A 60,948-nucleotide genomic window follows, 5' to 3' on the forward strand; every position below is an offset into this window, starting at 1 on the left:
AACATCCATTTATGATAAAAACCCTCCAGAAAGCAGGCATAGAAGGAACATACCTCAACATAATAAAAGCCATATATGATAAACCCACAGCAAACATTATCCTCAATGGTGAAAAATTGAAAGCATTTCCCCTAAAGTCAGGAACAAGACAAGGGTGCCCACTCTCACCACTACTATTCAACATAGTTTTGGAAGTTTTAGCCACAGCAATCAGAGAAGAAAAAGAAATAAAAGGAATCCAGATTGGAAAAGAAGAAGTAAAACTCTCACTGTTTGCAGATGACATGATCCTCTACATAGAAAACCCTAAAGACACCACCAGAAAATTACTAGAGCTAATCAATGAATATAGTAAAGTTGCAGGATATAAAATTAATACACAAAAATCCCTTGCATTCCTATACACTAACAGAGAAAAGAGAAAGAAAAATTAAGGAAACAATTTCACTCACCATTGCATCGAAAAGAATAAAATACTTAGGAATAAATCAATCTAAAAAAATAAAAGACCTATATATAGAAAACTAAAATACTGATGAAAGAAATCAAAGAGGACACAAATAGATGGAGAAATATACCATGTTCATGGATTGGAAGAATCAATAGAGTGAAAATGAGTATACTACCTGAAGCAATCTATAGATTCAAGGCAATCCCTATCAAGCTACCAATGGTATTTTTCACAGAACTAGAACAAAAAATTTCATAATTTGTATGGAAATACAAAAAACCTCGAATAGCCAAAGCAATCTTGAGAAAGAAGAACAGAACTGGAGGAATCAACCTCCTGACTTCAGACTATACTACAAAGCTACAGTCATCAAGACAGTATGGTACTGGCACAAAGACAGAAATATAGATCAATGGAACAAAATAGAAAGTCCAGAAATAAATCCACATCCCTTGGACACCTTATCTTTGACAAAGGAGGCAAGAATATGCAACGGAGTAAAGACAATCTCTTTAACAAGCGGTGCTGGGAAAACTGGTCAATCACTTGTAAAAGAATGAAATTAGAACACCATACACAAAAATAAACTCAAAATGGATTAAAGATCTAAATGTAAGACCAGAAACTATGAAACTCCTAGAGGAAAACATAGGCAAAACACCCTCTGACGTAAATCACAGCAGGATCCTCTATGGCCCACCTCCCAGAGTAATGGAAATAAAAGCAAAAATAAACAAATGAGACCTAATTAAACTCAAAAGCTTTTGCACAATGAAGGATACTATAAGCAAAGTGAAACGACAGCCTTCAGAATGGGAGAAAATAATAGCAAACGAAGCAACAGACAAAGGATTAATCTCAAAAATATACAAGCAGCTCCTGTAGCTCAATTCCAGAAAAATAAACGACCCAATCAAAAAATGGGCCAAAGAACTAAACAGACATTTCTCCAAAGAAAACATACAGATAGCTAACAAACACATGAAAAGATGCTCAACATCACTCATTATCAGAGAAATACAAATCAAAACCACAATGAGGTACCATCTCAAATCGGTCAGAATGGTTGCTATCCAAAAGTCTACAAACAATAAATGCGGGAGAGGGTGTGGAGAAAAGGGAACCCTCTTATACTGTTGGTGGGAATGCGAACTAGTACAGCCACTATGGAGAGCCATGTGGAGATTCCTTAAAAAACTGGAAATAGAACTGCCATATGACCCAGCAATCCCACTGCTGGGTATACACATCGAGGAAACCAGAATTGAAACAGACACGTGTACCCCAATGTTCATCTCAGCACTGTTTACAATAGCTAGGACATGGAAGCAACCTAAATGTCCATCAGCAGATGAATGGATAAGAAAGCCGTGGTACAAATACACAATGGAATATTACTCAACTATTAAAAAGAATATATTTGAATCAGTTCTAATGAAGTGGATGAAACTGGAGCCTATTATACAGAGTAAAATAAGTCAGAAAGAAAAACAAAAATACAGTGTATTAATGCATACATACGGAATTTAGAAAGATGGTAACGATGACCCTATATGTGAGACAGCAAAAGAGACACAGATATAAAGAACAGACTTTTGGACTCTGTGGGAGAAGGCGAGGGTGGGATGATTTGAGAGAATAGCATTGAAACATGTATATTACCATATGTGAAACAGATCACCAGTCCAGGTTCAATGCATGAGACAGGGCACTCAGGGCTGGTGCACTGGGATGACCCTGAGGGACTGGAAGGGGAGGAAGGTTGGGCGGGGATTCAGGATAGGGAACACATGTACACCCATGGCTGATTCATGTTGATGTTTGGCAAAAACCACTACAATATTGTAAAGTAATTAGCCTCCAATTAAAATAAACAAATTAATTTTTTAAAAAAATTTTCCACAGTTTGTTGTGATCCACACAAAAGCTTTGGTGTAGTCAATAAAGCAGAAGTAGATGTTTTTCTGGAACTCACTTGCTTTTTCGGTGATCCAATGGATGTTGGCAATTTGAACTCTGGTTCCTTTGACTTTTCTAAATCCAGTTTGAACATCTGCAAGTTCATGGTTCAAATATTGTTGAAGCCTGCCTTGGAGACTTTGGAGCATGATTTTGCTAGCATGTGAGAAGAGTGCAATTGTGCAGTAGTTTGAACATCCTTTGGCATTGCCTTTCTTTGGGATTGGAATGAAAACTGACCTTTTCCAGTCCTGTGGCCACTGCTGAGTTTTCCAAATTTGTTGGGCATATTGAGTGCAGCACTTTCACAGCATCATCTTTGAGGATTTGAAATAGCTCAACTGGAATTCCATCACCTCCACTAGCTTTGTTCATAGTGATGCTTTCTAAGGCCCACTTGACTTCACATTCCAGGATGTCTGGCTCTAGGTGAGTGATCACACCATTGTGGTTATCTGGGTCATGAAGATCTTTTTTGTATAGTTCTGTGTATTCTTGCCACCTCTTCTTAGTATCTTCTGCTTCTGTTAGGTCCATACCATTTCTGTCCTTTATTGTGCCCATCTTTGCATGAAATGTTCCCTTGGTATCTCTGATTTTCTTGAAGAGATCTCTAGTCTTTCCCATTCTATTGTTTTCCTCTATTTCTTTGCATTGATCACTGAGGAAGGCTTTCTTTCTTTCTTTCTTTCTTTTTTTTTTTTTTTTTTGAGGAAGGCTTTCTTATCTCTCCTTGCTATTCTTTGGAACTCTGCATTCAAATGGGTATATCTTTCATTTTCTCCTTTGCCTTTAGCTTCTCTTCTTTTCTCAGCTATTCTCAGCTAGAACATATTTATAATATAAAGTAATTCAACATGTTTATAATATAAAGTAATCCATGAAAAAGTATAAGTTGCTCTGCCAGTGTCTGGTATTCTCCAGGCCAAGAATACTGGAGTGCATAGCTGTTCCTTTCTCCAAGGGATCTTCCCAACCCAGGGATTGAACCCAGGTCTCCCACATTGCAGACAGATTCTTTACCAGTTGAGCCACCAGTTCAAGGGTTCATAATCATTAATATATACAATAATAACTTTACTAGTATAGTTTTCCATAAATAGGAACATTAATGGAAAATACATTCATGAAGTCGAAACCACCCTAAAACCTAGAACTTTCAACAAGTTACTGTGTCTAGAGAAAATGCATTAATTGACTAAGCCTCAAGAAGAATATTTTTAAAGTATATTGTGAGCTTTTAAACTCCGATGAATCTGCCACTAGACATTAGGTGGCTTGCCCACTGGGCAATCAGCTCTCAGGAAGATGGTCCTTGGCTAACTGGTTTTTAGCACTGGTGCTTAAGAGGGCACCTCTCTGTCCCCTTCACCCACCCTCAAGATTGGTTTTGGTGTCCTAGTTGCATGCCCCTTGGGGTCCTGTCTCCTCTCTCAGGGTAAATCTTGTGCTGTCTCTGTGTGTGCTAAGTTGCTTCAGTTGTGTCAGACTCTTTTGCGACCCATGGACTGTAGCCCATCAGGCTCCTCTGTTCATGGGATTTCCCAGGCAAGAATACTGGAGTGGGTTGCCATTTCCTTCTCCAGGGGATCTTCCCAACTCAGGGATTGAACCCACATCTCTTATGTCTCCTGCATTGGCAGGCAAGTTCTTTACCACTAGCACCATCTGGGTCACCAAGGCTATCTTGAACCTTGCTTAAATGTCTGCCTTTCCATGACAAGCTCCCTCAGGTCAGAGCCCAAGTCAGTTGTGTTTTATTTCTGTGTCCTAGCACTGAGCACAGAATCAATCCCATTTCCATGGGTAACATTATTGACCTCTTCCTCCAAGCCAGGCACCTCACTGCTGCTTAATAGGCATCATTGCACTTATCCTTCATGCATTCCCTTGAGGTGGGTGAAATTATTGTTATCACTTTGCAAAGAAAGTAACTGAGGCTGAAGCCACATAGCAAATCCCTGATAATAGAGATTTCAGAACCTGCTTAGCAACTTCTCTGCATTAGGAATTCCTTAAACATGTGTTTAAGAATATTCCAAAGAATAGCCAGGAGAGATAAGAAAGCCTTCCTCAGTGATCAATGCAAAGAAATAGAGGAAAACAACAGAATGGGAAAGACTAGAGATCTCTTCAAGAAAATTAGAGATACCAAGGGAACATTTCATGCAAAGATGGGCTCAATAAAGGACAGAAATGGTATGGACCTAACAGAAGCAGAAGATATTAAGAAGAGATGGCAAGAATACACAGAAGAACTGTACAAAAAAGATCTTCACGACCCAGATAATCCAGATGGTGTGGTCACTCACTTAGAGCCAGACATCCTGGAATGTGAAGTCAAGTGGGCCTTAGAAAGCATCACTACGAACAAAGCTAGTGGAGGTGATGGAATTCAAGTTAAGCTATTTCAAATCCTGAAAGATGATGCTGTGAAAGTGCTGCACTCAATATGCCAACAAATTTGGAAAACTCAGCAGTGGCCACAGGACTGGAAAAGGTCAGTTTTCATTCCAATCCCTAAGAAAGGCAATCCCAAAGAATGCTCAAACTACTGCACAACTGCACTCATCTCACACGCTAGTAAAGTAATGCTCAAAATTCTCCAAGCCAGACTTCAGCAATACATGAACCGTGAACTTCCAGACGTTCAAGCTGGTTTTAGAAAAGGCAGAGGAACCAGAGATCAAATTGCCAACATCCGCTGGATCATCAAAAAAGCAAGAGAGTTCCAGAAAAACATCTATTTCTGCTTTATTGATTATGCCAAAGCCTTCGACTGTGTGGATCACAATAAACTGTGGAAAATTCTGAAAGAGATGGGAATACCAGACCACCTGACCTGCCTCTTTAAAAACCTGTATGCAGGTCAGGAAGCAACAGTTAGAACTGGACTTGGAACAACAGACTGGTTCCAAATAGGAAAAGGAGTACATCAAGGCTATATATTGTCACCCTGCTTATTTAACTTATATGCAGAGTACATCATGAGAAACGCTGGGCTGGAGGAAGCACAAGCTGGAATCAAGATTGCTGGGAGAAATATCAATAACCTCAGATATGCAGATGACACCACCCTTATGGCAGAAAGTGAAGATGAACTAAAAAGCCTCTTGATGAAAGTGAAAGAGGAGAGTGAAAAAGTTGGCTTAAAGCTTAACATTCAGAAACTAAGATCATGGCATCTGGTCCCATCACTTCATGGGAAATAGATGGGGAGACAGTGGAAATAATGTCAGACTTTAAATTTTGGGCTCCAAAATCACTGCAGATACTGATTGCAGCCATGAAACTAAAAGATGCTTACTCCTTGGAAGGAAAGTTATGACCAACCTAGATAGCATATTAAAAAGCAGAGACATTACTTTGCCAGCAAAGGTCTGTCTGGTCAAGGCTATGGTTTTTCCAGTGGTCATGTATGGATGTGAGAGTTGGACTGTGAAGAAAGCTGAGCACCGAAAAATTGATGTTTTTGAGCTGTGGTGTTGGAGAAGACTCTTGAGAGTCCCTTGGACTGCAAGGAGATCCAACCAGTCCATCCTAAAGGAGATCAGTCCTGGGTGTTCATTGGAAGGACTGAAGCTGAAACTCCAGTACTTTGGCCACCTCATGCGAAGAGTTGACTCATTGGAAAAGACCCTGATGCTGGGAGGGATTGGGGGCAGGAGGAGAAGGGGACGACAGAGGATGAGATGGCTGGATGGCATCACCGACTCAATGGACATGGGTTTGAGTGGACTCCGGGAGTTGGTGATGGACAGGGAGGCCTGGCGTGCTGCGATTCATGGGGTCACAAAGAGTCAGACACGACTGAGCGACTGAACTGAACTGAACTGAACTGAAACATGTGTTGACTTAATGAAGTACTTACTAAGGTTCATTCACACAGCTGAGGCTTGAAAAACTATTATGTGCCAGGAACTTCTGTCTACATTGTCTCCATGGAGCACAAGCAGGCACCTTGCACTGCAAGAAGGGCTTTGGGCAAGGACCCTAGGAGTCATCTCTGGAACCCACTGGAAATCTAGTGTTGCATGAGTGTTGCTAGTTCTTTCTTAATGAGGAAAGTGGAGATGAGGAAGCAACTTCTGGAACCACTGGCTCTGTTCTCATCCCTATTTTACAGTTGTGGAAGCCAAGACACGGGTAAGTAATACATCCAAAGTCACACAGGCAATTTCCCTCTGAGTCTGATCTTCAGGGGCTTCCCAGGTGGCTCAGTGGTCAAGAATCCACCTGCCAATGCAGGAGACACGGGTTTGATCCCTGGGTCAGGAAGATCCCCTGGAGGAGGAAATGGCAACTCACTCTAATATTCTTTTTTTCCCACTTATTTAGATCTTCTTTAATTTCTTTTAACAATGATTTGTGCTTTTCAGGGTACAGGTTTTACATTTTTTTGTTAAATTTATTTCTACATATTTTATTATTTTTTATACTATTGTAAGTGGAATTGTTTTCTTAATTTTTTTTCTTGGATTATAAATTGTACGTGTATGGAATCACAATAAATTTTTTGTGTGTTGAGAGTCTTTTCTGCCTCTTTTCAACCTTTTGGACTTACTAGTTGTAATAATTATTAAACAGTTCCCTACGCTTTTCGTTACACAAGGTCATGTTGTCAACCAGTGGCATTTTATTTCTTCCTTTCCAATCTGGATGTCATTCACTTCATTGCCTAATTGATTTCCCTAGAGCCTTCAGTATAATGTGGAATAGAATTAATTAAAGTGGACATCCTTGTCTTGTTCCTGATCTTAGAGAGAAAGCATTCAGTATTACTATTAAGTATGAGTATTAGCTGGAATATATTCAATTTGGTTGTGGTATATAATCTTCTTTATGTATTGCTGGATTTGGTTTGCTTGTTATTTTGTGAGTAGTTTTGTCCTCTCATATTCTTGCCTGGGAAATCCCATGGACAGAGGAGCCTGGGGAGCTATAGTCCATGGAGTTGCAGAGTCGGACACAACTGAGCACACAGATACATACTGATCTTTGGACTTAATCACTTCCCTTTATTTCATCACTCAGTCTTTTTTCAACAAACATATATGGAGCATCTTCTAAGGCAAGGCCCCATGCTAGGAGCTGAGGGGACAAAGCTAAGACCCAGATGCTGGTTTTCCAATGCATGCTCTTCAGTTGGGGTCTCCAACACATCAATAAGCCATCTGGCTCTGGGTCTCCACTCTTGACTATCATGACACCTGCCACTAGCGATAACTTACTTGTTTTCATTTATTTGGGTACTTCAAAGTTTTATTTTTCCATAGCAATGAGTAATAGTTCAAGTTTATTTCTGAAACCTGTTAGTTTCTCTTCCCCTGCTGGGAAATGGTTTCCCGGGAAGATTCCAAGAGTTTCAAAGGCATAATTTATACAGAACATTTAAGTGTTCACATCAGCTGGTGGCTCCTGGTTCCCTTTGCTTTTTGCTATTCAAACAGTGGAAGGGGGCCAAATAGGCATTTCAAAATAGCTCAAGTTCAGGGAAATGGAAATTGATTCAAATTAAGGCAAATATTTACTAGGGTGATTTTTAACTTCCGAATGCTGAATATCAGAGAAGGAAAATGAATTGTGGTGACAATATATATCTCCTAATAGATCTTGGTTGCATGTGGCAAAAACCAAGGTGGTTTAGGTAGAAGAAAGATTTGTTTAAGGATATGGGTGTCTTATAGAACCAAAGGAAGGAATAAAGTTGGGCCTCAGGGAGGGAATATAAACCAGAAACAGAAAGGAGGCCAAAAAAAAAAAAGGGCTGAGGGGTGTGTGTGTGTGTGTGTGTGTGTGTACCATATACATTCATGCATATCTGTGTTGTTTGGCTTTTTCTGCTTTTTCATCCTGTGGAGAATTCTCCATTCTGTGTGGCAGAATATGGCTAACCTGACAACTGACAAGACCAAACATGACCATTCCAAGAATGAGCTTCCCTGGTGCCTCAAACAGTAAAGAATCTGCCTGAAATGTGGGAGACCTGGGTTCAATCCTGGGTTGGGAAGATCCCCTGGAGAAGGGAATGGCAACCCACTCCAGTATTCTTGCCTGGAGAATCCCATGGACAGAGGAGCCTGGTGGGCTACAGTCCATGGGGTCGCAAAGAGTCAGACATGACTGAGTGACTTTTCTTTCTTTTTCTTATTCCAAGAACACTCAATTCAACTGTCTTTTAGTGCCAATTTAAGTTCCCAGGGGAAAATCTCATTGGCCCATTGGGTCAGGTGTACAATCCTGATCCAAACAACTTCAGTCAGAGTGGGCCAGATCACTCATCATAACCAAGGTTCCTAGAGAGTCATCCCTACATTCAATGTTCCAACAAAGATGTATTGAGTGCCTATTAGACCAGATACTGGAAGAAAGCAGTGCTCACAAGGATGATGGCACTCGAGGGTGGTTCTCAAGGGAGACAACAGTTTGTGACCCGAAACTCCCCAAAACATTTCTACCACACAGTGTCTAAGTTTTTAAGTTTGTTTTAAGTCGTGAAAACTCACTACCACATAGAGTTTCCCTGAGATCCTAATTCCGAATCTTAATTTTTAGCCTTCATGCATTCACTCCTTTCTTTCAATAACACTTCTTGTGCATTAGATGCTGGGGAGACTAGTCTTGAAGGGCTTAAGTCCCTTAGAAGAGATTCAGACATGTGAACAAAATTCAGAAAGATATTTATTAATATACAAGGACAGATATATGAGAAATATTGGGGAACCAACAGTCAATAAGGGTCATTCAATCCTGTGGCCAGAAAGGGCTGAAAAGGTGATTTTTGTGTTGTTCTGCTTTTATTTTAAACATATCTGAAAGGATACCATGAAAGCCTAAACCTCTGGTGGACATTAGAGGTGTTGGAATCTCTGGAGTCTTGAATTTCATTTTACTAACATACCATGTTCTAACCTTACTCAAAAATGCCCTCTAACTTCTATCAGCCCTCTTACCTTCTGGTGGGTCAAGGCTGAGAGCATGCCTGGTGCTCTTTATCCCTCTCTGCTGTGATGAAGACATCAACCATTCAGTGCTTCAGACTTTGGTCTTGGGTTGGGCCCACTGAAGAGTTAAACCATTCACAACTCTCCAAAAGTGTAGCATGCACCCACCTGCACTCAAGCAATAGTCTCTGACACCAACCTCCCTCAAGGGCTTCCCTGGTGGCTCAGACAGTAAAGAATCTGCCTGCAATGCAGAAGACCCAGGTTCAGTCCCTGGATTGGGAAGATTCCCTGGAGAAGAGAATGGCAACCCACTCCAGTACTCTTGTCTAGGAAATCCCAATGGACAGAGGAACCGGGCACACTACAGTCCATGGGTCCCAAAGAGTCAGATATGACTGAGCAAGTGACACAACTCCACCCCTCAAAACACCTTAGCAGTTCCTAAAATGCCTTTTTAAATTAACCAACCATATTTAATTATCCATAACCACCACTTTCTTCTTTGATAGAAACATGTAAGTTTTTGTCCACACCACCATCACATTGTGAACCACAGATTCTTCTGAGTCACTCTGGGTTCAGAGTTGTGAGGTTTTATTATGTCATTTTATCATGTTCTGTTTTGATGCATCATTTCAAAAACTGATGCTATTTTGTTACTTGGGGTACTTTCTTTCTACCAAGCTCACATTCTGCAAGTTGGGTACAGATATTGCAATAAAGCACAAGAAGGAAAAAAAACTCTGATTATTACAGGTTTCATACTCTTTCCTTAGAGAATGGCTTCTCAAACTTCACTATGCATCAAAAACCCTTGGAAAGTTTGTTAAAACACAGATTGCTGGGCTCCAACTCCAGAAAGTCTGGGATGAACCTCTATTAATAACAAGTTTCCAGGCAATACCAATGCTGTGGCCAGCGGGCACACTTTGAGAACCACCTGCCTTAGACCTTCTCTAAATGGTTTATTGAAACATCAAGGGCTTGAAGTTGACTAGCTGTACTTTCAGGAGTAACAACTATGGCAAAGCACATTCTTCCACTTGTATTTTCAGCTGATTAGATGAATTAACTGTCCATGGAACCTATTAAAAATGTATGACTAGCTGTGTTAACTAGAGATGTCTTGTATGAATATTCAAGAAAGTTTTACCAGCCTTGTATCAGCACAAAAATCCCACTTTCACCTTTCATACAAATATAATTATATCTTTGAGAAAGAGATTATATACATCATTTTGTAACTTGTTGTATTTTATAATGATACAAAGTTCAAGAAGTTATTTTGTGGATACTAGCAAATTAATTCTAAAGTTTATATGAGGAGGTCAAAAACCCAGAATAGCCAACATGAAATTGAAGGAGAAGAACATTAGAGGACTGATAGAATCTGACTTCAAGGCTTAGTATAAAATGACAGTCATCAGACAGTGTGGTATTGGTAAGAGAACAGACACATAGATCAATGGACCAGAATAGACAGGCCAGAAATGGAAGGACATAAATATAGTCAACTAATCTCTGACCAAAGAGCAGAGGCCAGACAATGGAGCAAAGTTAGCCTTTTCAACAAATGGTACTAGAATAAGTAAATATCCACATGTGAAAGAAAATGAATCTAGACACAAAACTTACACCATTTATAAAAGTTAACTCAAAATGAATCCTACACCTAAATGAAAAACACAAAGCTATAAAACTCCTAGATGATAACACAGGAGAAAACTTAGATGACCCTGGGTATGACTTTTTAGGTTCAACACCAAAGGCACATTTCATGAAAGAAATAATTGATACAGTTGACTTCATTAACATTAAAATTTTCTCCTCTTCACAAGGCAATGTCAAGAGAATGCTATGACAAGACAAATATTTGGAGAAAATATTTGCAAAAGATTCATCTGGTAAGAAAAAAACTACTGTCCAAAATATACAGAAAACTCTTAAAATTGCACAATAATAAACCACTTGAGTAAACTGATTTTAACATGGGCGAAAGACATCTCACCAAAAAGTACATAAAGATGGCACATGAATATATAAAAAGAAGCTCTACATCAGGTGTCATCAAGGAAGTGGACATTAGAATGGCCCAAGTCCAGAACACTGACAACACCAAATGCTGATGATGAGGAGAAGCAACAGGAACTTTCAGTCACTGCTAGGAAAATGCAAAATGGTACAGCCACTTTGGAATGCAGTTTGGTTTCTTACAAAACTAAACATACTCTTGACATACAATTCAGCAATACCATCCAGCATTTATCCAAATAAGTAAAAAACTTATATCCCCACACAAACCTACACAAGAATGTTTATAGCAGCTTTATTCATAATTGCCAAAACTTGGAAGCAACCAAGATGTCCTTCAGTAGGTGAATGGATAAATAAACTGTGTACATCCGCACAGTGGAATATTTTTTTTAGCACTAAAAAGAAATGATCCATCAATTCAGGAGAAGACACACAAGAACCTTAAATGGATATTACTAAGTGAAAGAAGCCAATCTGAAAAGGCTACATATACTGTATGATTCCAACTATATGACATTCTGGAAAAGGCAAAACTATGAAGACAGTAAAAAGATCAGTGGTTGCCATGGGCTGGAGGGAGGGAAAGGATGAATAGGTGGAGCACAGATGTTTTTAGGGCATCCAAAATACTCTGGGTGATATTATAATAATGAATACATACCATTGTACATTTGTCTAACCCCTGGTGGCTCGCTGGTAAAGAAATCCCCTGCCAATGCAGGAGCTTCGGGTGTTCGATCCCTAGATTGGGAAGATCCCCTGGAGAAGGGAATGGCAACCCACTCGTATTCTTGCCTGTTCTCCAGTATTCTTGCCTGGAGAATCCCATGGACAAGAGGAGCCTGGTGGGCTACAGTCCACGGGGAGTTAGACACGACTTAGTGACTAAAACAACAACAACATAGAATGTGCAACCCCAAGAGTGAACCTTAATGCAAATTCTGGACTTGGACAATACTGATGTTTCAACAGGTCAATCAGTTGTAACAAATGTAACAGTCTGGTGGGACAGTTCATAATGGGGGAGGTTATACATGTTGAGGGGGAGGAGGCAGATGGGAAATCTCTATACCTTCCTCTCAGTTTTGCTGTGAACCTAAAACTGCTCTACAAAACAAAATCTTGAAAAAATACATTTTATTTATATATAATATATATGTATGATACAAGGTGACAGGAGCAGTAATAAATAGCATCAAAACAATGGACTTCATTTCAAAACTGGTGCTTTGAACTCACTATATTTAACAGCTTTTGGATGGGCAGCATAGTTTTTTAAATTATTTTAAATTGTGATAGAACACACATAACAAAATTTATCATCTTCATCATTTGAAGCCCACAGTTCAGCGACATTAAGGACGTTCACATTGTTCTGCAACCATCACCATTATCCATTTCCTGAATTCTTCATCTTGCAAGACTGAGACTCTGGGACCATTAAACAATCCATTTTCCCTCTCCTCACCCTAGAAACCACCATTCTACTTTCTGTCTCTATGAACTTGCTAAAATTTCCTCCAGTGCAGAAGGAGACAAATAACAATCAAGTGAGACTTTAAAATAGCATGAAGCTATGTACTGATAAACCACTTGCAGGGGAAGAGAAAAGATAAAGACAGTATGGATATCGTACTAGTATCAATGCTAGTAATGCATGCTGGTACCAATTTCCCAATAAGAAATGTTTTCTCTAAGTAACGTGCCCTAATACCCTCTCGCCTTCATCCCACACTGCCTGTCTCACTTCTCACCAGATCCTAAATGGACTTCGTGCCCTTTATCTCCTTAGACTTAAGAATTCTTATTGGATAAAAACAGTGGAATATCAAAACACTGTGAAACCCAATTTGCTTTTCTTTTTTTTTCTCCTCATCTTTGAAACCCTGATGTTACCAAAGAGTCTGAACAGAATCATGTCCTGAGCATTATGTGCAGAAAAAACCCTGCCACAATCCAAGCTGAGTGATGACGTGGACCAGGTTTGCAAGGTCGTGAAACAGGAGTGAGTCAGTACTCCCCTAAATGCCTGGAAGGAGAGTTCAAAGGAAACAGCTAGCAAATTCAAACTGGAGTCAATCCCCAGGCCAAAGGTAGGCTTTTCAGTAAATTAATAATTTCTGAGTGACAACCGATGAGTTCTTTTTAAGACATTTCCCTTCACCCTGCCTCGACCCCTGACTCACATTTCATTCCTTATAAAATGAATGGAACTTCTCATAGTGACTTGTCTATGATGACTTGGCCTTACCCTCTTGTTCTGCAGAAACCTTGAGAACACTAGATCATCAATTTACACTCAAGCCTTTCTCCAGCAGCTAGATGTTTTGGTGACTTTCAGTCTTATATTATTGATTTTAGAGAAGTTTGCTTTAATAAAAAATAAGCAAAGGTTCTGGCAAGAAGCAAAATACTGTTTCATGAACACATTGTGTGTTTACCCAAATAAGCAGCTCCCAAATCATATTTTAATGCTATATTTTTCTTTCTCTAATAATACATGAATAATTTTGTAAAACTCAAAAGTGAAAAATTTCAGGTAATTAAAAGTAAATGCAGACCTGACAGCTTGGTTCAGGGGTGAAGCTGTTTGTTACATCGTAATCGAAGGGGAAATACTAAGACGGCATTATGGGAAAGAGAACTGACACGTGCCAGGGGCTCTGCTAGATCCTGTGCCTGACCTTCTTTATGACCACTCTGACAGCTGTGGCTCCTGCGGTTCAGTCGCCCAGTCATGTCTGACTCTGCAACCCCATGGACTGTAGCCCGGGGCTCCTCTGTCCATGGGATTCCCGGCAAGAATACTGGAGTTGATTGCCATTTTCTCCTCCAGAGGATCTTCCCAATCCAGGGATCAAACCCACGACTTCAGCGTTGGCAACCAGATCTACCACCCAGCCACCTGGGAAGTCCGCTGTGACAGCTACTAGCTCCAATTTTGCAGTTGAATACAAGGTCACTTAATCGATAGGTGGCCAAATCAGAATTCAAATCATGTTCTTTTTATTCATTTATTCAAAATGAGTTATTGGACATCCAGGAAGGGCCAGGTGTGAAGGGTCCCATGATTACTCTTTATGAAAGCCCTAATGTATGCAAAGCCAGTGCCAGGTACAAGAGGAAGCCTGAGTATAGCTGATCTCCCCAAAGGGAGAGGGGAAAGAACCAGACCTGAAAGAAGCTGTGGAGGGAGTTACAACAAGTACTGGTATTTACATGTGGCAAGAGGTGAGCAGGGCTCAGTCCAGAGCACATGTGAAAATGAGCCAATGTTTACCCAAGACATGGAAGCAACCAAAGTGTCCACTGATACCGAGGACTAGATAAAGATGTGGTACATATATACAATGGAATATTACTCAGCCATAAAAAAGAATGAAATAATGCCATCTGCAGCAACATGGATGGACCTAGAGATTATCACACTAAGTGAAGTAAGTCAAAAGACAAATACCATATGATATCACTTATATGTGGAATCTGAAATATGACACAAATGAACTTATTCACAAAACAGAAATAACCTCATAGACATAGAATACAAGCTTATTGTTACAAAATTAGAAAGGTAAGGGGGATAAATAAGGAGTTTCAAATTAGCAGATATATAGTACTATAAATAAGATAGATAACAAACAAGGTCCTACTGTATAGCAAAAGGAACTATATTCAATATCTTGTAATAAACCATAATGGAAAAGAATACCAAAAAAGAGAGAGTCCTTTGTTGCCATAACCTGGCATTCAAATCCTAACTCTTCGACTTTCCCACCATTTTGGGAAAAAAAGTGTTTTCTTTCCACATCTGTAGTTCACCCCCAGAGTCCTGAGAACATGGCCAGTTTCTGAGACATCACTACACACATTTCCCCATGAATGACTGTTGTGAGGAGCAGGGGGACCTAGAGTCACATGCAGAAATAGCCTGCCGACAGTCTGGTCATCAGTCTAATCTAACAAAGTGGTCACAGATTTTTTTTTCATGTTGTGCATCATTTTTGCACTGGCAGAGAACAAATAAGACAACACAAGGATTTCCCTGGTGGTCCAGTGTCTAAGACTCTACGCTCCCAAAGCAGGGGGCCTGGGTTCGATTCCCTAGTCAGGGAACTAGATCCTACATGCCCCAGCCAAGAGTTCACATGCCCCAGCTAAAGATCCTGCATGCCACAACTAAGACCCCGGCACAGCCAAAGAAAATTAATTCAATAAATATGAAAGTGTACCATTCAGTGGTTTTTAAAATAGGTACTCAGTTAAAAAAAAAAAAACAGCAACATATATTATGCAGTTTGCATGGCCAGCTTCACATGTTGTGATTGTTCCAGCCCACTTTTAAGGGCAAAATGCTTTCACCTTTGTGGGGCTGGGGGCAAGTAAGAACCCTTGAATCGTGTTGAGGAAACTATCAAGTCACCTTCCTCCCTTCTTCCTTCTTGCCACTTTAGCCCAGTCTTTCTTATTGAGCAAATGATTCTCCAGCAGCCTCAACCATAAGCAAGCAAGAGCTGAAAATTGGCCATATCTTGAACTGTCTTTGTAAGAAATTATTTGCTTTTTCTGAAACGTGCAGATCTCAAAAAGAGAAACTAGTTTAAAATATTGCTTGTCTTAACATATTCAAATTGAACAGATGTAAAGGAATACATTAAATCTGTTTTTAAAGGATATGCCCATCATGGACACATTCAGACGTGATTGAGCACTTACATTCTTTATCATCAATGCAAGCCTTCCTTAAATACTGCTGATTATCACCTCCAGTGGCCTGTCAGCTTCATCAGAGCCAAACACAGCTCCGGATTCCTCCTTCCTTTTTGCTGGAGCATCCTGAACCGGGAAACATGCAGCCATCTGGTTCCTCTTTGGAATTGCCGTGTATTATAATATACAATCACATGTGATAAAAGAAAATGCAAGAAACATATGGCATGAGGGCCCAAAGGCATTTGCATGATTGCACCAAGGGCCACTTTTAGCGCACTTTATACATGGCCAGAAGAAAACAAAAAAAAAAATTTTTTTTTGCCAAGTCATTTGCAACAGTGTATTTGTTTGCCCAGCGTGATCTCCTGCTTAATCCGTTCTTTTGATGTTAAATCACCAAGTGACAGTGGAATAAACCGAACATAAATCAACAGGCTACCACTGGGTCGCTCTGGCATTCTTCCCCACTCGGGATGTCATGTCCACCAGCATACATTGAGGCAGCTCTATAAATTAGGTTATCTCGAGAAGGAGAGAAGTGAGCAAGAAGAAAAAGGCTGGGGGAAAAAGAGCAGAGCGAGCTCAGAGAAGCTCTAAATTCCTGATAAGATCAAGATGGCTGGGCTCGGTGATTTACGACAGTCACAGTTCCAGCTACTCCGCAGACAGTGTGGCTCCAGATTTTTCAGGCTACATGTTTTTAGTTCAGTGGCACCCAATAACAGCCTGGAAGGACTGACTGACCTTGATTGCAGGAGACAAGAAGATACCTTACTTGTTTTTCAAAGCAGAATCTTCCCTGGTTCTCTCAACCCAAGACCCCTAAACATTCCCTTTTTTAAAAAATTTATTTAACAATGACTTTGTTGTTGTTTAGTCACTAAGTTGTGTCCAACTCTTTTGTGACCCCATGGACTGTAGCCCGCCAGGCTCCTCTGTCCATGGGATTCTCCAGGCAAGAATACTGGAGTGGGTTGCCATTCCCTCCTCCAGGAGATGTTACTGATTGAACTCAAGTCTCCCGCTTGTCAGGTAGATTCTTTATCACTAAGCCACCTGGGAAGCCCCAACAATGACTTACACAGTGCTTATTACAGGCCAGGCACTATTCTAAGGGCTCAGTAATCTATTATGCCTTCCATGGTAAACAGTCTAGCACTCCAGAACAACCCTGGGACATTTGCAGATGAGAAAACTGAAGCATAGAAGTAACTTTCCCAAGGACACAGAAACAGTAGGTGGCAGGGCTGGGATTCAGATCCACCACTTGAATTGTGTTGTTAGGAATCAAGAAGAAAGACACACTTGGTTGTTGTTTAGTTGCATGGCTGAGAGAATCTTAGTTTCCTGACCACAGATTGAACGTGGGCCCTTGGCACTGAAAGTGCAGAGTCCTAACCACTGAACCAGCAGGGTATTCCCCTAAGTATTTTCATTAACTATTTTTAACACCTGCACACATACAGATTTGTGTTTTCGTCAATCAATGGTTGACACATGGAAAAAAATGATTAACTTTTTTGATGCTAGTCAGGCTGAAAAACACAGTTAGGTTTAGATTCATGTGATTATGTACATAAAATCCCTCCAAAGAATTATAAGGGGGACTTCCCTGGTGGTTCAGGGGCTAAGACTCCAAGCTCCCAATACAGAGATTCTGGATTTGATCCATGGTCAGGGAACTAGATCTCACATGCCACAGCTAAAGAGTCTGCATGCCACAGCTAAGATCCAGCACAGCCAAGTAACTAAACATTTTCTTTAATTTTTGAAAAGAAAAGCATGATAACCTCTCAAAGTGAGTTGCATCAACATCTTGAGAAAGCAGAAGAGTCAGTGAGCAGTGCACACGAGAATGCAGCCAGCCTCCTGATGGGTCCTGGGTTGGTCCCCAGAGAATGTGGAGGTCAGGGTAGGACACCGCTGCCAGGGGGCTGGCCATCAGAATGTAAGAGTTCACACCAGGCCAGGCTGCCTTGGACATACCCCGTCGTCCCCAGCCCCTCTCACCCTGTGAGGTGGGGGCAACCTGCTCCCAGGCACACTGCTGGTTCTCACCTCAGCACCAGGCTGGGTCAGTCCACAGGGTTTTGTGAGGTTTTCTCAGCAGAGCCAGGAGCCACTCAATCCCCCATGCAGGGACCATTTTGAAATGCAGGGTGTTAACATGGTCTGAATAACCTTCCACTAAGGAGAGATGGGGGTCTTCCCAAGTGACACGAGTAGTAAAGAACCCACCTGCAATGCAGGAGATATGTAATACGAGACTTGGGTTCAATCCCCGGGATGGGGAGATCCCCTGGAGGAGGGCATGGCAACCCACTCCAGTATTCTTGTCTGGAGATTCCCATGGACAGAGGAGCCTGGCAGGCTACAGTCCATGAGGTAACAGAGTCGGACAGAACTGAAGCAATTTAGCATGCATGCATGCATGCAAGGAGAGATGGATTTAGTGGGTAAATGCTTCCCCATCCCACCTGCAGAGTGGCAATTCTAAGGCACATTCTTCAGGGTTCCATAGGATCCCCCAGTAGGACTGGGCCTTGGGCATCCACAGCTGCGACCCAGTCATCAACGCACTGTTTGTTGGGTTTTCCCACCCTCCTTTCCTCCCTGCTTCTTACTCCCTCACTCCTGCTTCCTGCCATCACCTCTCCAATAGAAAAACCTGTGTCTAAATCCTTATCACAGATGCTCATCTCTAGGGCTAAGACCAAGAGACGGCTGGAAATGAGGGAAAGACAAGACGAGGTGTGCAAGGAAGATTCCACACTTCGGGTGAAAGGCAAGAGGCTGATTGAAGCCAGAAGTGTCTTTACAAAGACAGACCTCCTAGATCCCAGGCTGCCCCATGGCTGACCTTGAAGAGGGGCCCCAGGCCAGGACAGGCTGAGAAACTGAGCAACAGTTGGCTGAAATCTGAACCCTCTGATTAGGGCACTGTTCAAGGAGCTCTCATTTTAATAAAGGATGCAAAAAATGACAACCTCTTGACATAGCCAACCTGGATGGAGCTTTAGGGTAGGCTGAGTGAGAAAGCCGGTCTCAAAGAGTTACATGCGGCATGACTCCATTTATATAACCAGGCTAAAGGGATAAAATCACAGTGAGAGAGAAGAGATTCAAAGTCACCAGGAGTTAGGATTGGGGGACAGGAGTAATGTAACATGAGGGTGTTTCTTCATGGTGATGGAACAATTCTGCATCCTGATCGTGATGGTTCTTTGAATCTATGCATGTGACCAGATTTCACAGAAACACACAGATGCACAGAAACACAGGTACACACAAACAAATGCTTTAATAGTATTGTACCAATGCTAACTCCCTGGTCTTGACAATGTACTATTTTATGTAAGACATTATTATTGGAGAAAACAATAGTCTAGGAACTCTCTGTACTATTTTTCCAACTTCTAAGTTTTAAACTATTTCAAAATAAAGAGATAAATATTTTTTTAATTGGATGCCAAAAGAAAGAGAGAGAGAGAGAAATACAGCCAACTTTTCCTTTCTGCTCCTTCAAATGGCTGCTGTAAGGCTGCATCCAAGGATGAACTGTTGAAATAATCCATATCAAGGGCCCACCCCAGGATGTTCAGAATAGACATTATCAGTCTTTATGATGACTGTTGTTGTTGTTGCTGTTTAGTCATTCAGTTGTGTCCAACTCTTTTGCAACCCCATGGACTATAGCCCACCAGGTTCCCCTGTCCATGGAATTCTCCAGGCAAGAATACTGGAGCAGTTTGCTATGTCCTCCTCCAGGAGATCTTGCCAACCCAGGGACTAAACCAGCATCTCTTGAAGCTCCTGCATTGGCAGGCAGATTCTTTACCTCTTCACCACCTGGGAAGCCCTATGACCATGATAAGCAACAAATACAATACAGATTTTACTTTGGCTACCTAATCAACCAACAGTCTAAGATCTGAGCAAAGGCATTTACTCTACTGCTTAAGATAAGGAATCAGAATTGTCTGAATGTTTTCTTTATACTGAATCCCTCCTTGGCCCCGATGGCTAAAGAGAATTTTAACCTGACTGAACGTGATTTAAACTGAAGTTGCAAAATGAAAGGGCTAATACCAGAGACCAGGAAAGCAGGTTTGGATCGGGGCACCATCCCACAAACTTGGTGCAACAAATGCATTGAACCTGATCCTGATGAAAAGAAGCTCTGCCTGCCATGCTCATGGCTTCCAGACAGAAGGCTCTGGTCTGCAAGTAGGTGCACACATGCGTGTCTGAGAGTGCCAGGGCACAAGCAACTGTTTGATTCAAGGCCATATGTTGGGACAGAGCGCTGGGACGAGGTGGTGAGGAAGAGTCTAGCAGCTATATGACGGGAGAATCAGCCACTGAGAACAGATGTTAGAGACCAAAAGTAGGTTATTGGAAGGAAGGAAGAACTGGCAGAGAGCCTACAGACCTTAAATTTTTTCACAGGAGCAATTAAGCAGATCATCAATGGCAAATGTTCAGCAGTATTTTACAAATTATTTTTGTGTCCTAAATGTTAAAGAAACATAAAAGCTTTAAGGATTTAAATGTAATATCTACATTCCATGCACCACCCCCACTTGGGCCATTTCTCTTTCAATAGATTAAGGCCTGAAATTTCAGTGGAAGTCATAGAATGGGGCAGAGAGAGAATCCACACTGGAAGCATCAACAGAGGGTAGACACTGTTTTATCCAGCTTCAAAATGGAAACCTTGAACCCAAGTGAAAGAGCAACTCACTGGAAGCAAACAGAGAGCCTAGAGAGACAGAAAATCAAGGCCATGCCAAGAGATGTCTAGCCACACCTCCCCCCAAAAAAACAGAACTGAGAAGTGTTTTCCCAACCCCAATAAAGTTCTAAATCTGCCTTGGTACTTTCAACTCTCTATGCTGAGTCCACCACAATTGCTAAGGAAAAGATAAATAAAAGAAAATGGGTAGGTATGAAGTGACCAAAAAAAAAAAAAAAAAGAAGTGCCTAGCTGGTCCAGAAGCCAAGGGTTAGAACAAACTAATTGTGAGGATAAATAGTGACTTGTGAAGAGATGTGAGAAGGGGATTCCATTTTCAGAGCTTGGGCTGCAGGAGAGCCGAGAATCATGTTACAAGTAGAAGGACCTTAGAGAGGACAAGCCCAACTTTTGAAACATCATGGGCAGTCAATGAATATTTCTAGAAAAGATGGATGGATGGATGGAAGAGCATAGGTATGGAAGATAGGAACTCTACTTCTAACTGATAGTACTAGCAATGACAGGAGAGATACTTAGGTTTTTTTTTTATATACATATGGAATTTAGAAAGATGGTAACGATAACCCTATATGCAAAACAGAAAAAGAGACTCAGATGTATAGAACAGGTTTTTTTTTTAACAGAAAATATTCTTTGTTTTATTAGAATAAGAAAAGTGAAATCACTGCTCCCAGAAATACACAAGCAAGGGCAAGGAAGCCCATGTTCTCACAATGGAGCTGCAAGTCACCTACCATCAAACTGTCTTCTTCAATGATCATTCCTGAGCCACATTCAACAGTTGAGCCTTATTGCTGGTTAATAATGCTAAAAGTTTAAGCAACTTATGAATTTGGAGCCATTCTGCATTACAGGGTGCAGAGACACAGATTCCAACATGTCACCTAACCCGGCTTTAGGGCCAAGCCCACAGAAGTCATTTTCCAAATAATAAAATGTCATTTCAGCCTCTAAATAGGATTCCACAAGTGCCTTCAGTATTTGATCACTGTCAAGACTTCTCTCTGCCATTTCTGAACCACCAGCAAATTTCCTGGAGAGGAAAACTCATCTTCACCATCCTCCTTCACCAACCATTAATATAAATCAAGATCACAAGTATGTTTTCTCTTGTCCAGGATCCACAAATCCTAGTCTTTGGCCCAGGCACACAAATCTTAGAATTCCTTTCCAAGTTGTTATTGGCCATCTTTTCACCCTTTATAAGTTTTCTTTATTTGTCATAAGACAGTCCAAGGGATTTTAATAAAAGTTAATCAATGCATTCATCCCTGTAATAGAGTTGACGCAGCTTACATAAATTTAATTTCAGTTCCAGTGTCGAGAAAAAATAAAAACAGACATTTGTCAAGCTTAGAATCACCGAATCTTACATGACACAAACTCAACTGAAACTTGTGTACAGGGAAGAAATGTGAGGTTTATTGATTCACATAATCTAACTTAAAGCACGCTGATCTGGAATTCAAATACCATTGCCACCTCACTTGACTTTTCATCCACCTCCAGGTCTGTGTCTGCCCGTTTATGGTGTCCTACTCTCTCCCACAGGGAAGGGGGGCTCCTCCAAGCTACTACTGGATTCCAACATCATTGCCAGTGACCCAAGGAAAAGGACAGATTCCCTCTCTGGTTGCCCATGGATCCATTAAGGGAAAGGCTCAGGACTTCCCTGGTGGTCCAGTGGTTAAGAATCCACCTGCCACGACTTCTCTGCTGGCTCAGTGGTGAAGAATTCACATGTCAATGCAGGAGACACAGGTTCAATCCCTGATTCAGGAAGATCTAACATGCCGTGGTACAGCTCAGCCCATGCACCACCACTACTGAGCCCACACTCTAGAGCCCATGGCTCTGCAACAGGAGAAGCCACCACAATGAGAAACCGATGCACTGCAATGAAGACCCAGTGCAGCCAAAACTGCAGACAAAAAAGAGAGAGAGAGACTCCACATTTGCTGATTTGCCCTCCACTCAGAGCAACCAGTGTGACCAGATGATTAGGGGACTCAAACTGAACAGCCTGACTTGCATTGCTTATACTTCCGGACAGAGAGGCAGGATGGACAGCCCGCCCACATGAAGTGAGTTAGAGGGATGTGCCCCGAAAGGAAAGGCCAGGTGCTGTTACCTAGGATGGCCAAACATTCCACTCTTGCCAGGACCCAGAAGAGAGAGTACTGATAATTGTAAAATGCAGCAATGAGTTGGCCAGAAAATCCAACATATGGGAAATAATACGAGTCATTCATTCTTCTTCCATTTAACATTTTTAGGCATCTCTTGGGCATCAGGCATCATCTGAACACTAATTGTCAGAGAAAAGTCAACATGCACACCACTGTCTAAAGGGAAAAAACACACAGTTCCCTGGTTGCAGCCTAGAATGGCGAGTGCTAGAGGAGTGATGGTCCTAAAGTGATGTGGAGATCACAAGTAAGGTGCCTACAACACACTAGCCTGGAGAAATCAGGGAAGGCTTCCAGGAGGAGGCGACTCTTGAACTCAAACTTAAAAGATGAAAAAGAGCAGGAAGCAGCATCAAGGTAGAAAAAGAGAGAACAAGATGGCAGAGGAGTAGGTTGCCTGGAGTAAACAGTGTGTTCCACACAAGAGAGAAGAGTAATTTTTAATACCCACTCAATAGAACAACTTTCTAGTTATGTTCATAAATTAAAGGAAATAGTAATGTCCAGAAAATAAACATAGTATAAAATCTATTGATCATTTTATGTCTAGTTATGACTGTAAAAATGTAAGGGAATTTTTAAGAAAAAAAGTCTGCAAAAGATACAGCTTAAGCAGTCTCAGTTAACATAATTTTATTTTCTTTTTCCATAGTCTCAAAATAACTGACAATTAAGAATGAATTTCACTTTAAAACATATTTTTCAATTTCAGCAGGATATTTTATGTTCAAATATAAGATGATTTTGTCCTTTTCAAGCTAAAAATGTTTGTGCCTTGCAGTGAATACTTTGTTTCACTGATTTAGACATAAATAAAAGCACATTGCATGTTTTTACCTTGACAATTTTTGTGGTATCACTGTGTATTTAGGATCAACTGTTTGAATGTGGGGTGTGTATTAGTACATTCCCTCAGGGACTGCAGGCTGTGCAGGAAGTGATCTCAAGGCCTTGCAAACCATTAAGGATGCTCTACGGAATGGAGCAGTGGTAACCATGGCAGCCTGTGTTGGTGACAATTGTTTAACAAGGTCTTCTCTTAATGAATTCCCTCATAGAAGACAATGAATTTTTAAAGATAAGTACTAAAACCGTGGCTGTATGAAATTTTATATGTTTGTGTGTGTGTGTGCATTTGTATATATGTATACTAAAACTTTGTACCTTGTGAATAACATATAAAATATTAAAATATTAAAACCTGACATAAATGACAGCAAACTTTTAAAATTTAAACCAACAAAATTTGGTTATATAGAGGAAAAATATTTAATTACTGACATTAATTTAGAATACTGGAGTATGGAGATGTTAATAAAAACAGAACCAGATTTTACTTGGCTTTATTCTTGTAATAAAACTTCGTAGGCAACGCCCCCCAGTATTGCCTGCACTGGATGTGGGCCAATCCCCCTGCCACACCTGTGGGAGCTTACTGCTTTATTCTAAATTCTTTGCTCCAAAGAAGACATACAGATGGCTAACAAACACATGAAAAGATGCTCAACATCACTCATTACCAGAGAAAGGCAAATCAAAACAACAATGAGGTACCATCTCACACTGGTCAGATGGCTGCTATCCAAAAATCTACAAACAACAAATGCCGGAGAGGGTGTGGAGAAAAGAGAAGCCTCTTACACTGTTGGTGGGAATGCAAACTAGTACAGCCACTATGGAGAACAGTGTGGAGATTCCGTAGAAAACTGGAAATAGAACTGCCATATGACCCAGCAATTTCACTGCTGGGCATACACACCGAGGAAACCAGATCTGAAAGAGACACGTGCACCCCAGTGTTCATCACAGCACTGTTTATAATAGCCAGGACATGGAAGCAACCTAGATGCCCATCAGCAGATGAATGGGTAAGAAAGCTGTGGTACATATACACAATGGACTATTACTCAGCCATTAAAAAGAACACATTTTAATCAGTTCTAATGAGGTGGATGAAACTGGAGCCTATCATACAGAGTGAAGTAAGTCAGAAAGAAAAACACCAATACAGTATACTAATGCATATATGGAATTTAGAAAGATGGTAACGATGACCCTATATGTGAGACAGCAAAAGAGACACAGATGTAAAGAACAGTCTTTTGGACTCTGTGGGAGAAGGCGAGGGTGGGATGATCTGAGAGAACAGCATTGAAATGTGTATATTATCATATGTGAAAGAGATAGCCAGTCCAGGTTCGATGCATGAGACAGGGTGCTCAGGGCTGGTGCACTGGGATGACCCAGAGGGATGGGATGGGGAGGGAGGTGGGAGCGGGGTTCAGGATGGGGAACACATGTCCACCCATGGCTGATTCATGTCAATGTATGGCAAAAAACACCACAATATTATAAAGTAATTAGCCTCCAATTAAAATAAATAAATTTAAAAAATAAAATAAATTCCTTTGCTAAAAAGAGCCTAATCAATATTGGCTTTATGACCTCCAAAAACGCCATTCTTTCCTTCCTTTCTTCCCTCCTTCCTCCCCCCTCTTTCTTTCCTTTTCTTTCTTATTATACCATTGGTAAAGTTTGCTTTCCGTTTATAGTTATTACAAAGTCCTGGCTCTATTCCCCATGTTGTACAATGCATCCTTGAGCTCATCTTCCACCTAACTGACACGGCGTTCCTCCCACTCCCCCACCTCTGTATTGCCCCTCCCTCTTCCCCTCCCCGCTGGTAACCGGTAGATGGTTCTCTATATCTGTGAGCCTCCATTTGTATCATATTCTCTACTTTGCGGTATTTTAGATTCTATAAGTGATATCACACAGTATTTGTCTATCTCTGTGTTATTTTGCTCAATATTCTACCTCCCATGTTGCTGCAAATGTCAACATTCCATTCCTTTGATGGGGCAGCTCCTTTGTATGCCTTTTTAGCAAATGGCACGGCCACCCCACACACGACACAGCTCCCCAGGTAAGTTTCCATCTCTGCACTCACTCAGAGAAACACCAAGTCCTCTTCCTCTTCTCCCATGGGAAGTGTGTCTTTGAAGCTCGGTCTGGAACCAGTTCTTCCCCCTACTTTCTGGCAACCTGGACCTTCTGGTCCCATCTCCAACTCCACAGAACCAGTCCCCTTCCCTCTTCACACACTTATCCCTTCCCTGCCCTTTCTGCCCCCCACTATCAGAGAACTCAGAGACAAGCATAATTTCACATCATGTTGATTTTGTTTCATTATTAATGTATGCAGTTGCTATAATATTCAGCATCTGTACTGTTGGCCAGTACTCAGCGGAGAGACCCCTGAGGATTTCTGAGATCTCTAGCCATGCCCCGAAGTCACTGGCTGTCCACTGGTCCAGCTGGAATGGCAGGGGTCTCCACGGTCTCTGGGACCTCCTCTGGTTCCTTCTGATTCAGCTGTTCATTCACCTTGGAACTCTTGCTACAGAGCTTTGAGCCTCGGATTTTCTTAAGCTTTTTTGTGGTGGGAGTTTTCTGAGAAGTTTTCTTGGGCAGCTTTGCTGGAATGGGATTACCCACCCTCACGGTTCCCCTGGCCACCTGGAGAAAACAAGAGAGGGAGCAAAGAATGGCACTGGTTTAGGGAAGAGGGTGAAGATGGATGGGAATGATGGCTTCAGGAGAAGGAGTATGGCCAGAGAAGGGTTATGTGCCAGGCAAGGACAGGGGAGGGGGTCTCATGGGGCAGTGTCAACTGGCAAGAGGAGCTTGGGTGGGTTCAGCTCACCTTGACATTTTTTCTGGACCTCAATTGATAGGAGGTCTTCATCTTCTCCTGGGTAACAGGAGGTTGGTGTTCCATAACTACTCTGGAGCCTTCTGCCTTCCCAGTCACCTCAGTCCTTTGGAGGACTCCCAGTGGTCTGCTCAGAGCCCCTGAGCACCCCTATATATACCCGTCCCCAGGGGGCCTCACCCTCATGCTTTATGAGGTCAGCAAGTCTCTTCCCCAGCCAATGGTGGCCCTGCGTGAGCCTTGACATCACAAAGCCCCATCCTGACATGACTTTCGGGGGATGGGGAGCAATTCAGATGATTTGGTGGGAGAAATGAGGCATTTGTAATGCCCCTAAAGAGGCCTCCAAACTCACCTGCCACCCTCAACTCTATGTAAACTCTGATGGGTCACACGGCAGGCAGAGTCCGTCTCCTCCAAACCTTGCCCCACAGCCACACTCCTCAGGCATTCATTCTGTTCTCTCTCAGCTTTCACCACTATCTAGTTTTGAATATCTTGCCTGAAATCCCTGCATGACAGCTAGGCTGTGTTTAAGTGTCTGTGGAAGCAAGAATCATTCCACGTTCCCTCTGCAATGTGGTCTCAATGCACCTCGTGACCATTGACTTCTGGGCCGGCCGACAGAAACCTTCCCCATCCCGCCTCCTTGTCTCAGTGTTCCGGAGCTCGCCTCCGTTTTCTGGTCTCCAGTCGGAAACCCTTGTCTTCAGGCTGTGAGAACGCAGTGAATACACTTGCCCTTGCTCCACACGGAGCTGTCTCGTGTCAAGTCTAGGACTCAGGGTCACCTCACTAGGAGTACTACCCAGGCTTGGGTTTGAACAGGGTGATGGGGATGGGGCAGAGAAATGCATGTTTCAGGTTGTGCTGGGTGATGCCATGCAGGAAAGGACCACCTGCGGCTGATTAGTATTCCCAGCAAGGGGTGGGGCTTGCCCAGAGCTGTGTGAGCCTTGTGTGCAAAGGTCTTCTCAACACGTGCCCTCCAAATCTCTCTCTTCTCATCTTGTTTCCTTGCTGGAAGCTCCCTTGGAGCTTAGCTCACAGCCAAAACCATGGTGGAATTCATTTCCATGAGCAGCTGCCACGAGCTTCCAGCTTCTTGGACGAAACACTGAGTCATCCTGTCCTGTGCATCTAGTTCCCACGGTCTCTCATTGAGCTGGTTGGCTCTGGAGGAAAGGGGAGTGGATTGTGTGCTCCACCTCAGTCCTCGTTTTTCTAATTGACTCGGAGGGTCAACCGGCCTGAGGTGCACCCCTGGGGACAGTTTGTTGGCTTAGTGGGTCTTCCTGGGTTTCCTGTGAAGTGTTCACATCCTGGTGTCCACTTGTTGCTTACTCACCCAGGGTCCATCACACTGCTGAACATTTTAAGAGGTCGAAAAAGCACGCCATAAACAAACCCAAAAGATGACTCTTCCAATTTGGAGAAGAAAGATCTGAAAACCTGATAGAGAAATGGGCAAAAGACACGAGCCAACAGTGTACAAGAAAGATGTATCACTGGCCTTTACCTTTATTAAGGCGTGTTTAAAAGACACGAGCAGCCAATTCACAAGAAGAGTATGGAGCTAGCCCCGAACCACGTTAAGAACATTTTAAATCTCACTAAGGTAAGAAAAGTCATACTAAAATTCCCTTGAGAACTGAAACCGAGGCAGAAGTGGCATAGATTTTAGAAATTGCAGACAGAGACATTAAGATACTTGGAATAACTGTGTTTTGTGTGTTCTAAAAGTAAGTAGAGACATGGAAATCCTAAGATAGACCCCATCTGATCTTACAGATATGAAAACTATAGTGTCAGATGCAGCCCATTTTAAGGGCTTCCCTGTGGCTCAGACAGTAAAAAAAAGTCCACCTGCAACATGGGAGACCGGGATTCAATCCCTGGGTTGGGAAGATCCCCTGGAGGAGGGCATGGCAGCCCGCTCCAGTATTCTTGCCTGGAGAATCCCCATGGACAGAGGAGCCTGGTGGGCTACAGTCCACGGGGTCACAAAGACTTGGACACGGCTGAGCAACGAAGCACAGCACAGCACAGCACATTGAATGTCTGTGAAAGAAAGGCAGGTAGGGAGGAAAGAGGGAGAAAGGGAAACAAGGGAAATGAAAGGAAGGAAAGAAACTCCTCTGTTGCTGGTGAGAACAGAGCAACCAGAGATGTCCCCCAGCAGGACAGCGCCCCACATGTCCATCTGAGCACTCTCAGACAGCTTGAAACAACCGTCTCCAAATTTGGTCCCACTCCTTCAACCAGACTCGTGTGCAGGGTTCACCACTAACAGGCGAATAGTCATCAGGCTTTCTTCTCATTCAAATCGTGATTCACCCAGAAGTGAGAAAGACACGTGTGCCCCAATGTGCATCACAGCACTGTTTGCAATAGCCAGGCCATGGAAGCAACCTAGATGTCCATCAGCAGACGAATGGGTAAGAAAGCTGTGGTACATATACACAGTGGAATATTGCTCAGCCATTAAAAAGAACACATTTGAATCCGTTCTAATGAGGTAGATGAAACTGGAGCCTATTATACAGAGTGAAGTAAGTCAGAAAGAAAAACAGATATGAAAACTATAGTGTCAGATGACAAGCTCAGTGGATGGAAGAAATGACAGATTAGCCAGGGCAGCAGAATAAAATTGTGCACTTGAAGAGGTACCAATAGAAAGTGTCCAGAATGAAGAACAGACTACACCAATATATACAAAGTATGACCCATCATAATGTATTGAGTTTTGTCCCCCTAAGAGTCAGGATCAGTTAAACATCTGAAAATCAATCAGTGTAATTCAATTTACTAAGGAACTAAGAATGAAGCTCATTAGGGTCACCTCAGTAAGTGCTGAAAAATAATTTTTTAAAAATCTAACATCGGTTCCTGGGTTGGAAACATCCCCTCTAGAACGTATAGGCTACCCACTCCAGTATTTTGGGGCTTCCCTGGTGGCTCAGCTGGTAAATAATCTGCTTGCATTTGGGATACCTGGGTTCCATCTCTGGGTTGGGAAAATCCCCTGGAGGAGGGCATGAGAACCCACTCCAGTATTCTTGCCTGGAGAATCCCGGTGGACAGAGGAGCCAGGTGGGCTTACAGTCCACGGGGTTGCAAAGAGATGGACAAATGAACAACCGAGAACATTCTGTATAAAAAACTCTTAGCAAACTAGAAATAGAAAACTTCCTCCACCTGATGAAGGTAATAAACTATAATTAACATCACACTTTATGGTAGAAGACTGAATGTGTTACTTCTAAGATCAGAATCTACAAAAAGATGTCCACTCTCATTATACTGAATTTCTCTTCATGAAGTCATATTAGAAAATGATTGAGAAGCTATCCAGTTTGAAAAAGAAGAATTAAACTGTTTTTATTTGTAGGCGATATCTATGTAGAATAGCTAATAAAATCTACAGCAAAAACAAAATAACTAAAACTAAGAAGTAATTTAAGCAATGTTGCAAGATATACAGCTGATATACAAAATTCAATTAAATGCTTTTCTATATGGTAACATAGACAATTGAAAATCAAAATAAAAAATAATAACATTCAAGTTTGGAAAACTTAAAAATCTGACAAAATATATGAAAGGCTACAATGCAAAAAAAAATTGGACAAAATATTTGAACACAAAATTCACTAAATAAGGATATACAGATGGCAACTAAGCACCACAGCAGAAGAAAATGATGGCTGTAATGAGAGAACAGACAAGAATATGTATGATGAACATGTGAAAAAATTTGAACTTTCATGCTTATGGGAATACTAAATGGTACACCCTGGTGGAAAACACTATGGAAGTTGCTTTAAAAATTAAATATTGGGTTACCATGTGACCCAGAGATCCCACTTATAGGTTTATACAAACAAGAATGAACAAAATAAATAACGTTTACCCAAAGACATGCACATGAATGTTCATAAAAGTCTTATTTCTAATACTCAAAAAGTTGAGCTCAACAACACGGCGGAGGAGTAGGTGGACATGGAGTACATCTCTCTCCATGGATACATCAGGAATACACCTTCAGACACAGAAGTGCTTGCAGAACACCAGCTGAGAGCAGACAGGAGTACATGACCAGAGGAAAAGAATATATAGAACCATGCAAAACTCGGTAGGATGAAGGAACTAGGGGGGGAAACAGGAGTGTTAGTAGGACTGGACCTGCCCTCAGTGGGTGGGAGAACTGAAGCAGGTGTCCGATCCCCACATCAGGGCAACTGTCTGGATCAGAGGAGAAACATTTAAGGCTGAGAGTGAAACAGCTGATCTGTGGCAGCCTAAATGGAATGAGAATCAGACAGTCCTTGCCACAGCCATACATACCCCAGACAGGGATGCAGGTCCCCTAGAAGGTGCAGCAGCTGGGAGCTGGAGCACAGGGATTGTGGAGCAATCCCAGGGCGAGGGCTGCTGTTGACTGTGGAGAGATGGACCAAGGGGACATGAGGGAAGAGACTGTGGTGGGAAATGCCTGTGGAGGAAAGCCAGGCAGCCATGGAAGCAAGGCGATACTGCTGAGTCATGTGTAGGGGGTGGAGCCATCACTATAGCCTCTCTCTCCCCACACGCCAGCATCAGCAGCTGAACAATAGAGAGGCTGGCTCATCAAGTGCCTGACGCACTGAACTACAGAGTAGGACCCCACCCAGGGTGCTCCTTTAAGTGACTGATGTGCCAATCTACAGAGTAGGACCCCAGCCAGGGGGGCCCCTCTATGTGCCTGATGTGCCAAACAACAGAGAAGGACCCCAGGCAAGGGAGCCCTCTAAGTGCCTGAATGGGCAGAGCTATGGAGAAAGACTGGCCAAAGAGGCCTTCTGATCACCAGCTACAAGAGGCTGGAAAAAAGACTCTGATAGGGCCATAACTCCTGTGGCAGAGGCAGTCTGTGTCCCTGCACACTTGGCGCCACCAGGGTCACCCACAAGCCAAGCAGCTGTGCCACCTTCATGCTCAACTCTCACTGGGGCAGAGCTGCCACAGGCAAAAAAAAGTCTTGTGTCTATGTGTGCAGGGTCACTTGGTAGTGTCTGACTCTTTGCGACCCTGTAGACTGTGGCCTGCCAGGCTTCTCTGTCAGGGAGGGGGTTCTCCAGGCAAGAATACTGGAGCGTATTGGCCAATACTGGTTGCCATACCCTTCTAGAGCACTATATTTCCTGCTGCCCTAGCCACCAACTCCCCTGAGTACCTGGTGCTGCCAGAACCCCTGTGACCCAAGCAGCTGCACCACCTCCACACCTGGCCCTCACAGGGGCAAACCCAAGTCCTCCAGGGCAGCCTCAGGAGCAAACCCAAGAGAGAAATCTAATGCAGAGATGGAAATAAATCCACAATTGAAACCCAGGGGCAGTATGGCTAAGGAAGAAGACCTAAAACCTTCCCACCAGCTATACAAGCTGTAGATTAAATCCACACGATCAGCTAGGCAGACTCTGTCTATGGAATGTATAAAAGGACATTGAGAGCTCCCACAAAAGAAAACGCACTAGTTCTGATAGCTATGGACATTAGAGGCAAGAACACACAGGAGTAGGACCAGATTAGAGTCTGAGCTGCCCCCACAGCAGGTCCAGAGACCAACACAGTGTTGGAGGGCATCCTGGAGAGTCGAGGTGGACTATGACTCCCAGCAAGGGAAAGGACGCTGACAGCAGTGACTGAAGAAAAATATATACTATTCTTATATTTTGACTTGTTCAGCAGTTTCTTTTGGATTTTTTTTTCTCTTCTTCTTTTTCTTTTTCCGGTCCTCTGCTGTAATTGTCGATTTTACTAGCACTATGAAATCTAATTTCACCCACGAAATGAGAAAATTAGAGTCTTTCTCCTAAACTTGGGAATCAAAAAAGAGCAGTCAGGACCATGCAAGTCTTGCTTCCCAATATTCTTGGGCTTCCCTGGTGGCTCAGCTGGTAAATTATTCGTCTGCAATGCAGAAGACCTGGGTTCGATCCCTGGGTTGGGAAGGTCCCCTGGGGAAGTGAAAGGCTCCCAAACCAGTATTCAGGCTGGGAGAATTCCATGGAATATATAGTCCATGGTAACGCAAAAGGTTGGACATGGCTGACAGAATTTCACTTCACTTTTATGAAATCTACTTAAGCTTTTGAGGTGTTTTTTTTTTTTAATCACACGTCTAATTGTTTTTTATAAACCTCTGCCTCTATGTTGGACTTTTGCAGCTCTGTGGGGGTTTTTTTCTTTTTTTAATTTAAAATTTTCAAACTTATTATTTTACTACATTATTCCTTTGTTTGCTTTTCCTACTGTTCTTTTCCCCTTGCAGTTAATCTTTAATATATATAAATCTTCTTTATCTACCTCTATTTAACTTTGCATATCTATTCTTTTTTTCTTTTTCTTTCTTTCCTTTCCTCTCAACATATTTGTTAGTTTTCATTGCTTTATTCCCCACTTGGCATCTTGCTTTAGTTTTGTTTTCCAGTTTGTGCTTTAGTTAGTTTTGTTCTTAACTGGTAGATATAATTTTTGGTTTCCTTTATTCGCCAGGTCAATCTATTGTACTTTATTTTTGTTGGACTGTTTTGATTTTGCCTATGGGGTGTATATGTGTATATTCCATTATTTTAATTATTATTTGCCTGACCCTGTAACTGCCACTTGTCTGTAGTTTATCTTTGGTTGCTTTTGGATCCTTGTTTTAGTCTAACTTACTGCCATAACAAACCCCCTGTGGAAGCCCTGTTCCTGGCCAGAGATCAAGCCCTGAGCCTTTGGAGTGGGAGCCCTGACTCCAAGACCCTAGACAACCAGAGAACTAACCCTAGGGAGTATCAAACAGTGAGAACTCACACAAAGGAAACCACTTGAATACAAGACCTGGCATCACCCAACCACCAGTAGCACCCTGTGCAGGACACCTCATCCTCAGGAAAATTATCCTTCACAAATAAAGGAGAAGAAGATATTCTCATATGAACAAAACATTGGGGAATTCATTCTCAGCAGATATCTGGTCTGTAAGAAATGTTAAAAGTAGTTATTTACACAGAATAAGATGATATTAAAGAGAAACTATGAGTTAAGAAAGAGTGTCATAAAAAAATAAATGAATGAAGGCAAAATAAAATGAAGGTTTTTTCTTATTATTAATTGGTAAAGATAAATGCTTGTTTGGGCTTCTCCATCTTTACTTTTCACTGATTATGAATCTTCATAATTAAAGTGGGTTTCTTGTACACAACATATATTTTGGCTGGTAGTAAAGAATCTGCCTGTAATGCAGGAGACATAGGAGACATGAGTTCTATCTCTGGGTCAGGAAGATCCCCTGGAGGAGAGCATGGCAACCCACTCCAGTATTTTTGCCTGGAGAATCCCCATGGACAGAGGAGCCTGGGGGCCTACAGTCCATGGGGGTGGCAAAGAGTTGGACACGACTGAGCAACTAAACAACAGCAGACACATATTCCTAACAGAAACTCTGAAGATACTAGAAATAGATGAGAAAATTCTCAGCCTAAACAAAGTGAAACAAGAAAAACCTAGATTGTAGAGCTAAATTATAAAAAGTTTTAGGCAATAAAATGTCTCCCAACAGTAGTGTAAACAGTGTGTTCCACTCAAGAGAGAGGAGTAATTTTTAATACTCACTCAATAGAAGCTTTCTAGTTACATTCATAAATTAAAGAAAATAATAATGTCCAGAAAATAAACACAGTATAAAAACTCTTGACCATTTCATATCTAATTATGATTGTAAATGTGTAAGTGAATTTTTAAAAAAAATCTTAAATTTCTGTTCTGTTAAAGTTCTGGAAGTCCTAGCTATATCAATCAGAGAAGAAAAAGAAATAAAAAGAATCCAGATCAGAAAAGAAGTAAACTTCTCAGAGTTTTTAAAGCTGACATGATACTATACATAGAAAACCCTAAAGATACTATCAGAAAATTACTAGAGCTAATCAGTGAATTTAGCAAAGTCACAGGATACAAAATCAATACACAGAAATCACTTGCATTCCTATATACTAACAATGAAAAATCAGAAAGAGAAATTAAGGAATCAATCCCATTCACCATTGCAACAAAAAGAATTAAATATCTAGGAATAAACTTACCTAAGGAGACAAAAGAACTGTACACAGAAAATTATAAGACACTGATGAAAGAAATCAAAGATGACATAAACAGATGGAGAGATATTCCATGTTCCTGGGTAGGAAGAATCAATATCATGAAAATGACTATACTACCAAATGCAATCTACAGATTCAATGTGATCCCTATCAAATTACCAATGGCATTTTTCACAGAACTAGAACAAAAAATTTCACAATTCATATGGAAACACAGAAGACCCTGAATAGCCAAAGCAGTCTTGAGAAAGAAGAATGGAGCTGGAGGAATCAACCTTCCTGACTTCAGATTATACTACAAAGCTATAGTCATCAAGACAGTAATGGTACTGGCACAAAAACAGAAATATAGACCAATGGAACAAGATAGAAAACCCAGAAATAAACCCATGCACCTATGGGTACCTTATTTTTGACAAAAGAGGCAAGAATACACAATGGGGCAAAGACAGCCTCTTCAATAAATGGTGCTGGGAAAACTGGACAGATACATGTAAAAGAATGAAATTAGAACACTTCCTAACACCACACACAAAGATAAACTCAAAATTGATTAAAGACCTAAATGTAAGACCAGAAACTATAAAACTGTTAGAGGAAAACATAGGCAGAACACTCGATGACATGAATCAAAGCAAGATCCTCTATGACCCACCTCCTAGAGTAACGGAAATAAAAACAAAAGTAAACAAGTGGGACCTGATTAAACTTAAAAGCTTTTGCACAGCAAAGGAAACTATAAGCAAGGTGAAAAGACAACCCTCAGAATGAGAGAAAATAATAGCAAGTGAAACAACTCACAAAGGATTAATTTCCAAACTATACAAGCAGCTCATACAACTCAATGCCAGAAAAACAAACAACCCAATCAAAAAGTGGGAAAAAGACTTAAACAGACATTTCTCCAAAGAAGACATACAGATGGCTAATAACACATGAAAAGATGCTCAACATCACTCATTATTAGAGAAATGCAAATCAAAACTACAATGAGATATCACCTCACAAAAGTCAGAATGGCCATCATCAAAAAGTCTACAAACAATAAATGCTGGAGAGGGTGTGGAGAAAAGGGAATGCTCTTGCACTGTTGGTGGGAATGTAAATTGATACAGCCACTATGGAAGACGGTATGGAGATTCCTTAAAAAACTAGGAATAAAACCACCATATGACCCAGCAATCCCACTCCTAGGCATATACCCTGAGGAAACCAAAATTGAAAAAGACACATGTATCCCATTGTTCACTGCAGCACTATTTACAATAGCTAGAACATGGAAGCAACCTAGATGTCCATCGACAGATGAATGGATAAAGAAGTTGTGGTACATATACACAATGGAATATTACTCAGCCATAAAAAGGAACACATTTGAGTCAGTTCTGATGAGGTGGATGAACCTAGAACCTATTATACAGAGTGAAGTGAGTCAGAAAAGAAAGATAAATATCATATTCTAACACACATATACAGAATCTAGAAAAATCATACTGAAGAATTTATTTACAGGGCAGCAATGGAGAAACAGATATAGAGAAGAGACTTATGGATATGGGGAGAAGGGAGGAGAGGGTGAGATGTATGGAAAGAGTAACATGGAAACTTACAATACCATATGTAAAATAGATAGCCAATGGAATTTGCTGTATGGCTCAGGAAACTCAAACAGGGGCTCTGTATCAACCTAGAGGGGTGGGATGGGGAGGGAGATGGGAGGGAGGTTCAAAAGGGAGGGGATATATGTATACCTATGACTGATTCATGTTGAGGTTTGACAGAAAACAACAAAATTCTGTAAAGCAATTATCCTTCAATTAAAAAAATAAATACTTTTAAAAAACATAGACAAAGACACTCAGGTCAGAGGCAAGTATCATGGGCCAAAGAATGCACTGGCTTGAGCAAGCAGCAAAAAGTTTGAGGTAAAAGGATGCCGGGAAATGGGGCTGAACAGCTAATTAAAAACCATGCTATGAAGACATCCACATTCCTTGAACTTTTCCTTAAATGTTGTGTGGGTGATGAGGGCCCACAGGCAAGTTTTCAATATGTGAGTATCATCAAATGCACATTTGAGGCTGGTGACTCTGGTGTCAGTGTGGGTATCGATTAATGTGGAGTTGGCTGTCACCAGGAGAGTGGTGAGAGGCAGTTCGAACAAGACATGATGAGAGTTTGAAGAAATAGCAGACACAGAGAGAAGACCACATGTTTGGGTGAGATTTAGATGATAGAATCTGTGGGTCTTGGCAGCAAACTGGCAGAGGGAAAATAATCAGTATGGACTCCTGAATCTCTAGCTAGGGTAATGGAGTTTCTATGACCAGGAAAGACAGAAGAGCAAGTTTAGAGGAGAAGGGGATGAGCCCAGTGAGGAAGGTGCACAGCTTATAATCCCTGGGAGTGGAGAGATCCAGGAGAGAGGATTCTAAAATGAAGAGTGCAGCCCTCAGGAGAAAGATCTAGATTGGCATTCCCTTAAAACCATGGGGAATGCCAATGTTTCCAGGGTGTTGAGGAAGACAGGGCAGACAAGGGACCAAGAAGGGTTTATTAGAGAAAAAGAAGCAAAATGCCAGAGAGTAGAGAATCACACTTCAAGTAGAAGTGAAAGTCACTGTCATGTCTGATTCTTTGGCACCCCATGGACTATACAGTCCTATACAGTCCCATACAGTACTATACAGACTATACAGTCTCCAGGCCAGAATACTGGAGTGGGTAGCCTTTCCCTTCTCCAGCAGATCTTCCCAACCCAGGGATTGAACCCAGGTTTCCCACATTGCAGGCAGATTCTTTACCAGCTGAGCCACAAGCAAAGTCCAGGAATGAAAATGAAACAAGTAATGCTGAATCCAGAACATTCTGGAATTTTCTGTGGACTGAAGGTAGCATATGGAAAACAGGAAGATCAAGAAGAAAAATGCCCCATTTATCAAAAGTAATAATCAGGTTGGATGCATGAGACAAGTGCTCAGGGCTGGTACACTGGGATGACCCAGAAGATGGGATGGGGGTTCAGGATGGGGAACACATGTAAATCCATGGCTGATTCATGTCAATGTATGGCAAAAACCACTACAATATTGTAAAGTAATTAGCCTCCAACTAATAAAATAAATGGAAAAAAAACTAAGCACAAAAAAATAAATAAAATAAAAGGTAATATAGAATAAGATCTTTTCAAGCTTATGTAGAGTAACATTTCTTAAAACATAAAATAACTACCCTTAAATTTTTAACAAATTAACATATTGGACCCCAAAATAATCCAACAGTACACCAAAAGAACATAGGAGATGTTTGATAAATTGTACTACATTAAATTTAGAAACTTTGGTTCACCTACTTTTGTTTGAGGATGAGGACATTAGGGTGAGGTCAGGTACTAAACAATACAAGTTTTGAAAGACTTAAAAAAAAGTTATAATCATTAAAATCCTTATAAAATTCATGTTACAGCATCCTGCTCTGTACAAGGTTGAGAGGTTCGACATAACTTTCTAGGTGGGTGTAAAATTTACATAAAGACCTTCTTATGCAGATGGAAAAGACGTTAAAAGCAGGGTTAGTAAATATTTTCACCAATGGACAAGATAGTAAATATATTTAGATTTACAGGCCTGTCTGTCACAACTACCCTGCCACAGTAGCAGGACAATAGCCATGAAGGACATGAACATGAATGAACACAGCTCTGCTCCAATAAAACTTTATTTAAAAAAACAGGCAGTGGGCCAGAATTGCCCTGAAGATCGTAATCTGAGGATTCTTCATCCATAGTAATACTTTTACAGACCTTCCCCCTCTTCACAACCAGGTGCCAAAAAGGAGGGAAGTGAACAAACCACAGCCAGAAGAGTGCAACGTTTCACAGCAACTATAGACTGATGCCAAGAATATTCCAGGGCATTCTGTCAGCCCTGTAGCCATCAAAGATGGTCAACGTTCCTGGGAACTGAGAGGTGTTTGCTTCTGGCAGAGACAAGTTCTGCCTATCAGCATACTTATGACATGCTGTGCCTACAAATTAAAACACTTGGAATTTTTCCTCCAAGTTCCAACTATATGCAGATATCATTGTTTTGTTTCTTTCCACTACTTCTGTTTCAAGTCACTTTCAATAGTTTGTGTAAAACTGCAACTATTCTAATTTGATTGTAGACATGTATGTTTTTTTTCCCCAGACACAGTGATTTGTATATATAATATTGAAAAACAAGGCATTTGAAGTTTTAAGAGGAAAAGTAAAAGTGTTAGTCACTCAGTCATGTCTGACTCTTTGTGACCCCATGGACTGTAGCCCGCCAGGTTCCTCTGTCCACGGAATTCTCCAGGCAAGAATACTGGAGTGGGTTACCATTTCCTCCTCCAGGGGATCTTCCTGACCCAGGGATTGAACCTGGGTCTCCTGCATTGCAGTCAGATTCTTTACTGTCTGAACCACCAGGGAAGCAAACCCTTAAGATGGAAACTCCTCAGTTCAGTTCAGTTCAGTCTCTCAGTCGTGTCCAACTCTTTGTGACCCCATGGACTGCAGCACACCAGGCTTCCCTGTCCATCACCAACTCCCAGAGCTTGCTCAAACTCATGTCCATCAAGTCGGTGATGCCATCCAACCATCTCATCCTCTGTCATCCCCTTCCTCAGAAAATTCTTAAGTGAACAATGCAAGATTGCAACTCAGTTAAATTATTAGAAACATTTTTAGACACTTTAGAAATATTAGAAGAATTTTGGTATTTTCTAAGTGTGTGTGTCAGCCTCTGGCAGTGATTCCTTGAGATTTTGGCTAGTCATCCAATGCATGCAGTGAATTTCATCAGTGTTCTTACAGTACAACTGCACTCTGTATCTCCTTGAAAGGTACAGTCAGCTGACTTGCCTAGGCCAATAAAACGTGAGCAAATGTGATATGTCACTTTCAGGCAGAAGATTTCAGAACCATAGATGGCTCTGTTCCTCGGCCATAGTAACCAGCAAATTTCACATGGTCAGTGTTCTTTCAGCCTGGGTATTAAACACTTATCTGGGGGACACTCATTTTTTCTGAGTATACCTTAATTTAAAATCCTCGTCTGAACAGCAGTTCCTGCGATCCAGGGATTAGACAATTTTCTCTGGAAATGCCCAGAAAGTACCTATTTTCAGCTTTTTAGTCCATTACAACCCTACCACCCTGTAGCAGGGAAGTATGGCTGTTGTTTAGTCACTCAGTCATGTCTAACTCTCTGACCCCATGGACTATAGCCCACCAGACTCCTCTGTCCATGGAATTCTCCAGGCAAGAATACTAGAGTGGGTTGCCACTTCCTCCTTCAGGAGATCTTTCCAGCTCAGGGATCAAACTCCCAGTTCCCTGTATTGGCAGGCGGATTTTTTACCACTCAGCCACCAGGGAAGCCCTAGCAAGGAAGTACCCATAGTCAATAAAAACATAAATGAATGCGTCAATAAAACCCTATTTACAAAAACAATTAGCAGCCGGATTTGACCTGCAGTAGTAGTTTGCCAAAGATCTAACCTACTGATCTAAGTAACTCGGTCTTAGAGTCTAGATGTATTTCTTCCCAATAGGGGAAGGGCGGCTAGACACTCCAAGGAAGGAGGTAATCATAACTGAGAGGAAAAATCTATTTAATCTTATGTTTCTCAACTGCTGCAGGAAAAGCCAGAAATAAAGGACCAGAGAATCCACTGGACTCAAAGCTGAGCACAAGTGGAAGAGCAGAAATTGCTACAGAATTAAGTACTTGGGGTATAAGGAATTTGCTATACAATCACGTACACTTTTGTGTTAATTCAAAATTCCCCATAATAAAAAGTGAAGGGGGGAAGGGATAGTTAGGGAGTTTGGGATGGACATGTACACATGGCTGTATTTAAAATGGATAACCAACAAGGACCTACTATATAGCACAGGGAACTCTGCTCAATGTTACATGGCAGCCTGGATGGGAGGGGAGTTTGGGGGAGAATGGATACATGAATATGTATGGCTGAGTCCCTTCCCTATTCACCTGAAACTATCACAACATTGTTTGTTAATTGGCTATACCCCAACACAAAATAAAGTTTTTTAAAAAAGTGAAGGGGGGATGAGCAAAGAGAAAAAGGAGGAGGAGGAAGAAATCTCTAGTATTTCATGCAAGTGTTTTGAAAGATGATTTCTGGGAATTAATATAATTCATGACTTTGTATTTGGCAAAATTCACATAAAAAGAACATTATGGCTGGAATCACGGTCAGTATTTTATCTTTGAAATAGCATGCCTAATTTTTTTTAATGATTTCTCTGGTCCCTGAGAAACTGTAAGGGCTCAGCTGGCCCCTTAATCTATATGACATTTTTATGACAATTAAAATATCACCCCAAGGAGAGTCTTTTGTTCCACTGTCAGATTTTATTGGGCTAACATAAGCTAACAAAGCAGAATAAAATTATACAGCAAATATTATATTTAAAACATCAATTTATTACATTTAAGGTTATTCCAAGGAAAAACACTGGCCTCTGGTGTTAACCAAACAAAATTAATCACACAGATGTTTAATATCTGTGTGATATTATAATTCTTCCCTAAGTTTCTTTGTTTGGACCACACTTATCAAGATTCATCCTCTCAAACATAATGAGACTTTTAACAGCAACTAAAAATTATCTGATGTCCTTTTGTCAGTTCCTTGCAGTAATTGTATGTAAATTCACTCAAATCCTTCCAAAGAAAAACTGTCTTTTCTCTTGGGGGTGGGGTGGGGGAGAATACAACTTTGCCTCTTTTCCTCCCCTTCTTGGGCTTTGAACTGCAGAGTCATACAGACTCTTTGGCAAGAGCCAGACATGACTGAAGCAACTTTGCACAATGCAATCTGGAACCACATTTTCCTAAAAAGTACCTGCCCCCTTGATCTAGTTCAATTATTTATCAATCCTATTTGGCTGAAGAGCCCAAGCTTAGCCCCAAACGATCCCATGTCCCATGCAGCCTGAAGTGCATACAATCTAGCTGAGCTGTATGACCAACAGGAGAGCTTTTAAAATACAATTTCCCTGATCCACCTGGGTTGTCAGCTTCAAGGACAGCACCCTGGAATCCACACTTTTAACCAAGACCCCAGGCAGCTCTTTGGCCAGTGGCCTGGAATCATCCATACATCTCGCTTGGTTGTCACCCATACAGCAGGGCTTAGGGTCAATGTCAAGATCCATTTCCTCACCCACAATCCCTGGGTGCTCCTCACAGCTCTTCATCTTTTTTTTTTTTTTTTTAAATATGGAACGCTTCACGAATTTGCGTGTCATCCTTGCGCAGGGGCCATGCTAATCTTCTCTGTATCGTTCCAATCCCAGTACATGTGCTGCCGAAGCGAGCACTCCTCACAGCTCTTCAATATCCAAACTTCAACTTTTCATAACCCAAACCCAAGAAATGCAAGAAAAATATAAGAACCGCACCCAACAATGTTTTTGTAAACAACTGCTTTGAATGTGATCCTAGGCTTATGTCATGCTCTCTTGCCATTGGTATTTTCAGATGTAGGGCAGACTGTAAAGACAACATAAACAGGAAAAAAATCCACCAGCACAGCCTCTCCAAAAGGCATTGATATTGAGCATGGTGGCCACTGACATTACAGGCTTCAGTGTTCTAGTTATCTTTTATTATTTCTCTTTAATTATCAACTTTTCTCTAGCCATTCTTTCTGAATAAATGCCAACTCAAGGTGATGATTCTTCAAGCCATGTGAGTTTTAATTTTTGCTTTTCATAAAGTCACATTTTCCCAAGCAGTCACACCAGCAAAAGAAATAATGTTACTGCTTCTTCTAACCAGTGGGGTTAGGCAAGGTCTAAGTGGCTTTTCCAAGGGCAAAGAGCTATGGGGGAAGGTGGGGAGAGGAGGCACCCCAGATGTAAGGCTCTTAGCCCAACCTCCTTCCACTCAGCCATGGTGCAAAACTGTAAAGTTGGCAACCTTGACTTTTCTTTTTTTTTTTTTTTTCAACCTTGACTTTTCTTTCCTTTTCATTTCCTTTTCATTTCAAGAGCTAAACATTCTAAAGCATTTATACTAGATTGGGGTAGCGAGATTCTCAGAGACCAGAGTTTTCAGGGCACCTATTTTAAGGGTTTCCCTGGTGACTCAGACAGTAAAAAATTCACCTGCAACATGGGAGACCTGGATTCAAGATCCCCTGGAGGAGGGCATGGCAGCCCACTCCAGTATTCTTGCCTGGAGAATCCCCATGGACAGAGGAGCCTGGCGGGCTACAGTCCACGGGGTCACAAAGAGTTGGACACGGCTGAGCAACGAAGCACAGCACAGCACAGCACCTTGAATGTCTGTGAAAGAAAGGCAGGTAGGGAGGAAAGAGGGAGAAAGGGAAACAAGGGAAATGAAAGGAAGGAAAGAAACTCCTCTGTTGCTGGTGAGAACAGAGCAACCAGAGATGTCCCCCAGCAGGACAGCACCCCACATGTCCATCTGAGCACTCTCAGACAGCTTGAAACAACCATCTCCAAATTTGGTCCCACTCCTTCAACCAGACTCATGTGCAGGGTTCACCACTAACAGGCTAACCACTAACAGGTTCACCACTATCAGGGTTTCTTCTCATTAAAATCGTGTTTCACCCAGAAGTGAGAAAGACACGTGTGCCACAATGTTCATCACAACGCTGTTTACAATAGCCAGGGCATGGAAGCAACCTAGATGTCCATCTGCAGACGAATGGGTAAGAAAGCTGTGGTACATATACACAGTGGAATATTACTCAGCCATTGAAAAGAACACACTTGAATCAGTTCTAATGAGGTGGATGAAACTGGAGCCTATTATACAGAGTGAAGTAAGTCAGAAAGAAAAACACAAATACAGTATATTAATGCATATATATGGAATTTAGAAAGATGGTAACGATGACCCTATATGTGAGATAGCAAAAGAGACACAGATATAGACAAAGACTTTTGGACTCTGTAGTAGAAGGTGAAGGTGGGATAATTTGAGAGAGTAGCACTGAAACATGTATATTGTCATATGTGAAATAGATCACCAGTCCAAGTTTGATGCATGAAACAGGGCCCTCAGGGCCAGTGCACTGGGATGACCCTGAAGGATGGGATGGGGAGGGAGGTGGGAGGGGGGTTCAGGATGGGGAACACATATACACCCATGGCTGATTCATTGATGTATGGCAAAAACCACTACAATACTGTAAAGTAATTAGCCTCCAATTAAAATAAATAAATTAATTTTTTAAAAATCGTGTTTCATGAAGGAAAAAGAAATGATATGAAATCTGAATAGATGTAGACTTTGGTGCCTTTAGCAAATAAACCACATATGCCCATTTTGCTTATAAGGAATTCATATGAGCAATTCACACTATCTTAAATTCTCTCTTTTCATGTTGCTAAACCTTGGTAATTTTGGTATCATCAGTCAAGGCCCTATTTTCACAGATGACTAACACAGTAGAATCCTTTTCTTACCTAAATGAGTCCTATCACATAGGACGGTCACTGGACTGGAAAGAAGGTGATTCGACCTGGTTCCAACTTGGCCATAAACCTGCAGAAATGCAGCAGCATGCCCAAAGCCACTGGTGTCCCTCCTGTGAAATGAGTAAAGAGCTGCTCACGCTGAGCCTGGACCTTGGACCAGCAAAATTAGCATCACCTGGAAGCTGATTAGAAACTCACACAGAACCTTGGGCTCCTCAGCCTGGACCCGCTGGGTCAGTATCAGATTTTAACAAGACTTGCCAGACTTGAATACATGCAGAAGGTGGTGAGGTCCAGGTGTGGACAGTTTCTGTGGGTGCAAGGCCTCTTCCCATGAGGCCCTCCGCCCTGGTTCTTAGCACTCACTCAACACTGGCATCATCTGGGGACCTTTTACAGTTCTGATGCCCAAACCAGTTAGATGTGAATCTTCCACAGTGCAGGCCAAGCAAAGGCTCTGTGGAAATCTCTCCCAGTGATTCCTGTCTGCAGCCCTGGTTGACAGTCTGGGCCTAAATAGTCCCCCTGGGCTTGGGCACCCTTGTAGCTCTTTCTCTCCTGTTGTTTACTGTGCCTGCCTTTTCAGTCCTGGAGAGGAACAGCAGAACTCCATCGCTTTGGTTCTGACTGCTCTCTCTGGCACAACTGGCTACAGGGAGACAACAATGGCAGCTTTAGGGTTCTGGCATTCCCTTTAGGCATCTGGGTTTTGGTTTAGGGGCAGCAAACTGATATTTATCACAAAAGTGCCAAGAATGGAACCCTCTCTCATGCCCAGTAACAATGCCTATTTATTAAGCACTCTGGGTTCAGAGCACTAAAGACTGCAAAGAGGTGAAATGATCACGCATTCATGCTTGTTTCTATGCACCCACTCCCTTTATGGAACTCTCAAAAGAGATCAGCAGGAGCCAGAGAGGTGAGAGAGAGAAACCCCAACCAGACCAAAATGGAGGCCATCCTTGGAGGTGCCCAGTGAATATCACTGATGACTAGGACCTGGAGTTGGGTGACAGGACCTCTTCAAGTAGTTTTTACAGTGCCTTTTGGTTCAGCACCACATTCCTCTTTCACAATCTCAAGGTCCCAGATTAATGAACTCCATCACGGATTGTTACGTGCAGACCACAGTGTGGCAGGCAGAGTCACAGCCCCCAAATATGTCCACACCCTAATCCCTGAAACCTGAGAAGGCGTTACCTTAAATGGCAAAGGGGATTTTGCAGATGTGATATACTTAAGGGTCTTGAGATGGGGAGATTAGGATTATCCAGATGGGCCCATGGAATCACTAGGGTCCTTTCAACAGGAAAACAGAAGAGGCAAAGGAGAGGACATGCTGGGAGGAGTGGGTCTTGGAGTCCTGCCATGGCTGGTGGGAAGGGAGTCAGTGAACCAAAATAGCCAAAAGGGCAATGACAAGATTCTCCTTCAGACCTTCCAGAAGGGACCAGCCCTGCCAACACCTTGATTTTAGCCCCTTTTGAACCCACAGAACAATGAGATAAGGAATTTGGGTTGCTTCACATGGCTTAGTGTGTACTGATTTGTTACAGCAGCCATAGGGAACTAATACCTACCAGGAATAAGAGCAGCCTTCCTACTGAGGTCAAGATGCCCCAGCCCACAGCAGGCAACACTAGGTTCCTGGCCATGACAGACTCCGCCGTTAGGAACATGTCCCTTGTTGGGATGGGCTTCCCAGGTGGTTCAGGAGTAAAGAATCCTCCTGCAACGTAGGAGATGAGGGTTTAATCCCTGTGTCAGGAATATCCCCTGGGGAAAGAAATGGCAACCCACTCTAGTTTTCTTACCTGGAGAATTCCATGGACAGAGGAGCCTGGTGGGCTACGGTCCACAGGGTCGTGAAGAGTTGGACACAACTGAAAGACTAAACAACAACAAAAACACATGTTGGGATGGGCTGCTGGTGACACACAGACCAGCATCCCAGGGCTTGGAGAGGCTCTCCCCAAGAGAACACCCTCCTTCCTCACCCTTTCTCCCCACCCTGCCCCCAACCATTACCCCAATTTCTGTAACTAATAACTGCCCCTGGCAAAAGAGGTCAGGTTTCCCAAGCTGAACACTGAAACTATTTTAAGAAAAACAGGGGCTTCCCTGGTGGCTCAGTGGTAAAGAATATGCCTGCCAATGCAGGAGACACAGGTTTGATCCCTGATCCTGGAAGATCCCACATGCCACAGGGCAACTAAGCCTGTGCACCACAACTACTAAGCCTGTGCTCTAAAGCCCAGGAACCATGACTAATGCAGCCTATATGCCTAGAGCCTGTGCTCCACAAGAGAAGCCGCTGCAATGAGAAGCCCACACACCACAACTAGAGAAAGCCCATGCACCAATTAAGACTGCACAGCCAAAAATAAATAAAGAAAATAATTGTTTAAAAAAAGAAAAACAGTATTACTTTGCTGTGGAACCCTTTGTGGTAGAACAAGGAAAATACTCATCAAGGACATAAGGAGAACACAACACCAGGGAAAGTATATGTTGGGATTCTGGTTCCCTTTGGTTGGCCCGTGTTCGAATCCCTTCAGGTCCTTGAAAGTGAAAGTGAAAGTGAAGTCAGTCGTGTCCAACTCTTTGCGACCTCATGGACTGTAGCCTACCAGGCTCCTCCATCCATGGGATTCTCCAGGTAAGAATACTGGAGTGGGTTGCCATTTCCTTCTCCAGATCTTCCTGACCCAGAGATTGAACCTGTGTCTCTCACATTGTAGGCAGATACTTTACCGTCTGAGCTATTAGGGAAGCTCAGGTCCTTGAGCCAATGGTAAAGTCTAGAGAACCAGAATGTTTCTGTTGCCTATTAGTCAGAGTTGGAGCTTAATGGGGAACAGAAGTTAAACAGAATCTGAGCTGAGCCAACCAAGTGATAGGGCTTCCCATGTGGTGCTAGTGGTAAAGAACCCAGCTACCAATGCATGAGACTTAAGAAACAGGGGTTCGATGTCTGGGTGGGGAATATCCCCTAGAGAAGCAAATGGCAACCCACTCCAGTATTTTGCCTGGGGAATTCATGGACAGAGGAGCCTGGCAGGCTACAGTCTCTGGGGTCACAAAGACACGACTAAGCATGCACGACTTAGCATGCATGCATACTCTACTAGGGGAAGCCCAGTAGAAACTCAGCTGCACCTGTGTTTAGTTCTTCCAAATCCTGAGTGTACGCACAGCCATGAGCTAAATACCAACTTGCTCCCAGCCCATGGTAAGAGGGGAATGGAAGGCTCCAGTCTTCCCTCCAGAGCAACAAAGGCAATTACGAGCAACACCATGAGCCCAGGCAAACCTGACTGGAAGCACTGATGAAGATTTGAAAGATGGCAATTTCTATTCATCTCCACAAACCTCTTGCACTGTGAAGGGGAAAAAGAAATGGGTCACAGCAAGTTGGATGGTGACTCCAGTTGAGGCTGCTATTCTAGATGCAGTCTCTTTACTGAGAAAACTCAAAATCCTACAGCAGCACCTTCATGTAGCTGCTGACTACCTCTTGGACCATCAGGGCCACATTCCAGCCTGTTGTCTGTCTAAGGGACACAGCTGCAATACCAGTGAGCACACCAGGAACTGCTCTTCGTTCTTTCTTAAAGATCCAAGTTATGATCTAGGGTCATTTCCTTCCAGCCTGAAGAACTGCTGCTAGTATTTCTCATAGTGCAGGGCTGCTAGCAATGAATTTGATCAGTTCTGAAAACCTTTCAAGTTCTCCTTCATTTGTGACCTGAGACCCCTGAATAAATTTTTTTGTCATTGTAGTTATTTCCACTACAACCAGTACCAACTTGTGTTGCCTTAAATAAATTTCAGGTGTAAAAAGTGAGTAAACAGATTTAAAGGACAGACTTGTGGTTGCCAAGGGGGAGGGGGTGGGGGAGGGATGGATTGGGAGTTTGGGATTCAGTTCAGTTCAGTTCAGTTCAGTTGCTCAGTCATGTCCAACTCTTTGTGACCCCATGGACTACAGCATGCCAGGCCTCCTTGTCCATCACCAACTCTCGGAGTTTACTCAAACTCATGTCCATCGAGTCAATGATGCCATCCAACCATCTCATCCTCTGTTGTCCCCTTCTCCTCCTGCCCTCAATCTTTCCCAGCATCAGGGTCTTTTCCAATGAGTCAGCTCTTGGCATCAGGTGGCCAAAGTATTGGAGTTTCAGCTTCAACATCAGTCCTTCCAATGAACACTCAGGACTGATCTCCTTTAGGATGGACTGGTTGGATCTCCTTGCAGTCCAAGGGACTCTCAAGAGTCTTCTCCAACACCACAGTTCAAAAGCATCAATTCTTCTGTGCTCAGCTTTCTTTATAGTCCAACTCTCACATCCATACATGACCACTGGAAAAACCATAGCTTTGACTAGATGGACCTTTGTTGGCAAAGTAATGTCTCTGCTTTTTAATATGCTGTCTAGGTTGGTCATAACTTTCCTTCCAAGGAGTAAGCATCTTTTAATTTCATGGCTACAGATGTCATCACCATCTGCAGTGATTTTGGAGCCCCCTCCCCCCAAAAAATAAAGTCAGCCACTGTTGCCACTGTTTCCCCATCTATTTGCCATAAAGTGATGGGACCAGATGCCATGATCTTAGTTTTCTGAATGTTGAGCTTTAAGCCAATTTTTTTCACTCTCCTCTTTCACTTTCATCAAGAGGCTCTTTAGTTCTTCTTCACTTTCTGCCATAAGGGTGGTGTCATCTGCATATCTGAGGTTACTGATATTTCTCCTGGCAATCTTGATTCCAGCTTGTGCTTCCTCCAGCCCAGAGTTTCTCATGATGTACTCTGCATATAAGTTAAATAAGCAGGGTGGCAATATACAGCCTTGACGTACTCCTTTCCCTATTTGGAACCAGTCTGTTGGTCCATGTCCAGTTCTAACTGCTGCTTCCTGACCTGCATACAAGTTTCTCAGGAGGCAGGTCAGGTGGTCTGGTATTCCCATCTCTCTCAGAATTTTCCTCAGTTTACTGTGATCCACACAGTCAAAGGCGTTGGCATAGTCAATAAAGCAGAAATAGATGTTTTTCTGGAACTCTCTTGCTTTTTCGGAGATCCCGCAGATGTTGGAAATTTGATCTCTGGTTCCTCTGCCTTTTCTAAAATCAGCTTGAACATCTGGAAGTTCACGGTTCAGGTATTGCTGAAGCTTGGCTTGGGGAATTTTGAGCATCACTTTACTAGCTTTGCTGGAGCAGCCGTGAAGAGATACCCCATGTCCAAGGTAAGAGAAACCCCAGTAAGATGGTAGGCACTGAGAGAGGGCATCAGAGGGCAGACAGACTGAAACCACAATCACAGAAAACTAGCCAATCTGATCACATGGACCACAGCCTTGTCTAACTCAATGAAACTAAGCCATGCCGTGTAGGGCCACCCAAGACAGACGGGTCATGGTGGAGAGTTCTGAGAAAATGTGGTCCACTGGAGAAGGGAATAGCAAACCATTTCAGTATTCTTGCTTTGAGAATCCCAAAAACAGTTTGGGATTAGCAGAGGCAAGCTATTATATATAGGATGGATAAACAAGGTCCTACTATATAGCATGGGGAACTATGTTCAATATCCTGTGACAAACCATAATGGAAAAGAATATGAAAAAGAATGTATAGGGATTTCCCTGGTGGTCCAGTGGCTAAGACTCTGTGCTCTCAATGCAGGGGGCCTGGGTTCAATTCCTGGTCGGGGAACTAGATCCCACATGCCACAACTAAAGATCCCGAGTGCCACAACTAAGACCCGGTGCAGCCAAATAAATGAAAATAAATATTTTTTTTTTAAAGAGTGTATAGATATGTATAACTGAGTAACTTTGCTGAACAGCAGAAATTAATACTATGAACACTTGAATTTTTTAAATGTGAGTCAAATAAAAATATTTAATAAATACAAATTCAGGTAAGACAGGGATGTGGCACAAATCTGACCCTTGTAGGAAATGACTGGTGTTTGGGAAACACATTCTCATCAGTCAAGTGTTCCGAATGAAGGAATCGTGTTATCTGCGGACAGAAACTATGAGCAATGCCTGCAAAGTTTCAGACAAGCTGACTATCTAGTCTGGGTGACCCCACATAGGTGCACGTCTAGAAACCAGAACCATAGAAGTGATGAGCTCTCAAAAGACACAGCCAATCCTTTTGCTTTATGGAGGAAAAATTGTTTTAAGTGACTTATCCAAAGTCACCAAGTTAGCAATTACTGGTGTTAAAACCGGGGTCTCCTGCCAGTTCATCCCTGGCCATCTCCTCTCAAGAGCCCATCCTTTTAGCTCCTGTTCAGTCTTCTAGACAAAAACTTGCTACATCTCCATTTGTCTGAGAGACAGTTAGCAAACAAACTCCCCCACCAGGTGAGTGAGGGAGCCAACATGTCCAATGTTTGTATGGGGCTATAACATAAAGGAAGCAGGAAGTGAAAAGATACCTGCATGGTTTGTGAGCTCAAAAGATTCATCAGCCCAAGAACAATGACTAGTTCTGAAAAATGAGCTTATCGATTATTACATTCGCTCAGAGAAAATCACTTTTAACAAAGATGACCTAAGAATCATGTACATAGATTTCTTTCATTTTTTAAATGTGTCTGAGTTTTTTAATGTCACATTTGTCAGTTTTTGATGATTCATTTCTTATGGCAACTATAGGCCAAAAAAAAAAAAAAAAGAGGAAATAGGTTTACAGGATAGATTTTCATGTACTCTAAGGGTCAAAACAAACTCCATGGATGAGAGACCAGTGGACTCAACATCATTATACATTTTCGTCTCTGAAACTGAGACCCAAACAGTGACCTGGGACACAGCCTCCAGAGAGAGAAAGACCTTTTCAGTGGTGAATGGCTGTGCCTAGCTCAGTTCAGGGAGAGTCAGGCTGGAATGACCTTTTCTATATTGAGAAGGTCAGGCAGTCTCAGTCAGGCAACCTGCAGCTTATCATGAATAAATTGTGCCAAACAGATAATGTATTCCAAGCTCGTGCCTGCCTTGAGGAATACATCAGCCTCCACAGCTGCTGGTAGAAGATGTTAATATTTCTTCCATTTTAGAGGCAGCATCACAATAAGCAGAACATGCTCATTAGACGTGGTCAGAAACCAACAGATGCTAACATGTATCACTTGGCAGCTGTCCATACCAGGAACTCAATGGTGTTATTTCCCATAAGTAAAAGAATGGGGCATTTAGTCCCTGGCAAGTGAGAACCTATTACACGGAATTTATGAAATGATAATTCTGTGTATCACAAGGATATGATGACTCATTATTCTCCTACCAAGGAAGAAAGCAAGTTCTTCCTTCTTGGCGGTTTCCACTGAGCATATTTTTGATTGCAAGATCAACCAAGGAGGCTGTTGTCCTTTTTATCACCTACAGACATGTCTCACTACGCAACATGTAGAGTCCAGAAAAACTGTGGATGTCTTACATCGCTGAATATAGAAGCATGTTTGTTTTAACTGAAGTATAGTTGGTTTACAATGTTGTGTTAGTTTCAGGCGTACAGCAAAGTGATTCAGTTATACAAATATATATATTCTTTTTCAGTCTTTTTCCCTGTAAGTTATTATAAAATATTGAGTATAATTCCCTGTGCTATACAGTAGGTCCTTATTGGTTACCTATTCTATTTTTTTTTAATTTTTTGGCTGTGCTGCATAGCATGCAGGATCTCAATTCCCTAACCAGGGATTGAACCCATGCCCTCTGCAGTGGAAGCATGGAGCCTTAACCACTGGACTACCAGGGAAGTCCTAGTTATCTATTTTATATATAGTAGTGTGTATCTGTTAATCCCAAACTCCTAATTTATCCCTCCCCCCCTTTCCTCTTTGGTAACCATAAGTTTGTTTTCTATGTCTGTGAGTCTATTTCTGTTTTGTAAATAAGTTCATTTGTATCATTTTTTTAGATTCCACATATAAGTGATATCATATGATATTTGTCTTTCTCTGTCTGACTTACTTCACTTAGTATGATAATCTCTAGGTCCATCCATGTTGCTGCAAATGACATTATTTCATTCTTCTCATGGCTGAGTAATATTCTATTTTATATATATATATATATATACCATACATACCATATGTATATGTATGTATGTGTATATACATCTTCTTTACCTATTCACCTGTAGATGGACATTTAGGTTGCTTCCATGTCTTGGCTATTGTAAATAGTGCTGCAGTGAACACTGAGGTGCATGCATCTTTTCAAATTAGTTTTCTCCAGATATATGGAGGCATATATTAAACCTTCAATGAGAGTGAACAACTTGAATGACACTGGTGCTGAGTGAGTGTCTACTTCATTGCCAAGTCCTTGTTCTTTCCCACGGCTCACAGTAATGTTTCAGAGATGGCTCCCATTTTTCATGGGCAGCTTCAAACTTTTTGGAAGGCAGAATGCAAAACTGAATAAAGGCATTCATTCATTCATTTTTGATCCCATACAGAAATGAAGATTCTTCACAAAAGCATGACAAGTTACAACCAATTTTTTTAGTTCTACAATTTTTAAAATTTTTCTATAGTAAACATTGTGCTATCTGAGCATGTAGAAGGGCAGAGGTTGGTAAAACCTTCCAATTAACTGGGCATTAAAATTCCCTGTGTGTGTTTGCAAACAACTAGGATGATCTCCAGAGGGTTTGGGGTCTGGGGCAAGTCACAGGAGATAACTGAGTCCTCTAGTACTGAAATATATTTCCTCAGGCGAAATTGGGTTAAAATGAACTTCAAAGCTTCCTCAGATCAAGAGAAACCAGAGCTTAAGGGTCAGGATCAGAAGGAGATAAAATTGTGATTAAAATAAAAGAAGTCATCACAAGGTAGGAAAAGTCACAAAGGACAGGATACAGTTATTTGTTTGCAAATGATTATTATGCTTCTCATTATTGTGCCAGAGGACAGGGACTCCACAAAGAAATGGAAGCTGCTGCACATTTCAAAAATATCACAAAATAACCATGGCTACAGACATGCATGTGCAAGATGAACGATCTGTAATTAAGTGCAAAAAAGCCTGGGGGCTCCCAAAGGGCTTCACGAGCTTAAGCATGCAAATCTTATTTTTAAAATATTCGTATCCTTAAAAGAGATAAAAATGTACCTATGCATATATGTAGATAAATATATACACTTCTGATGCTGTGAGTTACAAAAGCCTTGTGCAAATCTGAGTTCAGATTCGTTATTCTGAAGTCACACTTGGTTCTCCTCAGAATCCTGGATCATACATGATATGAGCAGCTCCTCTTAAAAAATATCATATATCCACTTTTCTATCCTCTGATTACAACCACTTCAGGATTTAAGTTCTGAGAGAGAAAACGAAGCTAAAGGGCATTGTGAAGCTTATGACCACATCATTACAAGATGATAATCAAGTTACTCACCTTTGTACCTGGGACTGGAGATAGGATGTGAGGCGGGTGGCTTCTTCCAGCTGCATCAGGAGACAGTTTCTTTTTTCCTGAAGCAGAATCCTGCAGGTACAAAAACAGTCCACTGGTGGATTTCGAAGATGGCAAGTATATTTTCCTAACAAGAAATGCAACTATAAGTTCCCCTGAACTGATCGAGGTTTGAATAACTAAACTCTAAAAAGCACATCCATATCATAAATACCAAGATAACAGAGATATTTTGTTTTACTTGAAAATGTGCCAGCCCCCTGAACAGTGCCTGATACACTAGGGAGGTGCAACACACGGGTGAGTAGGCAGATAGGTAGGTAGATGGACTGATGGATGGGTGGAAGGAAGCAAGGGAATTCTGAGTACAGCACCCTGGGTCCTTGTAGAAGTTCTGATCAGCTCTCTAAAAAATAGTGGGCTTCCCAGGTGGCACAGTGGTAAAGAATCCACCTGCCAATGCAGGAGACATAAGAGATGAGAGTTTGATCCCTGGGGCAACCCACTCCAGTATTTTTGCCTGAAAATTCCATGGACAGAGGAGGCTGGCGGGCTACAGATCATGGGGTCGCAAAGAGTGGGACACGACTGAGCACACAGCACATACAAACAGAATAGTAGCTGGAAGTAATCACACAACTCTATAGGACATTCTTTGGAGCTTGTGGAAGATTTCTATTTAACAGTATTAAAATGGATACAGCTCTCTTTCCATAGCATGGCTCATCTCATCTCAGGTAAACCTTTCATTATCTTCATAAAGTCCAGGTTAAAGAATCCCTCTTGCTTTGTTACAAATCCATATATAAATTAAACAAGCTCTCCCTGGCTATTAAAGTCAAGATAACTATACCCAAGCATAGGGGAAAACAGGTGAGCAACAGCCCTAGCGTATTTTATCTCCATCAGGTTTATTTCTTCCCAGATGTGCTCCATTTCACATCTGCTTTTCCTAGTTCAGGGCGATCTCTGCTGTTATTTGTCCCTAGAGGTCAATGCCCTGTCTACAGTGAGTGCTAAATCATGACTCTAGAAACGGACCCTGAGAGCATTAAAGAGTGTTTCAAATGCAACTTGATTGATCTTTATCCTCATATAGTGCTTTCTGGCCTAATGATAAGGAACTTCTTTCTTCTCCTACTGAGTGGCAACTGAATTCTTTTTTGCAACAAAGAGTGGAGTATTTATTGATTTACTGCAACCATCTAGATGCACTGAAGCTTTCTTCACTTAGACGCTTCCTTTGACCTTTGGGTGAGACATGAGGGGTAAGGCAAATGCTCATCCTCATCACATTCTTATCCTCTGAAAGTATAAGGCCCCCTCCAAGCCCAGCATTAACTTAGTCAATAAACATTTGAAGCCTGCAACCTTGCAGAAGCACTGTTCTCTGCCCAGATGATGATCACCCCTGAAAAAGCTCATGGCCTAAGATAGGGAAGAGAGAGGTACATGATAATTACTTTCATTTAAAAACAGTGTCAGACTTTATTTTTGGGGACTCCAAAATCACTGCAGATGGTGATTGCAGCCATGAAATTAAAAGACGCTTACTCCTTGGAAGGAAAGTTATGACCATCCTAGACAGCATATTAAAAAGCAGAGATATTACTTTGCCAACAAAGGTCCATCTAGTCAAGACTATGATTTTTCCAGTGGTCATGTATGAATGTGAGAGTTGGACTGTGACAAAAGCTAAGAACTGAAGAATTGATGCTTTTGAACTGTGGTGTTGGAGAAGACTCTTGAGAGTCCCTTGGACTACAAGGAGATCCAACCAGTCCATCCTAAAGGAGATCAGTCCTGGGTGTTCATTGGAAGGACTGATGCTGAAACTGAAACTCCAATACTTTGGCCACCTGATATGCAAAGAGTTGACTCATTGGAAAAGACCCTGATGCTGGGAGGGATTGGGGGTAGGAGGAGAAGGGGACGACAGAGGATGAGATGGCTGGATGGCATCACTGACTCGATGGACATGAGTTTGAGTAAACTCCAGGAGTTGGTGATGGACAGGGAGGCCTGGCGTGCTGCAATTCATGGGGTTGCAAAGAGTCGGACATGACTGAGCAACTGAACTGAACTGAAAAACCTTCTGTTGAAATATTTGCCAAGGCTCAAGTATAAGTATGGGAAAGTGGCCACTGTATGCCTCTGACCATGACAGCCTTTCTCAGACCTCTTTGAAAGCTATGTTTCCACCTTCATGGCTTAATAATGAAAATCCAATGGGAGACTTCACAAATTTTTCCTTAACCAGTCAAAACCTTACATGTAGAGCCCCTCCTGTTCCAGTTATCTGCCGCTGTGTAACAGGCCACTCCAAACTTCGTGGCTTAAAATAGCAATTTTTGCACAAATCTGAGATGACTGGGCTCAGCTGGTGGTTCTTCTGGCCTTGGCTGGAGTCTCTCACTCAGCTGTATTCAGCAGGATCTGAGTTAGCTGGGTCACAAAGCCTTTACTCACATTTGGTGCCTTAGCTGGCTCTCCACATGGTTGCCTTGGGCTTGCTCACAGCATGGGGATCTCAGAATAGTCAAATTTCTCAAATGGCAGCTGGTTTCCCAAAGGGTGGATATTAAAGCTGCCATTCCTTTTAAGGCTGGGACTCAGAACTCCTAGAATCATATCCTTGACATTCCACTGGGCAAAGCAAGTCACAATGCCACAGTTCAGATACCAGGGAAGGGAAATAAACTCCACCCTTGGTGGGTGGAGCAGCATGTGTGTCTAGGGAGGATGGGAATTGATGGTGCCCATCTTTGGAGAGTTTCTTCCCCACTCATTCAGCGGAAATAAATCCACCCTTTAGCTTAAGGCTGTCAAGTTACACCACTGACAGTAAATTTCAGTACTATGTGACAGGTGACATCAGAGAGGTAAATTTTGTTACTATGTTGTCAGGACAGAGGAAATAATCAACGGTGATTTGGAAGGATGCATCTGGAAATACTTCACAAAGGTAGAAACACTGTGTGGAACTCCTCCAACCCTTGCACTTTAGCAGAGGAGTTTAGGGAAACTAAAGGGCTGCACACAGTGAACATTTCTTAGGGAAGAATAAACTGTGACTGGTCTGTATTGTATTAATACAAGAGGTTTGTATTAGTCATGTAGGCTAACTACCACAGTGAACAACTCTCAGATCTCAGCGGTCTCAGATTAATTTAAAGGTTTATTTCTAAGGCATATCATAGTTTAATGCAGTCCATCAGGCAGGCTCTGCTCCACACATTTATTCTAGGACCCAAGTTCCTTCCATCTAATGGTGCTAATCCCTGGGGATCTTAAAGCCACCCATTAGAAGCTCTGTGTTAGATCATCCCTCAGGAAAGAGAAAGCACAGGAAATAACAAGGAAACTAGATGGGCCAGGCCCAGAGATGGCTTACAACACTTCATCTAACTCCAAGGAAATCTGGGAAATGCTGTCAAGCTTATGCCCTAGAAAGAAAGGAAAACAGTTTGGAGATCAACTAGTCAAACTTTGCCACAAACTCTTTCTCACCCGTCCCTACCTTTATAAATTGTACATAACTCCCATTATGGAAAAAAATGCTGAATTTGCATTTAATGCCTATTAGCAGCCATTTGAGAAGACTGATATGTGATATAATTCTGAAGAAATACCTAAGCAGTGTTCTTCTAAAGAGCGTTAACACTCTAAGCTCTGGAAGATATGAGGGAAACTCCATTTTCTTTCCCAATGTCAACTGAAATAAAGGTCAAAAGAATAAATGTAAGGAAGTCCAACAAGTTTCTGATTTTCTATGATTATTAGTTTGTTCTATTTTCGAAACATCTAATTTCTGGCCACTCTTGATGGTGGGTGTGTGTGTGTGTGTGTGTGTGTGTGTGTGTGTGTGTGTGTGTGTCACCAGTTTCCTAACCTATGCACTGTCTGCCTATCAGACAGTCGATTCTAGCCCAGTACCTAAAGAATGAAAGACAGAAGATAAGGGACATGAATACAGAAAGCTCTGGCAAAAGCATGATTTTCCACAGCCCCCTCCATCCCTACCCCATCAGAGACACTCCTCAACACTGCTTTCAAGCCAACTCTGATCCATCTTATAAATAACTTAATATCCCTAAGGAAGCAATGTTCTGCCTGGACAAACTACATAGAGCTCCTGGGTAGTTTGAAAGAAGACATTATTTGAGTTGAAAACTTGGGTTTGTATTTGCCAGTTCATTTTTGTTTACTTGTTTACTTTGAGTCCTAAAGGAGTTTAACTAGAAGGTTTTTCCACCTAACCTATTTTGATTCTTCAGATATCTGAGGCTGAGATCACCATACTTCAAATATATTTATGATCAATTCACAGACAGTACCATGTATATTTTTATAAGAAGGTGGAAATGAAGTTTAGTCAGTATAGGATTGGCTGTGCTGTGGTAATAAATATTTCAAAAGCTTAGCACAACGTAAGTTTACTTCTCATTTACGTGAAGTCCAGAGCAAGTTGGCCAGAACTCACTTCCATGTGGTAACACAGGTATCCAAGTTTCCTCCATGCTGCCAATCATAATCTGTGAATTCCAGGGTTGCCATGCTTGGGAAAGAGAGGGATGTGGCAGTTACAGGCCAACTCTTCATTTCCTTGGCCCATAAGTGAAAAGGCCCACATGGCCTTTTCATACCCAGTTCACTCACTAGAAGTTGTCAGATGGCCCCCTTTTCACAAAAGCCTGAGAAATATTGGGGAGCACATTGTAACTTTGATGACTAACCATCTTTGCCATATAAGAGGAATAAAATTAGTTCTGAAAAGTTAAACATATTTTGGATGCAAGTAAGAATCAGGAACATGTGTATAAATGGGTGACTGAAGAGTCTGGGAGATATCCAGACCTCCATAAAGACCCTGAGGCCCTGGAAAATTACTGGCTAATCTGGAGATTAAAAGGCATGGGTGCTTCCAGTCACTGGCAGTACATCAATTTTTCCTTCACCTGGGAAAAGAAGGGATACCTAAAACTGATGCTTTTGTCAATAAGGCAAGGTGCTGCCAGACTCTTGTTTCAACTCCAAATATAATTTAGACATGCAATTGCAGATACAAGTATAAATTCCTGAGCTAGAACTTCCTCTTCCAAAGTTGGGACTTGCTATCTTAATGATCCTATGAGAGAAAATCTTCCAACGAGAAGAGTAAATCATAAGCAGAAAACATCAGTTCTCATCATTTCTGCCCCAAGATGAAATAAAGTCACTGGGCATGGCTCCATTTGCCCCATCCACAATCTTGGGATGAGCATACCCAGCTCCAACATTTGAAAGATAAAGAAACTCGCACTGATACAAGGCTAAAACACCACATGTGGATAACATATGATTATTACTTGCTACTGTCATGGAAAAAAGAAACGAGAGAAAAACACTTCTTTTTCTTTACTTACCTCTTTCTGTTTTGAAATGTCCATCCCAATGCTTTCAAAAACCACTGAGCTAATTAGGACTAGTAAGAGTTTGCCATTGATTCCAGTAAGATCAGAATTATAACAGCCTCAACTTATAGAGGCAGGTCTAGAAGGTGATTGTAAACTATTCCACTGTTATATTCTTTTTATATCAGTTGGATCATAGAAAAAGCAAGAGAATTCCAGAAAAACATCTACTTCTGCTTCATTGACTACACCAAAGCCTTTGACTGTGTAGGTCACAACAAACTGTGGAAAATTCTGAAAGAGATGGGAATACCAGACCACCTGATCTGTCTCCTGAGAAATCTGCATGCAGGTCAAGAAGCAACAGTTAGAACTGGATATGGAACAACAGACTGGTTCTAAATTGGGAAAGGAGTACGTCAAGGCTGTATATTGTTGCCTGCTTATTTAACTTATGTGCAGAGCACATCATGTGAAATGCCGGGCTAGATGAAGCACAAGCTGGAATCAAGATTGCCAGGAGAAATATCAATAACCTCAGATATGCAGATGACACCAGCCTTATGGCAGAAAGTGAAGAGGAACTAAAGAGCCTCTTGATGAAAATGAAAGAGGAGAGTGAAAAAGTTGGCTTAAAGCTCAACATTCAAAAAACTAAGATCATGGCATCCGGTCCCATCATTTCATGGCAAATAGATGGGGAAACAATGGAAACAGTGACAGACTTTATTTTCTTGGGCTCCAAAATCACTGCAGATGGTGACTGCAGCCATGAAATTAAAAGATACTTGCTCCTTGGAAGAAAAGCTATGACCAACTTAGATAGCATATTAAAAAGCAGAGACATTACTTTGCCAACAAAGGTCTGTATAGTCAAAGCTATGGTTTTCCAGTGGTCATATATGGATGCAAAAGTTGGACTATAAAGAAAGCTGAGTGCCGAAGAATTGATGCTTTTGACCTGTGGTGTTTGAAGAAGACTCTTGAGAGTCCCTTGGAGTGCAAGGAGATCCAACCAGTCCTTCCTGAAGGAAATCAGTCCTGAATACTCATTGGAAGGACTGATGCTGAAGCTGAAACTCCAATACTTTGGCCATCTGATGTGAAGAGATGACTCATTGGAAAAACCCTGATGCTGGGAAAGATTGAAGGCAGGAGAAGAAGGGGACCACAGAGGATGAGATGGTCGGATGGCATCATCAACTCAATAGGCTGAGTTTGAGCAAGCTCCAGAAGTCAGTGATGGACAGGAAAGCCCGGCGTGCTGCAGTCCATGGGGTCGTAAAGAATCAGACACGACTAAGCAACTGAATTGTACTGATATTCTTTTTAAAGAAAGGCTATTTTTTAAAAAGGTTAGATGGTACTAGTCTACCTGTAGACTAGAAAAATGTGTATGTTTGCATGCGTGCTAAGTTGCTTCAGTCGTGTCCAACTCTTTGTGACCCTATGGACTGTAGCCCGTCAGGCTCCTCATGTCCACGGGATTCTCCAGGCAAGAATACTGGAGTGGGTTGCTATGCCCTCCTCCAGGGGATCTTCCCAACCCAGGGATCAAATCCACATCTCTTACATCTCCTGCACTGGCAGGTGGGTTCTTTACCACTAGCACCACCTAACAGAAGCAAAATACAGTAATGTTTATCCACGAGTGAAGAGGGTACTGACTCTGACAAACGCAAATGCTCTCATTCTTAGAGACAAATACTAGGGGGA

General features: G+C 41.9%; 2 non-coding genes across 2 annotated transcripts; one reads left to right on the forward strand and one right to left on the reverse strand.

The window, feature by feature from the left end:
- Window positions 1-42,161: 42,161 nt before the first annotated feature.
- Window positions 42,162-42,268, reverse strand: LOC139034004 (U6 spliceosomal RNA). Its single transcript, XR_011486477.1, has one exon. It is a non-coding gene; the product is annotated as a U6 spliceosomal RNA (small nuclear RNA).
- Window positions 42,269-50,043: 7,775 nt separating this feature from the next.
- Window positions 50,044-50,116, forward strand: TRNAE-CUC (transfer RNA glutamic acid (anticodon CUC)). Its single transcript has one exon. It is a non-coding gene; the product is annotated as a tRNA-Glu (tRNA).
- The last annotated feature ends 10,832 nt before the right edge of the window (window positions 50,117-60,948 follow it).

Source organism: Odocoileus virginianus, unplaced genomic scaffold, assembly GCF_023699985.2.
Source record: "Odocoileus virginianus isolate 20LAN1187 ecotype Illinois unplaced genomic scaffold, Ovbor_1.2 Unplaced_Contig_16, whole genome shotgun sequence".
NCBI lineage: Eukaryota > Metazoa > Chordata > Mammalia > Artiodactyla > Cervidae > Odocoileus > Odocoileus virginianus.